General features: G+C 37.0%; 5 protein-coding genes across 12 annotated transcripts; 2 read left to right on the top strand and 3 right to left on the bottom strand.

Annotated features, from left to right (window-relative positions):
- The first annotated feature begins 256 nt into the window (after positions 1-256).
- LOC103722158 (Sas10/Utp3/C1D family) lies at positions 257-9,200 on the top strand. 2 transcript variants are annotated; one of them, XR_606427.5, is made up of 7 exons: positions 257-570; positions 665-720; positions 846-900; positions 1,063-1,143; positions 1,232-1,488; positions 8,588-8,636; positions 8,875-9,200. XR_606427.5 is itself a non-coding variant. In XM_008812610.4 (6 exons), exons 1-5 carry the CDS (start codon positions 354-356, stop codon positions 1,456-1,458), a joined length of 636 nt encoding a protein of 211 aa, XP_008810832.1. In that variant the 5' UTR covers positions 258-353; the 3' UTR covers positions 1,459-1,488; positions 8,875-9,200. The 2 variants fall into 2 exon arrangements, 1 of the variants encoding a protein (XP_008810832.1); XM_008812610.4 differs by lacking the exon at positions 8,588-8,636 and having other exon boundaries at positions 258-570.
- A 2,602-nt stretch (positions 9,201-11,802) lies between these two features.
- LOC103722143 (uncharacterized) lies at positions 11,803-14,397 on the top strand. Of its 4 annotated transcripts, XR_005513784.2 has the most exons (6): positions 11,803-12,600; positions 13,000-13,090; positions 13,255-13,304; positions 13,405-13,475; positions 13,684-13,912; positions 13,991-14,397. XR_005513784.2 is itself a non-coding variant. In XM_008812598.5 (4 exons), the coding sequence occupies exons 1-4, from the start codon at positions 12,469-12,471 to the stop codon at positions 14,183-14,185; spliced, it is 627 nt and encodes a 208-aa protein (XP_008810820.3). In that variant the 5' UTR covers positions 12,039-12,468; the 3' UTR covers positions 14,186-14,397. The 4 variants fall into 4 exon arrangements, 2 of the variants coding, with proteins under 2 accessions (XP_008810820.3, XP_026666422.2); XR_005513785.2 differs by lacking the exon at positions 13,255-13,304; XM_008812598.5 differs by lacking the exons at positions 13,000-13,090; positions 13,255-13,304 and having other exon boundaries at positions 12,039-12,600.
- Positions 14,398-16,995: 2,598 nt separating this feature from the next.
- Positions 16,996-18,487, bottom strand: J8 (Chaperone DnaJ-domain superfamily protein). Its single transcript, XM_008812583.5, has 3 exons — positions 18,123-18,487; positions 17,714-17,782; positions 16,996-17,400 (listed from the first exon to the last, which is right to left on the bottom strand). The coding sequence occupies exons 1-3, from the start codon at positions 18,357-18,359 to the stop codon at positions 17,206-17,208; spliced, it is 501 nt and encodes a 166-aa protein (XP_008810805.3). The 5' UTR covers positions 18,360-18,487; the 3' UTR covers positions 16,996-17,205.
- A 6,319-nt stretch (positions 18,488-24,806) lies between these two features.
- Positions 24,807-36,001, bottom strand: LOC103722126 (uncharacterized). Its single transcript, XM_008812572.5, has 3 exons — positions 35,700-36,001; positions 35,202-35,605; positions 24,807-25,891 (listed from the first exon to the last, which is right to left on the bottom strand). The coding sequence occupies exons 1-3, from the start codon at positions 35,818-35,820 to the stop codon at positions 25,271-25,273; spliced, it is 1,146 nt and encodes a 381-aa protein (XP_008810794.3). The 5' UTR covers positions 35,821-36,001; the 3' UTR covers positions 24,807-25,270.
- A 3,975-nt stretch (positions 36,002-39,976) lies between these two features.
- Positions 39,977-54,132, bottom strand: LOC103722107 (putative protein phosphatase 2C 60). Of its 4 annotated transcripts, none has more exons than XM_008812550.5 (13): positions 53,936-54,132; positions 51,715-51,759; positions 50,053-50,117; positions 49,839-49,967; positions 46,767-46,830; positions 44,510-44,618; positions 44,193-44,346; positions 43,023-43,148; positions 42,781-42,904; positions 42,619-42,695; positions 42,435-42,487; positions 40,912-40,966; positions 39,977-40,535 (listed from the first exon to the last, which is right to left on the bottom strand). In XM_008812550.5, the coding sequence occupies exons 4-13, from the start codon at positions 49,953-49,955 to the stop codon at positions 40,305-40,307; spliced, it is 1,110 nt and encodes a 369-aa protein (XP_008810772.1). In that variant the 5' UTR covers positions 49,956-49,967; positions 50,053-50,117; positions 51,715-51,759; positions 53,936-54,132; the 3' UTR covers positions 39,977-40,304. The 4 variants fall into 4 exon arrangements, with proteins under 4 accessions (XP_008810772.1, XP_008810777.1, XP_008810784.1 ...); XM_008812555.5 differs by having other exon boundaries at positions 49,839-49,963; positions 53,936-54,127; XM_008812562.5 differs by lacking the exon at positions 46,767-46,830 and having other exon boundaries at positions 53,936-54,129.
- Between the last annotated feature and the right edge of the window lie 6,816 nt (positions 54,133-60,948).

Below are 60,948 nucleotides of genomic sequence, written 5' to 3'. Positions count from 1 at the left end.
GTATTTGCTTTCTCAGAAAAAAAAAAAAAAAAAAAAATTGACGTAGATAATGTTGCTTGGGAAAAACCTCGCAGGAGGACTTTGTAAGCCAAGTTTGGGCCCATTTTGTACCAGAACGGTGCCGCGATGATATCTTTTCCTGATATGGCAACCAAAAATAACATATAGATCGTCTGATATCAAGTGGACGGCTCTGATCATCCAATCCAAGCTGAACTCACAAACCATAACCCTAGCCCACCCACGTCGACGAATGGGTCTGAAAGCTCGATCATTTTTGCAACCTCTCTCTCCTCCTCTCTCGGTTTCTTCCGCGGGGTCTTTGTCTCCCTTCTCGGCTGGAGAAAGAAAGAATGGCGGGCGGGGAAGGAGGGGAGACAGCGGCGAGCGTGGTCCCGAGAGCCGCCATGGATTCCCTGAGAGAAACCCTAGCCTCCACGGAGGAGCTGAGCGCCAATCTCCTCCAGTTCCTCTCCATGGCCGAACCCGACGTCCTCGCTGAGCTGCCCCCTCTTCACCGCGCCCGTGCCTTCCTCCTTCTCGCCAAGGCCGCCTCCACCCTCTTCGCGGGTGATCTCCTCTCGCTTCCGATTCCTGAATACTATCGTTTTCTCTTTCTATTTCCTTCTATGTGATTATCTTTGCTTGCAATTTATTTGAGCAGTGCGGTTGAGATGCAGCGGAATTCACCCCGATGATCACCCCGTCAGTAAAGAATTTGTAAGATTTCTTTCTTTTTTCTTGTTAGTTTTTAGCAAAGTTTTGATCTTGTGAGTGAGTCGATGGACAAAAGCAATGTTGGTTGGTTGGTTGTGACGGTTTTTCAATCTGAGTTTTGATTGCAGGACAGATTGAGCTTGTACGAAGAGAAATTAGAGCGGTTTGATGACTGGAGCAAAGGTATTTAGGATACCCTTTAGTTATATCTGATGTTTTCGGTTGGCATGTTGCTCTGTGTTTTGAATCCTTGCTTCGCATTGTTATCTTCATGTAGCTTTACATGTATTGACATAATTCCTTCTCATATTTATTAAATCATTTTTTGTATAAATAAAACGATAGCACCATTGCGGCCTTCGACTAAGTTGAATTATCAGGCGGCAACCCGTTTCATTGGGCATTCATTACCGGATTTGACTCCAGGTAGGTGAATGAATTGATTTTTCATCTTCCTAATTGGAAACACGTTTTTAGATTTTCTGCTAATTTAGGAGGCATTTGCATGTTTCAGAACAGAGAAAAAGTCTGCAGGACATTAGTCGAGGGGATGGTGTCGGGAGTAGGGCTTCCGAGAAGCATAGGGCAAAGAAGAAGAGGAAATATCAGTCACCTGAAAAACCATCTGCACGTGCTGCTGCTCAAGAATTTCTCGAGAAAGCAGCACGTGAGCTTCTCAGCTCTAGTGATTGTGGGGTGAAGGGACCTCTGCAGAACATCTCAGATGAAGATGATGAATAGATATTGCTCCGACATGACTTGCCTTTTCAGGTATATTTGGATTTGGGAATTGATATGTGCGTGCTACGTCATTTGTCGTAGTTGGTCAGGGCTGTCACAATTAGCTTATCATCCTTATTTTTCTGTGCTCATAAAAAAAATCGTGAAGGTAATTACTCTATGCTGAGAGACAAAATCTAGTGTGATAGTTCTTGCATAAGTTGCATTCTTGCATGGATATTTTTTGTTAAATGGGCAAGATGTAATATATATTTTTTGCTAATAGGTTTATTGCCAAATCATCTTTTGTTCTATTTATACTTGTCATTTAATGAGCGTTATATGACCACCATAGTGCGATTTTGCTGTTTTGCTGTTCCGTTTATTTAGAGGCTTCTAAAAAATGTGGGGAGGGAATCTTTCACTCTGTTCCCATCTGAGTAGTTTATAACTTTACCATTATTTGACATTTCTGCACTTTGATATATTTTGAATTTAAGTTTTTTCTTACATAATTACAGTTTACAAGATATCAGAGACAATCAACTCTGTCGACTTCTCTGTACAACCGAAATGCATGAAAATTCATGTTGAAATTGATATTTGTCTGTCTAGATAAGACGAGTGCCCATAGAACATATCTGACACAAGCTTAGGATGAGGAAATTTTCAGAATTTTGTTTTATTCTGAAGGAAAGCATGAAAAAATCAGCTTCGGACGTGGACTCAATTATCTTTCAAATAAATCATTAATACTTAGTTGTGACCTTTTGCTTTGGTTTATTTAATCCGGGATTCTATGAAAAAGTGGAAGCCCGTTGAACTAAAAGTTTGCCAAAAATTATGTATATCTGGTCATAAACGTAAATATTGTTTTCTTCATGTTATGACTTTGTATTAAGACATCGCCAGCCATATTAAGTGTTAGCAAAAACTAAATAGTTGAAGATGTGGTGCTTGAGTGCACGAATGAAGTAATTGATCAAAAAAGGTAGCGATAAGAGGACAAGCGGCAAGCATTAAAGAACAACTATATTTATGATTGGAATTAGATTCAGCAATCACTGGATTGTACTTGAGTCCATATTTTGGATTCCATTACCCACACTGACAGACAGAACCATGGCTTCACCAACTGATTCCCATAATAAACACAGAAGTTTTAGATGCAAAAGAGTGAACCACTTCATATCTTTCTCTCACAAAAGGTATCAAATGTGAGAGAGTACTGGAAATAGTACTCTAGATAACTATTACTAGAAACCCTGATATTTTATATGATATGTTTCTTGTTATCTGCCTACTTGCAATAAAGTAATAGAAGTCTATCGACTTTCTAATGTGCTCCTGAGAATAGAGGCAGATCCCTGGGTATGGAATCGTAGGAAAAGAAAAAAGGGGTGGGGTGGGGTGGAACAGGTAGCGAGTGCGACGATGCAACGGAGCCACAATTCCCCCAAAAATCCATGAAACACCTTATAGGGCTTTATTGGTGGCCCCCTAACCCCTCATAAATTTCTTTCTTTTTTTGGGGTACTGGCAGCCTCCCCTTCCTGTCCAGGTAATAATAGGCTTACAGGTATGCTCAGCTGGAGTACTTTTCTGTCCAAAATAATGGTGCCAGTTGTACATAGCACTGGAATCTTTCCATTTCAGATAAAAAAATTATTATTTCTTTTTTGTACAATGGCGGCTCACATACTACGGGTGTGAATACGACCAACAAAATCAGAAAATAGAAAACTACGTAAAGACCCTGGCACAGACCCACTATCCACCCAGACGAAACCACTGGATAGGCCGCATAGGAAGCCACCTAGTCGGCAGTCCCATTTGCCTCCCTATACACGTGTGAGGCCTGGTGGGACTCGCACTCCTCCATCAATCTGCGAATCTCATGGATCAATGGCCGGTCCTCAGTTGTGCGTCCCCATCTCCGGATCTACTCAACTACCGTGGCTGAATTGCCATCAAGAATAATACGGTCCCCAGCCAGCGTCTGCCTTGTATAGTAGATACCCTCCCAGGCTGCTCTAAGCTCGGCATACACTACTGACGAGTCAAAGGTCCGCCAGCCCTCCGTCGCAACTAATCTAGCATCGTGGTCTCGGATGGCGAACCCCACACCATTGCATCTTTCCTCATCAGCCATGCTGCTGTCGAAGTTCACCTTGAGGAAGCCAGAGGCGGGGGCACTTAGGAGATGAGTATTGTCCTGGACATTGTATGAACAGAATGGGGGCCCCAAATGTCCCTAGCCAACTCAGATAATGCCTCTACAACGCCGGTGATCTCTGTCGCATGCATAAAGGCTCTAACCGCCCTCACCCTTGGGTAAGGGCTGACGCCCTCGAAGACTCGGGCATTTCTATCTAGCCAACACTGGTAGGCCAGATAGGTAGCACGAGTTTCTCTCTTCTCCAACACAGATCCCCATGCCGAGGCCTCCAGGGATCGTAGGAACTTCTCGATAGACGACCACCTTTGCCACTGATCCGGCTAGCCTGAAGCATAGCGCCAAATCTGACTAGCCCGTGGGTAGTCAATGAGGGCGTGGAAGATGGTCTCCTCCATATTCGGACAAGTCACACAGGTTGCAGGGACCCTCACACCCTGCCTCCCCAGCACAGCTCTGGTAGGACAAGCATCTCCAGGCCATCTTCTAGAGAAATAGGGCAACTCGAGGATGAATGCGCAATCTCCAGATCCATATGCTCTCCATCTGTCGAGTCGAGGGCCCTGGGACCAGTCTCGAGCCCTCACCACCGGCGACCCAGTCATGCTCCACACTCTCCTGTCAGCTGTCACTCCCTCTGGGATGGGTACAGCTAAAACTCGCTCGGCCAGCTGCTCCTCAAGCACGCGCCCGATGAGATACTCGTCCCAGCTCTGCTCTCCTCTGACGAAGAGCTCGCATACACTTCAGCCCTCCAACTACCTGTGGCCGGCCAGCCCTCCAACTATCTTCCAGAATTCTGACTGTCCGGCCATCCCTGATCTTCCATCCGATCGCCGGTAGCACTCTCGGGGCACGCACACAAATCTCCCGCCATATGAAAGGTGCTCCTGGTCTAGCGCGCATGGCGTCCTGGGATGCTGAGTCACTATATTTCGCTCTCATCAGAGCGCCCCATAAACTCACCAGCTCTAGGAGAAACCTGGCTGCCAATTTGGTCGAAAGTATCTCCCTGCGCTCGATCAGTAAGTGTACTCCCAGTCCACCCCAGCTGGTGAAAAATTATCTTTCATCTGTGGAAAATGAAAGAGAAGAATAAATAATCAAAATTTCATATAATGGTTAAATATCTGAGAAGAGACACAAAGCATTAATAAATATGCCAAATGAGGTAATCTTTAATAGGATCAAGTAATTTACACGTCCAATGCATTCCAGTTGTTTTTATAGCTATAACCATGTCATAAATGCATTGTTACTTTTTCCTTGATATGTTCTTTTTATTTCATCTTTTGATGAGGAATGAAAGCAAAAGCTAAACCAAAAGGGATGTTTATATTAAGAAAAAAGTCTATAGGGATGGCAGTTAACAAATTTGGAGTAACATGCACAATGAACAAAAATGGAAAGGTCCTTTTCTTTTTCTCAAAAAAAAAGAAAATTACATTGAAGGGTTCAAACTCTATACGCATATTGGCATTTTTGGCTGCAAGGAGATTTAAGCTTTAGCATAAAGAGAGTCCATTTGATTTTTCATATGAGTGTTGGTTTCTCTCTTCATGCAATTGACATCATAACTATTGCAATGGTGTTTCTTCTTTTCTCGAAGAGAGAAGTTTTTGTTTTTATTGTTATTTGGGCGTGTTGGAATGTTCTTAGACCTGTTATATGCTTCTTCGTAGTAAATAGAATTTTGTTTTCAAGTAACAAAAAGGGAAAAATGACAATTTGCTCAGTTGCCCAATTTTCAACCTTCTATTATTGGAAACCCAGAAAATTACTAAGTTACAATAACTGTTACATCATATATAAAAATCATAGGCATCATCTCATTTCAATATATGTTTAAGCGCACAACCTAAATCACATTGAGCACAATTTTGATTTGTATTTGAAGTTCTGGCACTACCCCTACTTAAAGAAGTAGATTGCATCGGGCTTTCTTGTTCATTCTTCAAGTTCGGTTGATTTGCATACCTCTATAAGCTATCCACTGAGGGATGGCATTACGACCAAGCAATGTTCATATGCGTCACTTATTCTATTATAAGCAATAAAAAGTTCGACTATATCTAATAAATAGAAAATATGAAAATGATTAATGAGTGGATAAAAATCTTGTATTCAGAACTCATAAGAATGGAGAGAAAGCATATAATTGAACAAAGTAATGTTGAAACCAAACATGACACTTTTAATCTACAGAATAGGGTGGTCAAAAAAAAAATCATGTAAGTAGGGTTTCAGGAAGAAAGGGCTTTGTGCCTGAAGAATAAGCAAAGATGGATCATCCTTCGATTATTCGTTGGAAGTTTGGAAACTACATGGAATGACTTATGCATGTTTCTTCATCAATTCGGAAATGTTCTGATAGAAAACTGGAAGGGCTTTTTTCCTTCCAAAAAAGTGAGATGAGGAGGGAAGAGATCTTAGATTGGTAAGCTGACATCTACTTAGGAGTTACGTAAGAATATAGGTGGTATGAGAATGTAGTAAAATTTAGAGGCAAGAGAGTGCTGAACAAGTCATTTTTGTTGCCATGATTTTTTCTTTATACAGGAGGAGGAGAGATCGGTGATGTTTCAAGTATGGCTAACTCAAGGCAGATGTAGTAGACGCATGAATATCAGTTACCCTTAGAATTTAAAAGAAAATTATATAGACAATCTTAAGAACTTTCTATTATATGGATTTTAATGTCAAATAGACAAAAAGGACAGTGGGAAGTAAGATGCATCTGTAATTAAACTTAAACTAAATAAAATTAAAAAGGATGGATACAAAGGCCCCTCATCTTCTTTTGGTGCAAGGCCTTTCTCCTTGAGCACTAGTCCCCTCTGCATACGGCTTTCATGAGCCTCTGTGCTATGTGCATCGAGTCATGAATGCCTTTAAAGTACTTCCCCTGCAATATCACTGCAACAGCTTAGTAGGGTTTAATTTGCACATACCATAACCTAAGTGTTTCCACCCACCCAGAAACTTGATCCTACATCAACTCCTGCTTCCCTATGCTTTTGATTTTTTTATGCTCCTAGCGATATGTTTATTATGATTCGATCAAAACTTCTATTATTCTATATCATATCCCTTATTACTATTCTTCCATTTTAGTATATTCAATAATAACGATCTTGTCAACAGACACCAACATAGTGGCTGTTAGTGCTGCTTTTTAAGAGTTTATTTCCTGCATACATTCTGCCTCTCTATTAGTTTTCTGCTCATGCAGCAAGATGTGCTCTCTTCTTGCCTATTTTGATAGGTAGATTCGAGAGTAGAAGAGTTAGATTTATTTGCTTTAGAGAAGGTTTAAAGTGGAATCACTGAAGAATAAGGGAAGGAAAAACTGTTTGGAATTTAGATTGGTAGGGTTCTGTCCAAAATTTAAAAGGACAGACCCCTAAGAAACGACTTCGAAGCAGAGAAAGGGACCAAAGAAGTGCTGGGTGGGGTTAGTCGGAAATTAGCTGGAGTTTTTTTCTTTTTATGTCACAAAACTTTGCCTTGGATGACAGCCAGTTTAGTAACATGGATAAATCTAATAACATGTTATGATAGGATAAGGTCATTTGCTTATGTTAATAATTATCCTTGTCTTTTGGTTTTCCAATGATAGATTAATTATGGGCTTTTTAAATAAGCAAACAATTTCCTTACAAAAGAAGTTTGCAATGCATATGCTTTTGTAGAAGTAGACTTCAAAGACATACGGCAATGCCGATTTTTTTTTTTATTTTTTTTGAATTGTTCACATCAAAGGCTGGTGATTAATTAGGAAAAATTTAGCCATGAAACAAATTCTTTCATATTAAGTTTCAATATTCCAGCTTCTCTTCTTAATTTGCATCAATGGGTAAAGGAAGGTGGTGTTGGAGTCAGTGCAATAAACTAAAGAAAGAGGTATGCTTAGATCTTATGTGGCACCTCAAAGATCTTTTTAGGTTGTACATATGTATTCACAAATATGTTAAAGAAGTAGAAATTTTAGTTTTTTTTGCTTGGTATTAAATGTGAAGAAGAGAAGATACAAACAGCAAGTCATTTAAAGGGGAAGAGATAAGAATCAAGGCAAAGAAAATGCAAGGGGGATAATCAATATCTCCTATGATAAATGAGATATTCAACATACAAAAGTTAGAAACCCATATGAGGCCTTCATAATTGCTCTAAGCTATACTCTAAAGCCTTATTCTAGAGGCCCTTATTCCAAACCCAACCTATAGCCAAATGCTGACATTTTAAAAACTAATTCAATTTAAAACAGGACTTGCATAACTTGAGAATTCTGCTTTTATACTCAAAACAAATTCTTGGCCATCTTATATCCAAGCCTAAAACTAAATGCTTACTAACGGACTCATAAAGCCATCCTAATTTGCATTTTAGGATTAGTTCAAAAACATGAAAAACAAAATTCAATCCATAACCATATCAATGGAGCCTTGTCCCAACTATGTAGGGTCCACCTTTACAGATCCTCATTGAATGTTGACTTTGAACCAGTTCATAATTTGATGTGCTTTTTGCGATTGTTAGTCAACCTAACATCAACTTCCATTGCCTTGGCACTGTATTGACATTGTTGATATAATTTGGTATACATGTCAACTTTCAGCTGTTATTCGTCGAAATTATTTTACTGATTATTACATTACCACAGTTTGTGGTCGTGCATATTACAAGGGAAATGTTTTATGCAGTGAAGGGCATGGTCTATGATCTTCACCTAAAGTACAGCCTCTTGAACCTCGCTGTGTCATCATGTTTTCTATTATTATTAAAATGTCAAAGTAGCAATTGTGCAACCTATAATGGGCATGGGCCTTGTGAAATGCAATATTCTTTAATTTAAGTTCGAGTAGTCCGGAAGATCATTTCCATTTGGTTATTTAATGTGGGCCCTCAGCTTATGTTTCTTTAGAAATTCAATTATGTTGTTATACTGATTCTCTTCTTGGATGGTCCCTTCAGCGGTTGCGTGTTCTTTAAAGGTTGTTGCTGCTTAACCCACTGACAATAGGTATTTGCATATGGCCCCTATATGATTCTTATCTTGCATATGGAGCCAATGCAACTGCTTGGTGTGACATAGATATAAGTCTGAATTCCTTGTTTGTATGCCATACCACTCCCCTCCCGGGGCAATTGCCTTACATTTTAAGTTTCATGTATGTATAATAGTATTGCCATTACCTGCGTATTCATCCTCTTACATGTTTTAACATATTCTTTTGTAACACTATTTTATTGTGCATCAGGAACTGGTCAGCTACCTGAAAGATTTCATCCACAATCAGGCAACAAAGGGCACCTCATGATAGCATTTTCTGTTTACAGGTCTCAACTTCTTTGTCGAATTTTATTTTGTCCATATGCCAGACGAAGCCATCAATTCTAATGTTATATTCTGGCTAAAGATTTCAGCACACAGAATTTGCTAGACTTTTGTTGTACAGATAACTCATGAATCTGTGTTCAACTACAGATAAAAGAACTCCTCTGGTTCTATTTGGTTGTCAGGAACTTGAAGGATATGTTTTCTTTCATTTGGAAGTTTTAAATGCTGGATTATTATCATTGTCAATCCTAGTTTCTTGAGTTCATTCCCTAGACAGCATCAAGGGAGATTAATTCAGTTGACGGGAGAGGTGGTTGAGGCAAGGCGAACAAAGGTTAATTTGGAAGGCCATTAATTTGAGTGAACTTAGAATTTTTCGAATACTACGGTCCTGTCTATTAACTACATTCTAAATGCATCGTATCTAAATTTTTAATTTATTTAATAATCAGGACGGATTTAAATTTTTGATCTATTTTGTATTTAAACCGATTTGACTCGGCTCGATTATTATTTGTAATTGTTGGTTATCCCTCCGCCCCCTGCTTTATGACCTGTCTTTTTTAGTAGAATTAATTCTGGGGCCAAACAAAAAAAAGCACCAAGTCTGAAATGATACTTACCGCTTGTTTTGCACTACGCAACCCCCGTTGTTATGGTAGACCCACTAGGTGGAGCTCTCCCTGTTTCTCATGGTATAGAATGTAACATGGCATCCAATTTCTTCTTGCATATTGGATGTGACACCATGCAACAACATGATGGTGTGACACCATGGTGCATTAAGTTGGTCCTAAAAGTCAGGTGATGTCCATAAGCTCCATTTCTAATGGTGGCAAGCTTCTTGGTTTGGAGATCCCCTGAATTTGTTAAATAGTTTTAGAGTATGAAATCAACCATGCAGTGTTTAAAGAGTTGGTCACACGATATCACAGTGATGTCAAAAGCTCATGGTTCAATTCCTTTATGGCATGGGACCATTGTTATAAATACATGGTGTCTGTCTGCGTGAAAGGTACAAAGTCATGTATGCAGGAGAAATAAAATGGGACAGCGTCATGGTACGGACAACCAAAAGCCTTGTTTCATTCCCTCTTTTCTTTAATTCTTAAACATTAGAAAGTTAAAGTTCTCCATCATCATATCCTTGATCTCTTATCTCTTATATAATGCATGCTTTCCTCTCTCTTTTTTTCTTCTTTTTATTAAAGGCTTCCAAAACAACTATACAAAAAAATTGCTTCAACATCACAATTGGATATTCAATATACTATAGTTTATCATATATAGGAGTGGCAAGCGGGTTAGGTTGGACAAGAAATGGATCAGGTTGGATATATGATGGATTAAAAATTGGTCAAAATCTAGATCCAAATCCGACCATTTTATTAAATTAGTAATTTAGCTCGATCTACGAGAAGTTGAAATAAGTTAAACCAGTTAAATAATTAAGTATTGCTATCTCTAATCATTCACAATCATTAGAGTAGAGCCACTGCACATCTTACCAACCAACCTATGCTTCGCCATAGGTAATGTTGATTTTGCTAACATAATATAGTGTTGTACCTAAAATATGTCCATAGTGATATTTGATTGCGAACTTGGCCCCCACCAATAAAATCTCTTTTTAATTTATCCATCAAAGTTTGACTTAATCTAATGATTACTCTGCGGATCTCTTGGATGCCTCTAAAAAATATATAGGCAGGAAATTGCATAATTGTGCCATCTTGATTTCTATTAACCTCTCGAGAAAGCACAATACTTCATAAGGCTGAATTCAATCTACAATAGCTTAGCAGGACTTCTCATGTTCTAGATATTTTACTACTAAAGTGGCTAAGTTAATTACTTTTCTCTATCAAATGAGAAATTATATCTTGCATTGTGTGCACCACGTGGCTTTGCACTATACCAATTAGGTTATCTCATTATTGCAGGTCCCAAGTTTTTATGCACGCATCTTAGCAATTGGCTTATAGGGATGAGATGATATGATTGGCGTGATGCACGGTATATCGGTATATATGGTGTAGAATATAATTTGGCTTTGTGGAAGTGATTTGATATGTAAATATTCATCTATATGGAAAGAAAAACAGGAGACCCATGGCAGCTCATCCATCACCTTTAAAGATGAGGTCCCCAGAGGCCTCTCTGGCCTGGCCTGCCTCCAAGGCCTTTCCTTTCCCCTAGCACTGAGGTCTGAGGTGGACTTATTCCCCCTCCCTCCTCCAACAACTCCTCCCTTGGAGCGTTGTTCCCAATACACCCCTGGTCATCCTTGGAATAGGAAGGGAACAACTTGTCATGGGGATTGTTCTCACCATGTCCTCTCCTTGTTTTGGTGTGGCTGCCACAACCACCACCTCCCTCTTGTCTCTGTCTTTGAAATGGTCCCTCCCAAAATGATCCTGTCAGTTTATGAGTTGATGCATCTAAGAAGAAATTGGTGAGATAAAAATGGCACAACCTGACTTACCAAGTTTTGAGATGGTTAGCAGTCACAGAAACAATTTATTTTATTTTGCCATTTAAAATCCTTCCTTCAATTCCAATTGCTAACATCTATTCTGGCAGCAAATATAACATCATAATTTACTCAAATCCATGAGTTTAAAGCATTAGAGCACACAAAGATGTAATATGGGAAGGTGGGAGGAAGGTAGAACTTTACCATGTCAAGCAAGAGCAGAATAGGAAAGGGTTATCCCATGGCATTTCATGGTCAAGTTAAGGGAAAGAATTTGTCCAGAAAGTGACCTCTCTATAAGAGAAAGTAAGGGCATTATGGAAAACTCACTCCATCTAATTAATAAAAGTCCCATCCCACCATCTCCCCTTCAAGTGAGTACCCAAGCAGCAACTGCAACATCACAGCACAGCAGCCATTCAACCCCCCCACTCCCTCCTTTTCTCTCTCTACCACCCAAGAGGGGAGAAGAAACAGAGAGGAGAAAATTAAAAGAATCTCCACCCTCCAAGAAGCCCATCTCCAATCCCCCTATCTTTCTTCCTGATGGCCCAGCTGGAACAGGAGTAATGTGAGGAAAGAAAAACCGAGACCAAAACCAAAAAGGAGAAGGGATGAAAGATAAGGGTGGCTTCAGACATGTGTGTCAAGCCAACCAATTCCCCCCTCTCTCTCTTTCTCTCCACCCAAAACAAAACTACTGTCCCAAACTTCCCAAATTGCCCCTCTTCAGGCCAGGAAACTCTCCACCTCCCTTCCATCAAGGGGAAGACTCAGTAGCCAGCTCCTGTTCCCGTTTTATATGGGGCCTTTGCTCCCTTTTGGTCGCGGTCAGACACGGAGAACAGGGCAAGGAACCTCCCTCCCCTGCCCTTCTTTCTCTCTCAATCTCTTTCTCTCCTCTCCTCTCTTTATTTCATCGCAAGTCGGTGCCTTTTTGCCTTCTCCCTTCCTTCTGTGGTTATCTTATCTTTCCTCCTCCCCCCTCCCCCCCTCTCCTCCTCCCCCCCTGTTTTTTTGTCTCTGGGAGAGTTGGTGATGGTGATGAAGAAGGGGAGGAGGGTAGCCATGGAGTCCTCTCCGTCCTCGGCCTCTTATTTGGTTGGGGAAGATGCCAGGGCGTGGTTCAGGCACCAGAGCCTGTTGCAGGACTACGAGGAGTTGCTAAAGGTGAGAGCTTTGGGCTTTTCATCGTCTTCCTGTGTTCAGTTTTGCTGGATAGATGCTGTATCCGATTGAATTGATTTGGGGTTTTGTTTTGGTGTTGGAAACAAATGTTTTGGGTATCTTGTGATATGGGGTTTTTCTGATAATCACTTATTCCAGGGATCTTTAGTGTTTCTTTTCCTGTTTATGACATTATTATTAGGTTGTCTTGGTTATATATTGATATTATTTTCATTATTCAGGGGATGTAGGCTTTCTGCTATTGTGATTAGCTAGAATGTTTTGAGGTGTATATTATATGATTGTTTTGACATTAAGTAGTTAAGGTTTCATCTTGGTCTAAGGGAATGAACAATTTGGGGTTGATTTGTGATGGGTTTTACTTATTCTCTTGGATTTCAGGTACCTAGAGTTTGTCTTCTGAATTGTTTTCCTTAACCCCTTTTCCTCTGTTGATTTCCACAAGCGTAGGGCCTTCGTTGATGGATCTAAGGTTTGTTGATGCTTCCTTCTGTTCCAGGGTTTGTCTTAGTTTTGCTTCTTTTCTCGTGACATCTTTCCTGATTTGCATTTATGGTTAGGTTTTTCAAATTTTCTGTTGTTTTCTGAAGGCCCTTTATGTTTTCCCATTTCTAAAGATTTTTCTCTATTTTTCAGTTTAAAAAGTGTCAGACATTCCTATTGGGGTTTTGGCTTCCAATTGAAAGGTCTTATTTTAAATGTGTTACCAGATATCTTTTTGGTCATTGTTACCATGGGATCTCTCCTTCCTTCATAACTTTTATAAGCTGTACCCTCTTTTCACAGGAAACTGAAGCAAAGAGGAAGCAATTGCAAAAGGCCCATCAGAAGAAACTTAAGCTCCTTGCTGAAGTCAGGTACCGCCTATTTCTTATATTCCTTTTTCTAGTTGCCATTTTCCTTGTTTCCTATTGCCAATTTTTGGAAGTTTTTAAAAGATTAAAGTTCGCAAAGTTAGTAAGACCCATGGTTGCGAATGTCTTAATTCTTTTTACTGGAATGAATTGCGTTGTAAGGTCTGAATTCACAACAAGTGACTCATGTTGGTTGTCTGGGATGATGTAGATTCTTGCGGAAAAGATATAGGTGCTTAATGAAGAATCCATCGCAAAAAACCACATATAGACTCAAAAAGCAATCTCCCAAAATCCCAGCCCAAGTGGTTTGCCATGGTCGAGCATCAAATCCGGTGACTCAAGAGCAAGTCCATCAAAAAGATAGAAGTTACATAGGAAGAGAAGCTGCTGTCCCAAGCACTTCTGCAGTATTAGACTTGAACCAGGTTTCATCACCGGTAACCACTTGAATTGATATGCATATGTATTATACTTTATACATTATATTGTCGTAATGTGTTTTTGTTTAATTACAGAATGGTGAGGAAATGAAGGAGTTTCAAGTGCAATGGGAGCCCCTGAAGGTTGGTAAGTTGAACAAGTGTTCGACAGAGGGTGACCTTGCGGCGAATGATCTAAGGTTATCGATATGTCGAGATGTTGGGAAAGGAGTGAACCGTGCCGGAAAGAGGAAACTTACATGGCAGGACCATGTAGCTTTGAAGGTGTAGAATCTTTGGTGCATATTGGGTGAAAGACACAGACTGTTATGCCTCTCCATTCGTTTATCTGTGAATTTTACTTTTGCTACCAATCTTTGGATTGTAAATATAACTCTCAGACATTAGGTATAGATGTTTTATACAGCGAACTTTTTATAGCTGTAGAGATGATGCCTGGGCTATGAAGAATCAATTCTTTCTTGTGTTATTGAAACGTGAAACTCTACTATGCTCACAGATTCATGAGGGAAAATATGAGTTTGGTAAATTGGTGGAGCACTTGTAGACCTTCTACCTCATTTGACATCTATAAAGCCATTGAAAAATGGTTAAGTCCTTCGCCAGGAAGTGTAGAACTACTTGCTCAACTATTCATTTGCTTATGAACTATCTGAAACCATTTACATATCCTCGGAATACTGAACTACTTTGGATTTATCATCCGAACTCCAACTATATGTTGCTTTATTTATTTAGTGCTCTTGTTTATGATGAGAATATCTGCTGGATGTTTGGATGTTGTTAGCTGTGTTCAAAAGATTTATGTTGATTGTCTCCCAGAAGACTAGCTTGTATAGCTATCAATATAATGGATTTTGTGGTAGTGATTGGAATGTGTGGCATTACTGTAAAAGATTGTATTTTTCAAACTGGAATTTGGAGCTACGGCCCTACATTATTCAGGAAGTCAGCTGGGGGTACTTGCTTCCTTGCTCAATCTACATAGTGAATGTTTAATTGTGAGCGCAGTCAAATCAGGAAGGGTATTTTTCATATTAGGTGCATAATTTGTCATTGAATGCCTTGCTGTTTTTCTGTTCATTTAATCTTTGAGGTGGCAAGGAATAATAGTCTCACATCGGGTTGGTTAGGTTAAAAACTCGTGGTGCTTGCATAATTTTAGATTTATCCATCTAAATGTCCGGATTTTTAGATATAATTTCGACATGATATTGGAGCCCACGAATATCTTTCAGGTTCTATATGTGAGAGGGAGCATTGAGGAGTAATAATTTTACATCGGATGAGCTTAAGAATTTTTGTGGTGCTTATATTTTGTTCGGCCCATCTATCTAAATATCTGGGTTTTTAAATAGGATCTTAATATAGATATTGTTATTGAACAGTTCTGGTCGAAGTTTCCTTCATGAGGCATGAACATGTTTTAACAGCTTGGGCAAACTTGAACAAGCAACTTCTTGAGATAAACAAGAAGTTGATGCGCTTTCATCAAGAAAAAAAAGTGTGCGAGAAGTTTTTTTGCATAATTTTGGTCTCATCAACTGTTGTAGATTGAGGCATGCATGAAATGCTTCTACCTCAGGACGAAGTTCTATGCCATTTATTTATATTAAGCGTGATTTAACACCCTCTCTAGCCACAAATCTATTTAAGTTTTTGTACCAAATTTGGTGAGACTGATGCCACGTCGTCGTTGCCATCAAGAATATACCATAGTGGATAATAAAAAAAAAGATAAATCAGTAATCAATTTATTTTGGCCTGCCTGTAACATGGCCACCTTGATCTTGGCATCTTATTGTGCATGTTTGTTTAATCATCGCAGGCTCATTCACATTCGTTTGATAAAATAAATCAAAACATCAAAATTTTTTACACAAATCTTATAAATAGTTTTTTTTGAAAAATTAACTGATATACTGCATATATACGAAATGTATAAAGGTAATGCCTATCCATTTGATCCTTCTTTTCTTCAATTCAAATAAAATGTATATTCAATTAAAACATAATTGAGTTGGTGAAATGCCGACATTTGGTACAATGGGAGAGTAGAATTAGGCAGCAGATTGGCTCGCAAACGTGGGCTCATTTCTAAATGGAAAATGGAATTCAAGCTGATAGAGGGATATATCTCCGAAAGAATGTAATAGTTTTTCTCTTTAGGGTTCAATAGCTTATCGAGGGAACCACTTGCATTCTATAGACATTAACCTCCACAATTCAAGTCACGGTCTATACCTTTTATTTGTAAAAAATATAATATTAATCGAGCATCATTTTTCATCATGATCTGATCCAATAATTTGGGGTAATTCATTTTGTGGGAAACAAGATATGATGCAAAGAGTTCGGGATTTTGAGTTTACAAACAATGTGTATTATTACTCTAACTTCATTTTCTTATCTTCTCCGCAATCTAAACTTCAACTTGGCTTCCCACCTTCCAAATGAAGTTGCCAACCCAACCAAATTTAGTTTATTAGTGGACTGTGTTGGACCTAGACATTTGACTCAACTATAGGGCAAAGCTCTGAGCCAATTTTTAAGGCAAAGGAACAGGACATCCTAGGTTCGGACTTATTGAATAAGCTAGACACTATCTAAATGGTAATATAAGACTGAAATCAGATCAGATACACATCAAATATTAGTATATCCATATCCACATTTATTTTATTTGGTAAATACATATATATATATATAAACTATATATTTATAGATATTAACTATATATTTATATCTATATTTGTTTTAAATAAATACGAATACAAATCTGATAAAAAAATATAGATATAAATATGTATATAAATCAAATAATTAAATTTTATAAATAGAAAATCAAAAATATTACTAAATCTAGTTACAAATAAATATGGTTATATTCTTATCCATTTTTTTTAACAAATATGGATATTCATGTTTCTTTAGCAAATATGGATATAGATATAGATATTAGTCGGATGTGCAAAATTTTTATCCATATTTGAATAGATTCGAATCTAAAATAAATCCAAACAAATATTATTCGATCTATTTTCACTCCAAAGCACATGAGACTAAGAAAACAAAACAAATGAAAAGAGCAATGACAAATCAGCATAACTGCACTTAAAGAGACAAAGGTTGAAACCATATACACCCTTCCACCCTTAAATTAGGAAAGGCAAGAAGAGTCCAAATTATATACACATAACACCCACAATTGCTGAGAATTTTAACAGAGAACCTATGTACATTGTCCTCAGCCAATTCAACCTCCAAAGGAAAAGCTGGAGAGAAATTGCTCAGATGTAGGGGTTGATGTGGGAAGAGTAGTCCCTGATGCCAGCCCCCTCCCACCCCATCCATTCCTCCCACAAATCCCAGCTTGGGTCACACATCCCCCTCATCGGTTCGTAGGCGTAGCCGTCGTCGCTCCATTCCTGAGATTCCCATCGCTCCCGTTCCTCCTCGGCTTGCCTCAAGGAGCTCATCACAGTCTGAAGAGGAGAATTCAATCAAATATGATGGTCTTAGTTGCCAATAAAACTCTCATTTCGAGAAAAGATTAATTTATAGATAGCAAGCTAATACAAAAGCTAAGAAATGATTTCGTATTGGTTAATAAGAGAAAAACTCAATTGCCAAAAGTTAAAATTTAACCAAAGAGAGAAGAAAAGGAGCATCCGATCTTGACGAAATGTTTCCATATTAGCCATTTTTTCCTAATAAAGTACCAATCCGAAAGATTATAAAGAATTTTCTCAGGGGATTTTCGAGAGAGAAAAAAGGGGAAGCTTGGAGAATACTTACATCATAGGCTTCGTTGATCCGATGAAACTGAACGCCGCAATTGATTCCTTTGCACACGTCCGGATGGTACTGGAAACAAGAAACCCATTCAATTTGTTTTAGGAAAAATCCGACAAAAATCTTTTCTTTTTTTAAACACAGAATACTCAAATAGATCGTATAGTTTAGAAATAAACCTAAAAAATAAACAAAAAATCCATCATTTCCATGAGCTCACCTTAAAAAGATACCAAAGATCAAAACAAAGACCAATTAGATGAAGAAATCATTCGATTTTTTTTTTCTCCCTCCTAAAAATTAAATTTTTAAGAATCACCCACGATCCATAGCCTTTATTATCTTAATATTTTCGTCATCTTAAAAAATCACCAAAGATTCAGATAAAACCCAAAGAAAAAAGAACACAAACCCGAAGAGCGAGCTGGCGGTAAGCCTTCCTGACCTCCTCCTCGGAGGCACCCGGCTCAATCCGCAGCATCCGGTACTGCTCACTCAAGCTCCCGGAGGCGGCGGAGGTGGCGGAGCACCGCACCCCCCTCCCCGCCCCCTTCCTCCTCCCCTTCAAAGCCCCCCAAGTCCTCCTCCCCACCCAACTCGCCGACGACGAAGCCCCGATCGATCCCGTCGTCCCCATCGAGATCGCCATAATATCCAAAGACCGATACAGAGAAAGAGAGAAAAAAAAAACTGAAGAAGGAAGCCGAGATACACCGCAAGTGGAGTTGCAGCCGAAAAGCGCTCGCCGGAAAGATGAGGCCCCCTATCCGAGCCTCCGGCCTCGCTTATATAAAAAGACTGGACCCAGACCCCGCTTACGTGGCACGTGTGCGGACGAAACCCTCGTCCTTATCCCCTTCTCCTCTCCGCGGCCTTTTAATAATTAACGAGATTAACTTAATTCACGCATTTTTAAGAATCCATCAAACTCCCACAGTCTCCGCAAAACATTGGGCAGGGTCCCACGTTTTACTGATGGGTCTGGTTTTGGGTACAAATACCAAAGCCTCCTTTTATTCACGATTTTTTATCAAAATATTATTTTTTAGAAATGTAATGCATAAAAAAATAATTTTGATATATTTAATTGATAATAAAAAAATATTTTATGTTTAATTAAGCATCTAATTGTATGACGTAGTTTTTGTATTTATAATAAAAAATAAGAGTATTTTTTAAAAAAATATAGTTTTCAATTGGTGGAAAAATAATTTTTTCATATCTCTCATATTTTTTTAATAAAAAATAAAAATTTTATTCTCATTGAAATACTACTTCTCCATTTATTTAAAAAATTAATTAAATTAATAATATTTTTTATTTTTTTATTGACTATATATATATATTTATTTTCTTGAGTCCTTTAAAGCAAGACTTATGATTTTTTAGGTTTAATAATAAAATTGAGTTAATAATAAAAAATAACTTATATTTAATTGTGCATCCACGAGAAAATTGTATCAAGTACTTATTATATTTATAATATAAAAAATAAGAATATATTTATAAAAAAATATAGTTTTGACTCGATAGAAAAATATATTTGTCATATCTCTCATAATCTTTTTATAAAAAATAAAAATATTATTCTTATTAAAATACTATTTTAATTTTCTAAAATTAATTAAATTACTAATATATTTTTTATTTTTTTGTTGACTATATATATATATATAGATATAGATATATATAATTTTTTTTTTCCTTGCGAAGGAGTCCTATCAAAAAAAAAAAGACGCGTGATTTTGTTTTTGCTGTTTTAGATTCTCTGTCCTTGAGAGTTATTCCACGTACATTTTCGGAGACCGCAATCCTCATCTATTTTTCCACTTTTCTCGATCCATTATATCCGTTTCTGATGGCCACGTGGAGGCCATCTGAAAATTGAGTCTTCGCACGTGTATGGTCTCCATTTGTCCTCTATTTTATTTTTTCTCATTTATTCTGTTTCTATTTCTCTTTGGATAGCGTTCCGGCCTTAAACTCTGGATACTTTTACCAGCACGTGTTTCTCGCCTCGCCTCACGTTTTTAGACTACTTTTAATAGTTTCATAATTATGTATGGAAAAATCTTGGATAATATCGTCCTCGCATTAAGCATTAGGTGTCTCCAAGTTCTCATCCGTTACCATTCGAACTTTTTCCCCTGTTGTTGTCATCTTCCTCTGAGATCTGATAGCAACCAAGAATCTGACCCTTATTAAAATTAAATATTTGAAAATATTATTCGTTGAGACGTAGCTGTTAGGGAACAAATCATGCATACTTGAATCCATCTGCTTTTCTTCCACGCAAGAGACGCATCATTCGATTATATTTGATAGCATGAATAGTTTGAAACTTTGTTTGATTGTGACAATTATGGCTTTTGCCGTTTTTGTATTTAAAAAATATAAATAGAATTTTAAATTTATTGTAAATAATTTTTTTAAAAAATTAACTTTTACGATACTTTAAAAAATTAGCGACACTTGTAAGCGTTAGCAATTTGATAAAAAATTAACTTTTACGATACTTTAAAGAATTAGCGACACTTGTAAGCGTTAGCAATTTGATTGTCAATGTCTACGTAACCAATGCTTTTGCAACGTTTTAGAAATCATGAGAAATAAAATTGCCGTCGCTTATAAGCATCGATATATACATTAAAAAATGTCCGCAATGTCTAAAATTGATGTAGTATTCTATATATATATATACATAAAAGACAAAATATTTTGCAAGAGATATTAGACTCAAAATAATAAACAAAGATATTCTGCAGAGATTTTATCCTTTCTCCTCCTTCAGCTCGCCAACTAGCGTTTCATGCAAATCTCATTTGAGTCCAATATTCTTTTAATCAAATTCTTTAGATTAATGAAATGATCCGATATTATCCTTCTCCTCCCAATGTATAACTAACTGCCATCAATAACTGGGCATAACATCTCTACTACTTTGGAGAAGAGATCTCTCTAACTTTTCTATTCCCTTCCCTCCTTCGAACATCTCTCGCTAAAAATTTCTCCCCATCCTTGCAATGCCACCTCCTCCACTTCATTTACCATACTTTCTCCCCCACGGAGGCTGTCATTGCCGAGCGTTGGCATTGAGTTGCCACTCTGTATTAAATCACAAAATACAAAAAAATAAACTACTGATTACAAAGAGAAAACGAAATATATTAATTATCCATGTTCCAATGACCTTTTTAACTTTTCCACCTCTCCCATCCAAAAGAACACACATGATGGTAGCTAGCATCAAAGGTTAAAAAGTACACTCATAAAGCTAGCATCTTGAATGTGACTTAGATAGCAATAGCTTTGTCCTTGCATTCCTCTTTCATTTTGGGATGTTTTCCAGATCCAAACTTTAAGTTTTTTTTTTTTTTTTAAAGACGTGGCATTGCTTTGAAATGATGAATTGTGCCTCACTATTGTTTTTTAAATAGGAAAGTTGATGGGGAGCCTGTTTGATTAAGGAAAGAGAAAGGTGAGGACAGAAGGAGATGCAGCGTAATCCGAAGGCAGAGGGATCATAAGTTTCAGACATGCAATTATTTGATTGTTCAAATGGTGTGGCAGCCAAGGCAAACAAATAGTTAAATAGGAAAAGACATTCCGGCCGCATATCTAGTTATATATTAGAATATATAATTAGATCAATCCACAGGAGGATAATATGTGAAGGGCCACCAAACTAATAATTGTGACGAGGAGCCAACAAACATCTTGTAAGGTGACGGAAACTTCCAAGTTTCTCTCTTCTACTGACCCTTATCTTTCTTGCAGGGGTGTCTCGCTAGTTTGATGCATGGACGCCTGAACAATGAACGCCGCGTCCCGTTGTGTTTGATGGGTACGTGACTCGCCTACCCAAGCAGACCCCTCCAAGAACCCCACCACGAGAGCCAGAGTGTTGGGAAGAGTGATTTGACATGAGAAAATAATAAAACAATTCAAGATTTCGATCTGGATAACCGCTATCTTTAAGGTGATATTTGCTTCAACTATAATAAGTTTGTTAACGAGTTCATGGCAAATCACTCTTAGGATACAAGAAAGCTTTATAGAATAGCAATTTTGAAGAAATTTTTAAAAGCTCTCTAAGAAACTGTTTTGAAGCTAGAAGGAAGAATAAAGATTTTAAGATGGAAAGGAAGGGAGAATGTTGCTATTTTTCATCACAAAGCTCTATATTTAGAGAGTCTGAATCTATGCAAAGGCATCTATCCCGTAGATACGAGACTTTTCAATGCATAGATACATGGCTCTTCTTTCATCCATATGTGACACTGACTCTTCAGTTTAAATTGAAGCCTAATACCAACGATTGTCCCACAATGGTGAACCAATGCAAAAGCACCATCATGGGACTTCAATTTTAAATTGCAGTCTATCCTGTAGAGATATTGTAAAAGGAAGTCTCTTTCGAAAAAATAATTGTAAATATATGTTGGCCCCTTTCTCTCTCTTCCCCTTATTTATTTATTTTTGAGAAGAGACTGTACGCATCCGTTGGCCCTTCCTCTCCTTTTCTTCCTTCTTATTTTTTATTTAAATATTATAGTCTACCTAACATTCGTCCACTAGATTGTAATATTAAATTTCCTTTAGCTTCTAATAATACAATGATGCATACATGAAGGTATCTTTTGATTCAAACCTTTAATTAGTGTAAATATTTTAAAGCTCTAATGAAGTTATTGGTGGTCAAAGCTTAAACCAACACTTCTTTGCATAAGAACCAAAAACATTACACACATGATTATATACAGTTTAGTGAGAAGTTCATAAACACACTTTGAGACTATTATGGCTATGTGCTAATTTCGGCTTCATGAATATTTACAAGAGTAAACCCTTAAACTTTTTCTAAAAGCGGCACCACTTCTATATCTATATAGGTGGAATCTCTACCCTATTTGTGTCCCTGTTATTATAGACACTTGAAAATAATTAAAATTTCATTAAGAGTAAAAACTCATCATCTATTTATCGTAACAATCAGCACTGATTATCCTACTTGGGAAGTTTCAGTGCCATCTAAACACATAACAACAACTTGTTGTTACCCTTTAAATCTTAGAACTAGTTTTTGCTTGAACAAGGTTGGGTTCCCATTACTGATGACTAATTAGAAAGTGTTTCAGTCCCATTCTAGCAGTAGTAGTTTTTACAAATTCTCTTGATAATCCTTTGGTTAAAGCATCTGCTAGATTATTGCTAGGTCACACACAAATAATGGCAACAACTCCATCCATTATTAATTATTTGACATATTCATGTCTTAAGCTTATATGTCTAGATTTTCTGTTATTGATCTTTCTATATGCTCTAGACATAGTTGCTTCACTATCATAGTGTAAGGAGACAGGCATAGGTTGTAGCTATAACTTAATACCTAGCAACAGATTTCTCAACTATTCATCTTCCTTACTAGCAACGGCTAATGCTATAAATTTAGATTCTATGGTTGAGTATGATATGCATGTTTGTTTCTTAGAGGCCCAACTTATCGCTCCACCTCTAAGTGTAAAGGTCCATCAAGATGTTGATTTATTATCTCCTACACTTGTAATCTAATTTGCATCAGTGAATCCTTCTAGTACAACTGGATAACCAAAATAGAATAGTTCTAAATCAATAGTTTTCTTGAGATGTCCAAGGACTCTGTTTATTACTTTCCGATGATCTGTACTAAGTTTATCGGTATATCTTGAGAGCTTGCATACTGCGAATGCAATATTTGGCTTAGTACAATACATTACATACATTAAGCTTCTAATAGCACTAGCATATTCAAGCTGTCCCATTGCTCCATCATGATTTTCAGTTAACTTAACATTGGGATCATATGGGACACTTGCTTTCTTTATTCCAAGATGTTTAAACTTTAACAATAATTTCTTGGTTCAAAACATAACCCTCACCTTATTTCTTAACTTTTATGCCTAAGATAGTATCTACTACATTAAGATCTTTCATCTTAAATTTAGAAGTTAGATAGTTCTTAATCTGAGATACACCTTCCAAATTGGTCCTAAAAATCAGTACACCATCCACATAAAGACAAATGATAACACTGTAACTATCAGTGAACTTAGAATTAATGCATTTATCAACACTGTTATATGTGAATCCATTTGACAAAATTATTTAATCAAAATTTTTATTCCATTGCCTTGGAGCTTGCTTTAAACCATATAATGATTTGACTTATTTATTTTTTTTTAATTTTCAGGAAGAATAAAACCTTCTTGTTGTTCCATATGGACCTCTTCATTGAGGTCACTATTTAAGAAAGTTGTGTTACCATCCATTTGATGAATATGCAAATTATAAATTGAAACTAATGCTATGAGAACTATAATAGATTTTATTCTGCCACTAGTGCATATGTATCAAAATAATCTATGCCTTCCTTTTATGTATATTTCTTAGCTATTAATCTAGCATTGAAGATTTGTATAGATCCATCTGTATCATATTTTCTTCCAAATACCCATTTACATCTTATACGTTTTGATCCTAGAGGCAAATCCAGTTTTGTAAAATATTAGCTTCCAGGCTTTGCCTCCTTTTGTAGCGAAAAAAAAATCAGCTCTTCAGAGATTGCGCAGGCCAATACACCAATTAAACCATGCTTGTTTAAGCTTCTGCCGCCATGCCTGTCCGGCTCCATGAAGAGACTGCAGATAGCTAGAGGTGGAAGGACTATTATCAAATCCCATCAACAACATTGATATATCGAAGCATTTTTCTCTATCAACTTTGAGTTCTGAATTTTAGATGGAGGTTGACCATGTTTACATGCATGCATGCATGCATACAAACATGTATGTACGTGTAAATATTCATGGGTTGGGTTAAAAGTAAATCCAAATTGTGGAAAGATGCCGGCACTCTTTGGTCATGGCTTTTCTTTTTTTTAAAAAAAAATTGTATTTCTTTTCTTTCATGTCGCTTTTGTCCCATTTATTTATCAATAAATTGTAAGATGACTTGTACTGCTTTTATCATTAAAAACAAAAGCGCACGAACTCTAGACAGAAAAGGGACTCAAGGAATAATTAAGCATAATTTTCATGACCATCAACCTAACATCAACTAATAACAAGTTCCGGAGCTAGGAAGAAGTCCCATTAATCGAGAACATCAGCAACTGGCAAACAAGTCATTCACCAGAGTTTATGATACATAACTTGGACATGGTAAAATATAAAAACTCTATGATACATAACTTCGACAGAAAAGGGACCCAAGAAATTATTTAGCATAATTTTCATGACCATCAACCTAACATCAACTAATAACAAGTTCCGGAGCTAGGAAGAAGTCCCATTAATCGAGAACATCAGCAAATGGCAAACAAGTCATTCACCAGAGTTTATGATACATAACTTGGACATAGTAGAAATATAAGAACTCTATGATTACCCCCCTACCCAGCAGTTGGCGCAGCACTTCAAACCGTGCACCCACTTTTTCTTACTCTACCCCATCTCTTCAAGTACTCAAATATTAACCCAGTCCTGTTACTTCTCCAGCAGCTAGATTGACTGTTTTTCTCCCTCATTCACAGCATCTCTTTGTTCTCCACATCACCGTTTCCATGGCTCCTTCCATTGCAGCAACTTTCTCTTCCTTCTCAACATCGTTCTCCACAGCTCCCTCCACAGCATCTTTCCCTTCCTTCTCCACATCATCTTTCTTAGCAGCCTCGGTTGTCAAATCTCTCTCTTTGTGATTGTTCTTTGACACCCCCATCCAAGAATTATGTCTCTTACCGCTGAGGTGAGAAGCCATTGCGAGGGTGCTGTTGCACCTCACTTTGCAGCATTTGCACAACAGAAATTTCTTATTCTGCAGTACCTCATGCATTTTACCATCTACTTGCATTTTCAAAGTCTTCGGACCATCAGTAGATGCATCTTCTTTGGTAGCAACTGCTGTCTTTGGCTTAAAAGCAGTTGCGCCATTGTTCTTGAGCCCTGTTTTGCTGACCTCGAGCTTTAGTAAATTGGCCTTGTGCTTCTTGCCTTCGAGGTGGTCGTTCAAACGCTCCTCGCTGGTCGCAGTCACTTGACACAGAGCACAGCTCCAGTCCTTCTGGGGCTTTGGGAGTTTGCCTGCTCCTGCATTTGCCACTGCTTTCCTCTTGGTTCCAGAAAGCTTCTGCTCTGATGGCTTAACCTGCAACAGGAATACAAGACAAATTTCTACTTCGCAGATGAAATATCAAATGCAGATTTCTTTAAAAAAAAAAGTAAATCAAAAGAAACAAATTTATGTTAGTTAAATCTTGTGGTCTTCACATATAAAACTAAATAACAACTACTCTTTTATTGTTTCAAACTTGGACGGCCATGACTTGTTTGGATTTCAGCACTAGCTTGACTGATATACATTCAGCTGGCAATAAATTGCCTCCGAATGGGATTCTAACAAAACAGAATTACAAGGTTGAACATAGCAATGATAGACTTGTCTTTATTCACTAATTTAGAATGTATTTTTATTTAGATATTTTAACTAATTATATCTAATGATTGTTCTGATCAACAATATGCTAATACTATACATACTTCTCTTCTTGCTCAAACCTTTTTTTGTTTTAAAATAAGAGAAGCACTGGAGAGAAGTTTGTAAACCAAAGTTGCAAAGGAACCATTTAGCAGTTTATGTGACAACAAATATGTGAGAACTAGAATTTTTATCAATTCGACTCTTCTTCCAACTTGCTGACTGCTCTCCTAGTTTTTTTTGTGGGTTTTGTTAATTAAACCAAACCTACAACAATATCAACATTTACACCTTGTATATTGTCATCCAACAAATAATGACTGCCTACACCTACTTGACTAGTTGGAGATAAATGTGTTCAGGTGTGAAATATTGTGCAATTATACCTAATCAATGAAAGCTCCAATCTTGATTTTTGTTGTTATAGCTTCTACAATATTCTTGTTGAAAAAAATATATTTTTATAAACAAGGTTATATAGAACTATTTAATGGTGCTTTTGTTGAACATATGTCATGTGCATTTTAGTGAGAATAAATTTTATTAATTCGAATTGAAAATAATAAAAAAAGAATATACTGGAAAATCCATGAAGGAAAGCTTTAAAATGAGAATATACTGGAAAAATAGCATTTGAGGAGAAGTGGTGAAGAACCAAGTGAGTTGATATTAAAATGCATAATGAAGATTCCTGTGGTAGTAAATTTATGGGGGGTTATATTTGTCATCAGAATTAGGCAAAGAGAAAGATACAAGAGCATAATGATGAAAATCATGAAAAACTTGAATAAACAGGCATTTGCAAAATGATGCAGCTCTTAATAATCTAAGTAGCATAGAAAGCTAGAAAGATGGTTGGCAAAGTGCAACAAAGATTTGAGGCCTCAATTAAAAGGGATAAAATTTGAGGAATGACCTAAGTTTCATGGAAAATGGTTATGAAGTTCTGTTCATATGGCCCATCAGCTTGAAACACTACATACAAGTATTTCAAAAGAAACAAAATCATGCACATCACAAGGACTAATGCTTGCAGAAAGGACTCGCAAGAACATTATGTGTAAGAACGTGGTTTCTCTGGTAATGAGTTGTGACTAAAGAGACTCCCCAACATTTTTTTTTTCGGTGTACCAATAGGAGTGGGGGGGGGGGGGGAGAGGAAACCTCAACCGCGTAGCAGCCCCCCTTCCACCAGGAAATGTTCGATGCAGGCCGCAAGTTTCCGCATACCCTTCCCGACCCGTGGGTTCTCCCACTGGTTCATTACCCATATATGAGTACATCACCCTAGCGCCACCTCGATACCGGAAAATCAGATGGCGACTCCACCAGGCAAACCAGACGGGGGGCATCCGGTCCCCACATTTAATCGACGCCCGTGCATTTTGAACCTGGGTCACTCCGGTGGAATCTAAGCCCCGCTCCAACCGTGCTACCACCTTAGTGGCTTTTTTTTTCATAACACACTCAATAAACACAAGCATATAGTAACATAACTAATACCATCCATCAACATGTGTCAAACTGTTAAAAATTATATGAGATGCACAAACTTACTCATGGTAGTGCCCTAAATAAGCTATCAATTCATTAGAAATATTACATAAGGCAATTGGTTATGATATCTCCTATCACTGTAGCATGAGATACCTGATGTGCTATAAGAACAATAGGCTTCATAGCATGATTAGCCAAACTAGGTCAAACTGCCCGGTTCAACCCATACCCACCCGAGCCAATGCGGAATTGGCACGGTTCGGTTGGTATTTTCAAAAAATTTCATGAACCGCCCGCTCAGAACCGGTTCACCCCTCCTCTATACAAAAGACTTGAATTTATGGTCTGCTAAACCGGAGTGAACCGGAGCAGAACCACTTCGCCCTTCTTTTTTCTAAAAGGCTTGAATTTATGGTCTGCCAAACTGGGGTAAACTACCTGGTTCCCCCCATGCCGAACCAGTAGTCAGCCAATATGGGTCTTGGTACCAGTTTGGCTAACCTTGCTTCATAGAGAATATTGCAGGGAACTCAATCAAGTGCCTAGGACAATCATGGGTTGACTAGTCAGACTATATCCTAGAAAAATCTATAGCACTAATTAATGGTTTTCAGGGATGGTGGACTAAGTTTAAAAGAAAGATAACTCAAAGGAACCTATCTCGCCTTTACTGCTTTTGACTGCAGCTGATTCACTTAGTAGAAAGCTGAATTTAGCTAGGCAAGAGAACCTACTTCCGGCTTAGATGATAGGATGGTTGTTAGAGGGATTAGGAACCTACATTTTGCTGACACACTCCTTACTTACAAAGCATAGGTGGATCACTTAATTTTTCTGAAGTTCATACACTGGATTTCAAATTTCCTCTGATATTTGCATCAATTTTTCTAATAGTTTGATCATTTACTTGGGTGAAATCTTGGAGAGGAATCCTACGTGCAAAGATCAGGAATTGCAAGTTGGAGTCATTGCTATTGACCTATCTTGATCTCCCATTAAGTGACAGATCTCTCTAAAGATTGGATCAGAAAACCCATATATATATATATTTTTGATATGCAGAAAATCCATATGCAAAAGGTAGATATGTAACTCATGGGATCAAAAAAAAAAATACTCCTGTCTTTAGGTGGAAAAACCACTCTTATGAATTCATTCCTTACGACCAATCAACCCTACTGTATGTCTATCTTTCAACCACCAACCTGGGTTGTCGATAAGATCGACAAAGTTCATAGATCCTTTATGTGGAAAGGATGGGAAGCAGAAAATTTTTCTTTCTTAGTTAGTTGAATAATGGTGCGCAAGGAAAAGAAGGCAGTCGGTTTGGGTATTAAAAACCTAAAGGATATGAACAGGGCACTTACCTTCATTAAGTTGACTCTTCTTGAAGGAAACAAATTTATAGGCCTACTCTCAAAAAAGGAGTTTCCACCCAGAATAATGAATAGAATGTCAACAATTTCACTACTTTGGACAGGTATCAACAAGATAGTTGAACCAATTGGTTCAACTAGCGACAATTTTTTTGTTGCTTGACAATTGATTCAAAGGGGTCAAACCAATTGGTTCAGATAGTTGAAGCATTTGTAGCACTGAGTCAACCAAGTTTTTCAATTTTGCATGTTTTAATCCAACCCAATCTAAATCTAAAGTTTTTTTGGCACAACATATAATCCAAAATTTCAAAATATCATCTCTAACTAGGGGTATCAAAAAAAAACAAGCTGTCCATATGCTAATTAGTGTTTGGGTCGAAATTTAGCTCAAGCCCAGCTAGTTCAATTACTAGATGACCTAAGTTTAAGCTAAATCCTACTCATTTAAATTCAACTCAAAAAGCTCAAAATTTATTTTATATGATATTTATTGACATATATAACATATTTTTAAAATGAATAATGTTTTATAAATTATTAATTGTATATTACTAATTCAATAACCAGTTTTTGTATCTTAATCTAATGGATGAATAGCCTTTAGTCATTGGTTAATGATCCAATATCTAGATTTACTGATCTATAAAAGGGGCTTCAGAAGCCCTAAACAAGGTTCTCATGCACCACCCCGCTATCCATTCGCTCTCATCCTTTGCACTCTCCTCTCCCAATTTTTCCTCTGTCCCGATCCTCCAACTCCACCACTTCCCCTCCCTCCTACTTCTTCCTCATCAAAGAGAAAACATCCTTCATTGGCCATTAAGGGTTAGTTGAGACAAAGGAATTGATCTAGTGAAGAAGCCTTCTCTCACCTCCTTTCGGTTAGCCTTTTAAAGTAAGGTCATGGGTTGTTGCAAATAGTATCAGAGCAGACCCAACTCATAACCATATGGACTAAGAGATACAACAATATAAGTCCAGTTAGATTGATCATGAGTTGATCGTGATGTTTGTGATTGAATTTGTGATACTTGTGATTGGATTTGAATGCATTTGGACCCTTAGTCAGATGAAGACGCAATAACTTAAAAAGAAAAGTATATGTGCGAACTCATGTAGGCATGTGTTTAGTCCCACATCGACTATGCACTAAAAAGATTTTGGATAATTATACAAGGCCAAGAAACCCAAATAATACCTTCCGGCTAGCCTTTTTGGATGGAATCTTGGTTATAACAAAAGAAATTTAAGAGTTTCTCTCAACAAGAAATCAATAGTTTTCTAATTGTTTTGCTTTATTCTTTCTACCTTTATTATTTGGAAAGCACTGCATTTGGGTAAATTTGTATGAAAGCCCTCTTAAAATTGATATTTGCATGTATATTCTTATAAAATATTTGTTTCTTTATTTTTTTTCTTGCATATGTGCCCATACCATTTAGCACCATAAAAAAATTAGCGATTTAAAATTAAAAATGGCTGAAATATCCTTAATGGGTAGATACGCAAAAAGAAATATTTATAAGAATATATATGCAAATAATACTTTGCGAGGGTATTCAAGCAATTTTACATATTTAGGAGGGTTTACATGCAAAAAAATCTGTATTTGTCTAGTGCATGCTCCTCAATATTTTTCATAAAATATTGCTTAAGAAAAAAATTGATTCGATAATTAGATAACAAAAAGAGTTATGAAAGTTCTTTCACTAATTATGAGATTATTCTACTAATTTTTTCTTCATTTATAACAACCTCTATATCGTATTTCATCGAAACATAGCTTATAATATTTATTGTTATAGATGCTTATCTGAAGGCATGTATTAGAATATAGACAAGAATTAGAATCTCTTAACGCTAAATTGCAATGGTCAAGCTTTCTTGCTCTGCTATGTTCATGAGTGAAAGAATAACGTCAATCATCCCCAAGCAAAATTATTGAAGGACTTCGAACCCTTTAGACTTATCAACAACCTCCATAGCCATGTGGTAGAAGACCATCCTTTATATTGTGTACCTTAAGCCACTTTTTTTGGAGCTTCAATTTTCTAAAAGAAGAAAAAATATAGTGTATGGGGCCCATCTTGTCACGGTAATTTTAAATCAGCCATCAGCCTATACATGAGAAATTTTCTAATTCTAAAAGATAAACATTGCAAATCTTATACACTAAAAGATAAATATTGCAAATCTCTCACAATACTTTTCTTTAAATAATTCATAAAGCTAAAAGCAGGACCTGACCATCTTCATATAAAAAAGGATATAATGAATGGTTGTATAGGGTGGAGAAGCGAGTCAAAAGAATGGTTTTGATTCTGGATGGAGAAGTGAAAGAGATGATTGAGAGAGATTGAAAATTTTCTCAAAGAAGATAAAGATATTAGTTTCTAGTGAGACCTATTAACCTATTACCCAATTCAGAAATAAAAAGATATTTTTTATAATTTTAATTAATTTTAATTCAAATAAATATGATTTTGGCTAATCACGTTAACTAAATCGCTATGTCAAAGATATTCATACAAAAATAGTATTTTGTGAGGACATACACATAAATATCAATTTGGAGGGCATAAATACCCTCCAAAATTGCTATTTGCATGTATACCCTTATAAACTTTTTTTTTTCATATTTACCTGCTAAGGATATTTTTGTCATTTCAATTTTAAACCGCTAACTTCTTAATGGCGTTAGATGGCATGGATAGATACGCAAAAAAAAGGGTATATATACAAAACAAGTGTTTGATGAGTATATATATGCAAATATCAATTTTAGAAAAGTATTCACGCAAATTCCAATATTTAGGAGGGCATGTACGCAAAAAAACTCATAACATTATTATATTCCTATAAAATTATAATATTATAATATTATATTACAATATTATACTATTATATCACAATATTATAGTATTCCAAATAAATAATTTATAAATTAAGAATACTTTTTTATAATAATAGTTCTTGATAGTACAAAGAGTTAAAAAATTTAAAGCACTATGCAATATCCTTTATTGTCATTTACTCATACTAAAAACACTTCCTTAGTTGGGTTACCAAACATATGTTAAAGTCCCACAACACTTTAAAAATATAATTGGCAAATAGTAAACAATTTTTTTATTAAAAGCACTACTTCCAAAAACTCTACTGCATGCCTTATTTTTCTATCAATCCAAAATACCTAAGATACCGATAAAACAATTTTAAGTCCATTACTCCTACAAAGAAGTCATTGGACCTGGATAATTCAAACTAAATAAATTAAAAATTTCTAATCCAGGATCAAAAGCTAAAGCTTAAATTACCCCTTTCAAATCTTATCAAGTTTGACACCTGTCATGTACAATATCAAGATAAATCATATTACATATAAATGCATATAAACATATTCGATAAGATACCTAAACAATGTTTGATTTGAGTGTTAGAGATTAAGATTAATATGCTATGTAGTTGGTGTGCCCTAAGTGAGTTGTGCTTAAGGCCACAACAAAACTAAAAGTTAAAATAGACCCTATTAAAGAACAAATTACCTAAAAGCTTGGTATTCATCAAGATTGCAAGTGTCCTTGTCATAAACTCGGATCAACTAGAGGAAGAAAAAAAAAGCCATGTCTAAACATGATATGATGAGCCTAGTTTCAGTTTAGGCTTGGGCTAGGCCTGGTCTTGGTGGTTTCAACCTCAAGATTTAGTCAGGATAACCTTAGCCTAAGCTGAAGCAAACAAACTGAGACCCATAATTATAGAAGCAAGGCAAGGGGGCTTCAAGATTATGATGAAAGATCATTTAGAAAAATGTCGTAAGTGTGACATGAAAAATTATTGTTAGAACAAAACAACCTAAAGGCACTCCCATGATGGAATAAGTTAAATTAAAAGCACAGCTTATATCTACAAATATTCCATCCATGGTTTGCAGTACCGACTCATACCGACTAGTTACCATACCGTATAGGTAGAGTACCAAGGTTCGGTTATGTATATGTCGAACTGATCTAAACCAATTCGAACTGAGTGGAACCGCCTTGTACTGCCCGGTATCATCATGTGTATCGTACTCTACCGACCTATAGCGCCTGGTTTCTGCTGGTACCATGATAAAAAGTGTGAAAAAGAGATTAGGAGTTATCTCAGTATGAGTGTATGTATAGCATACCTTACCATACTGAACGTACAAGAACCAATAACATACCAATATGATACCTAGTACTAATTACGGACCTTAATTCCAGCATATAAGTGGTAAAGGAAAAAGGAAGTCAAAGAAAATGCAAATTCCATCAAATTAATAAATAAAAATAGCCCAATTTTGACCTTAGATTTTTTCAAAGGATTACACATCAGAAAGATTCAAGATATCAAACCTCATGGTCTTATTTCACATTATGGATTATAAATGAATGAGTAAATAAGAGAGTACAAGTAATCATATGCAATAAGAATCTAAACATGCTCGACATGTTGTTTGTAGTATCAACATTATAATAACCAAACAATAAATATTTTAACTTAAATCCATTAACATCACTGATTAACCCTTAAATTGATTGAATAGCTACTTATAAAAACTAGTAATGCCACAATATAAGAAACTACGTCTTTTGTGTTTTATCATATGGGTCTAATAAAAAACATAAATCCTTATTTCCAACATTCATCGTACACTAGAATTATGCATAACTAAAATCCACTTTGGAATGAAAATTTTACATACTAGCAATATTATTGATTTTCTAGTAATTTGATGAGCAACTATTATCCAATACAAGAATGGAACTAGATTAGGATGAGATTTTAAAAGAAGGGAAAAGGAAAAAAAATACTATGCTACCACTTGGCTGCCAGATGCCACTGCAAACAAAAGAAAAAAATATCATGTTTGCATGAGTTTCCTATTTTTTGGGGGATGTTCTTGCAAGACAGGAAGGAGATTGAAAGATTCCGCATTCTTCTCTCCTTTAACTATGAGGTCTCTTTATGAAAGGCATCAGGATTCCTTGAAAGATTAAAATAGAAAGACAATCCACAAATAACGAATTATAATCCGTAGCCACACAACCTACATCAAGAAAGGGCATCAAGCTCTAATTTATTTCGCATTATAATAGTAGATAGATTGAGACAAGAAAAGCATTAAGATTTCTTAGAAAACATAGAGGAAAGCAAATCCCAGATTACAAACTACAACACACACTCATGACCTTTTTTCCTTGTTAGGGAGTCCAACTACAACTCAGTAGAGTCCTGTACATGCATTTTTCCCTTTTTTAAGCTGGTGGGGCAGTGCAAGGAGAGGAAGGGGGCAAGGGTTACTCCTTTTCTCTCTCCTGTATCACATGGTGGGGCCTGGAAAAATTAACATGGTGGAACTAAAAAGAGGTGGGAGACTTTCAAAGTTTTCTATTGAGGTGAGGCTGGCAGCATGATGCTGGCTTCAAACCTTTTCCATCTATATCAGTGGAAGTAGATTTCCAATAATAATAGTAGATAGATTTTATAAGGATTAGATTTCTCCACATAATGATCCACGTTAGTCAGCAAAAACATACACAATCATTATGAATTCAGACGACAAATCTGTTATTATGTTTAAACATGCAAGTTGTTTAATATAAAGCCTAAAGACAACCATAAAATGGGGTTCAATATGTAAAATGGCAGGCAACAAAGCAATTATAAGCAAATGTGCAATGTTAAATTTAAATGCCGTACATCTTGTGCATTAAGAAGACAACATAGCATTACATCATACTTAATCTGTAAAGGGTGGCAGGGGGCGAGGGAACTAACCTACGAACAAAATACAGTAACCAAATCAATGGTATAAGCCTAGCAATATTGCCAGAAGGACATCAATTCAATGCCACAAACATATCTACCAGATAAATTGCAATTGAGGCAAATATCAAACACAAAAAACCTAGTTTGACAAGTTATTACCATATTTACATCTAAAGTGCAATCTGCAAGAGGTGCACAAACGATAATCGCATACAAGCATCTATTCTCATAACTCATATCAAAGAAAGACCTAGCAAATAGAACACTATAAAAGAAGAAACAAGAGAGAGTAAAATTAAGGCGAGCACCTCCACATGGGTTGACGACTCAATGCTTCTAAGTTCAAGCTGCTGAGGTGACAAAGGAAGCTTCTTTTCCCCCCTGATCTTGGGGCGAACATCAAGCAGAAACCTCTTATCAAACTCAACTACCGGAACCCGCGCCCCGAGACCCCGCTCAATCTCATCCCCAAGCCTCACTTCCGGCACGAACCTCCCGACCATTGGGTCACAAAACCTCTCTGGATGCACCCGTCTCATCACCATCAGCCGCTCGATCTCCATCTCCCTTCTCACCTCCTCCTCAAGAACCCTCCTTTGGGCCATCTCCCTCATGATCTCCTCCCGGATCCGCTCCTTCTGGATCAACCGCTGCAGCGACTCCACGGCCGTCATCGGCTGCACCACGTCTCTTCTGATTCCACCAAAATCCGCTGCGAACCCAACACAAAGATCACGAATCGTGCCAATGACTCGCAATAGAGAAACAAGTTCAACAAAAGCTGGAAAAAAGCGATATTTTCTTACCTCGCCATGCTTGTTCCGCGAAGTAACCGGCGGCAGCGGAGGAGGAGGAGGAGAAGGAACAGGGGGTCGGGGGGAGGAACGAGGGATGCCTCTCCTCCCCGGCTCGGAACCGGAACTCCATGGAAGCCAAGAGCTAAAAGAGCGATGGATGGTAAGATTTAGGGCTGGGATTAGGGTTTTAAAGAGAGGGAGGAGATTGGGGTTTGCGATTTTGAAGGAGGAATTGGGAATCGGAGAATAGAAATAGATGGGCGTAAATTTAAGGAAAAAGCGTCCAGCGCTTAAAAGAGCAAGTGTTGGTGCCGAGACTGGAGACACAGAAAAGCGCGGAAGATTAATGAGCCTGAGGGTATCTTAGTCATTTCACAGTGGAAGTTGGAAGTTTTTAAACTTTGGAACACCGGCTGCGGCCGGTCTGGATTGGACGTGAACCGTGTCCATTGTTGGTACGGTTTGTGGGCAACCAAAAACAGTAATTTGATTGCACCTAGCCGTTCCCATGTCTTTTTCTTTTTTAAAATTTTCTTCGTTTTGAGCCAACTGTTGGACCGAAGGGACCGAGCTTAGTGTACTTCCTTTTTTTTAAAAAAAAAAAAAGAATTTTTGAATTGTTCAGTGAAGGAGTTTTTTTTTTTTTTTCCTAATGAAAAGGGGTAGGGGGAGGAAGGGACAAGCCCATCCCCACGTAGCAGCCCCCACTGGGCCCCGCCCCACCAGAAGAATGTTCGATGCGGGCAGAAATGGCCGTGTGTTAGGCACCCCGACCGGTTTTACTCATACCCTCCCCACCCGTGGGCCCGACTCAGCTAATCCTCTGAGCTCTGGTTCGAGTCCCACGTGTGAGTACGTCACACCCGGCACCACCCCAGCTACTAGCGGTCCTACATCACAAGTCCAAGCAGTCGCCGGTCCACAATTTAATCGTCGCCGCAGCGATTCGAACTTAGGACCTTGTGGTTAGAATTGCTGTCCAGTACCACTAGGCTACCACCTTGGTGGCTAGTGAAGGAGTTCAAAAAGGAAAAATTTTGAAGATAGTGCAGTTGGGAGTGATTCACCACAAATAGCGAAGGATGAAATGCCCCATGCTTGTTCAATTCATTTCTTTCTCCCTTTGATATTGTGTTTAATTCAAGGTCCCAATTATAGCAGTATTACTATGTTTGAGCAAATGCACATTTCCTGTCATTATTGCTATCCAATGGCATGGCATTGTGTGAGTTGCACCATGCAAATTACAATATCTCCATCATTAAATGAATAAGGTAGTTAATGATGCATCCACTAAAGAATATATATAGATATATTTTCAAATTTTTGTTGCAGCAATCAGATGCACCTTTATGTGAAACCTAGAGATTGAAAAAACAATCAAGGTATTGATCTCGATAGATGCGAGGGTAACATCTACTTCATTTTCTATATATTGGCTAGCATTACCTTGTTGCTGAGAATGAGATCCTTAAATTGAAAAAAAAAAAAAAAAAAGTATGATAGGAAAAGTTGCCTGCCTCTTATGTTTTCTTTTAGGGCTCGTTTGGTTCGCAGGAAAAGAAGAAGAGAAAGTGTGGTTAACGGGAAAATAATGAGATGCCTCTTGTTTGGTTGGAGTTTTCAAAGGAGAGAGATAAGAATGTTGTATTTCCATGGGAATATGATTCCCACATTTTATGGGAAAGCCTTTTTCATGAGAAACATAGGAAAGTTACTTTCCCATGAGGTCCTTCAACATTAAAGAGGCATTAAAAACTTATTTTTTATTAAGGGTATAATAGAAATTACATATAACTTTTCTAGAAAAGTGGATGGTCAACCAAACATAAGCACTCCGGAAATATGTCACTTTTCCATGTTTAACCAAACATGCCAAAAGTATATTTCCAGGCATTCTCTTTCTATGAATTTTATTCGCAAGAATCATATTTTTAGGAAGAAAAATACTTCCCACGAACCAAACGAGCCCCTAAGGTTTTCATTTGTGATAATTTTTTAGGTGTTTTAATCAATCCATTTTGATATAGTTCTTTCTGAATTTCTATATTACTTTTAGAATATTAGATATTTTAATAAATTCTCACAAACATATTTAGGAAACTCTTGCTAAACTTCATTAATTCATCAAGGATATCAATATGAAAAAGAATTACATGGGTTTCTATATCTTTGAAGAACATGATTGATCTAATAAACTTGATTCTGAATTCATGATATTGTGAGGCCATGTTTCTATTCACTAAAATTGCCACTGCCTATTTTCTTTTTAATTGAAGCTATTTGATGAAAACTTAGCTTATGTGAGATGAATCTGAAAATTGTATATCTTTATTTGTTTATAAAGAGTGCTGATTTTTAAGAAAAGTGCAAAAAGGAAAGAAGTTTCAAGTATTATATATATATATATATATAATATTTTAGCTCTATATTTAGCTCTATATTTATAATGAATTATTTTTTAAAAATTATAATATTGTTATAATGTCAGGGCTCATTAACCGTTGATCCGATAGTTAAGCTGGTGATTCGCAACCTGGTCATTTTTTTGGGTTGATCAATGGTCTAGTTTTTAAAATATAGCTGCAATGAGTCTCTAGAATGGAAGAAATTATATCCCATACTATGTGCACCATGCCAATCACAGGTGCTCATTCCTATAGGCCTTATTTATCAAATGCTCATCTTGATGAATGACCTAAAGGAATGAGCACCTACGATTGGTGCGGTGCGCCGCTCTATGGTTTAGGATGTAATTTCTGAAAGAATGGATACACTTGCATGTGCATTGAAATCAATTCTGGTAGTTAAAAGGAAAGCCGCTGTCCAATGGGATACCATGATCCATCACAAGATTTAGTCAAAACAATCCATTGGACCCTTTCCACCATGAACGCATCTTTACTCTCCATTTCACCTTCTGTCATATGGAAGAAGCATGTTTTGATTTAGAAAAAAAAAGTTACCAACTAATATAGCTTCAAATGCACGTTTTACCTTTAAAGAATATGGGCTTTCTAATGAGAGGAGACCATCATTTGCTATTTGGCCATGACTATAATTTTTTCATCAAAAAGAAATGCAAATTTCTAGTTCTCTTTACTCTTGTAGGAACCCTTGCATGCTTGAAAAGATTATAAAATTTTCATATTTTAACTTCAACTCCGCAGAGCATAAATTCCTATATAATACTACGAAGCATACCCTTAGCCCACTCCCTCAAGCCTCAAATATTTAAAAAACAAAAAAGGATGGATTTTTCAGAAATGGGAAAACATATAAATAAAAAAAAAGTTGCAGAACTTCAAACAGTATTTATAAGCATAGCGCAGCAAGGATAATAATCATCATTTCCATGCTTTAAAACACCAAACAACATTGATATAATTAAGGAGCCATTTAAAATGATTGTTCGGTTGCAAAAGAATTGTGTGGAAAGCTTGTTTTCCTTAGAAAAGCTAACAATTTAGAAAGTTCAATACTATATTTGAAAGATTCTTTCTATAAAAGGTCTATGTTTTTTTCTTTTTAGAAGATTCCCTTGCGACCAAATATTTTGGTATCTAGCATGATGTGCATTGCACGTGAAGAGAAAAAAATGAAGTTTATGGGACCATGTTTCTTGCTTTCCTTTCTGCCCTTCCCTATCACCTGTTCTTGTTTGCTTTCAGTTTTGACTACCAAGTTCATGTAAAACCTAAAATACTCTCATCGGCTGGCTTTCAGAGAACTAATTTTGGAAAGTTCAACAGGTCATGAAAGCTAAAAAAACAAGTTTACAAAAAACAAGTTTACAAAAAACAAGTAAACAAGCCTCTCCTCAACTTTCATAAAACTACAGAAAACCTTACAAAGAACGAAACAGCCCTCTTAACTTTTCCTCCCTTACCTGGGGTCCCACGATGCGGGTTGCCCAAACATGGACAGTCATGACGGCTTTTCCATTACAGTGCAGAAGATTTTATTTATCCAGAAGCATGGTTGAACATGGGACTCATTTGCTAGAACGAAAAGTTCAACAACTTGATAAGAGTCTCAGTACTCGCCGCATTTTTTGGTGGAGCAAATGACCCCCATCGACTTACTGCATTGTTGTCCGAAGTCTAAACCTAACCTCCATGGCCAACCCCTTAGCTGTCTTACTAGATTGGCCGAGTCCTCTTACAACAAAAAGAAAATTTGCCACGATTTGGCACACACCAAGTTTTCCCCCAATAATGCACTCTTCACTGACTATCAGAGTAAGCCGAATGCTGAATGACAACAGAAATGGATGCATCATGGAATTTCATACAGCGATAACTTTTGTCATTGTAGAGTAGATGACAGGTTTAGCCAATCTGTTCTGAAAGACACACTTAACAAAAAGAACAAACCTTATAAGGCATCCAAGAAGTAGGTCAATGATTACATATATGTACATTTTTATCATAATCACCCCGTGCTCAAGCACTTCTATTCTGCTCAAGGGGTGTCCCTTCAAGACCGTTTTACTAAATCATGATGAATACTTGCATTCTATTTCTACCGATGCCTAACCCACATAAATGTCCACCTGATACGGAACTAGAAGCTGATAATCTGACAGTGGTAAATTAGGCCCAGCAAGAAAATTTAGAATTTGGGTTGGCAACTTAGTTGACCTGTCTCGGGCTCAGGGAGTGCCGATTGCCCAGAGCTGACACCACTCTGTGTTGATTGCTCAGAGCTGGCACCATTGGAGTTGTTTGGCTTTTTAAACTGCACCAGAATCATGGTCATGTTATCGCATCCTTCTCCACCAGCCGTTGATGGTGCCAAACACCTGTCAAGTACTTTCTCGCACACTGCAGAGAGACAGCTTTCCTGCAGTTGACATTTTTTGTGAGAAAGGAAAAAGACCTAATCGTAGAACACATGTTCTTGGTGCATGCTGCTGCAAAAGCCAAACTAAGAATATGGAGTCCATTTAGTTAACCTCATCTATGATGAGTCAAAAGCCAAAAATCACAATATGACAATGATGCTTGGGCAAGAATTTGCAACAAAAACCTTACCAAATATGACTGCAATATCAAGGAAAATCAGGAAGCATGCCATGAGATTTGGAGCTCATGGCTTATGTTGCAGCACAATAGGGATCCACAGATTCATACTAGCAGAAATATTGTTGTTTCCTACCTCTTAAAATCCATAGCCTATACAAGATTTCTTCAGTCTCAGAAAAGAATTTTCTACTTACCGTGTTAATATGTTCATGGATGAAATCCACCAGTTGCTGGCTTGACATGCAATCCCTAGTAACAAAAAATATAGAGACTGTCACCAAACACATAACTTAGTCAAAAATTAACATGAATTCACAATTTACATCTATATACTTAAATTTCAATAATAAAAGATCCGGACACACTCAAAAAACATAGAATTATTTATATAATAGTTTATATCTCCAACTTCCATCATGAAGGGATGAAGGCTAAAGATAAATAGAACAAATATAAAAAAGCACTTTGTGCACTTCATAATTTGCTAATTTAAGATCAATCATGTGTTCCAGCTTGCCACAACCCAACCAATATCAACCCAGTCATGTTCTCTTTGAAACAGGGAAAAAAAAGCAAATAAAAACTATTACTTCTTATATGTAAAAAAAATCAATCAATAATACTTAAAAAGGCCATAACTGCCACCTTTAACATGTTGGGGTAATGGAAGGAAGGCCCTGTTTGCCATATGATACATTTTCCTCTGGTTTATTAAAATATTATGGCATCCACTTCCTAATACTATCAACTTTTTTATTTATGCATTTTCAGCATGGCTTTGGTTAAGAATCTTCTCAGATACCAAATAATGGCACTGCCACTGCATCTGCATTTGCTATCTAGCATGTTCTCATCTACTCCCGATCCTCTAAACAGTCTGCAATTTCCATATTTATCAAGCATTGAAACAGTTAAGCACGTTTTTTGGAAGACCAAATCAGGCAGACAAAGGTCACAGTCATTGATCAGTCAATATTTTAGTAATCTCATTATTCTTGGGTGTGAAATACATTGTAATTAGAAGTTTTTTGGGTCTATAATTATTTAGTTTTCATGTTATTCATTATTATCTATTGATAATAGAAAAAGGTTTAGCCCATACTTAGCATATATTGTGAAGATGTTGCAACTGTATCAGGAGATTTGCAGACATTGCTTATTTGGAAAAAGGAATTCACATCATAATTGATGGCTTCGAGACATTTCATAATGCTAAGGTTTTTGTTATCTTCTATCTGTTACACAAAATAAAGGAGAGATAGAAGGCATATTTAATGGAAACAGAAATAGGTGGATGAAGTGAACATATGATTATGGGTCTCACTTGATCTGAAGCATGCCTTGACAATTTGAGAAAAATTCATAAAGAAAACAAAAGCAAGCTACATTATATGGTTCTGAGTGTTGGGAATAAAAAATTGTTCAAACCAACACAACCATGTGGTACAATGAAAATGTCGAGACAGCTGTGCAAATATGTGCTCCTTGAACTCCAGTTTACGGGATAAGTCGTTAGGAAAAGTTGCTATTTTATCAAGTCCAGAAAAGTGAATTGTGTGTGTATGATTCCTATGGTTTCGTTACCTTTTCCAACAGAGAAAGGAAGTACAATGTTTCTAGACGAGTTACATGTCTAGAACATTCACTAGAAAACATTGCAAACATCCAAATTTCAGTCACATTTATAATAAGGATTAAATAGAAGCCATAGCCATACCAAATGCCATCGCATGCTAGAACGATAAAGTCGTCATCATCACAAAGCTCCACCTATTACAAAGCCAAAATCATATGCGTTCAAGAACACACAAACAGAAATGACATGACAGAAGAAACAGGTCTTAAATTAACACAACTATTCAAGACCACAGATGACGATAAAGCATAGAAATAGTACTTACAATGTTTATGTCAGGGTTGGCAGTCACAATTTGCTTTTCAGCAGGCAAAAACTTGTTCTGCTTAAATTCCATATCTCCTGCAAGAAGAGCAGCTTATAAGACATGCAAATATTTGAGACAAAAAACATCCTTACATATTGTTTGTGCAGCATCATAAAGTACCAATTGCTCTTGCAAGGTTCAAACTTCCATTGACTCGTCCTGCATGGATAAATCCCCCTGCTTTTATTATCCTTTCTCTCTCAGCCTCGAGTTCTGGCTTGTGATCCCTTGACAAATTATATGCCTGTAACGAGAAAAACAAAAGAAAGTGCGTCCTACTTCACATCCACAGTGGGTGGCTAGTAGAGCTGCAAGCACCATAAGCTCGAAGCATCTGCAGTAGGATTAATCTGACTACATACCTGACCCTTCCTTGAGATTACACAACGTGAATCACCAGCATTTCCTATTACAAGTTGGTTATTTCTTATGACTGCCACGCAAGCAGTGCTTCCAGATGTTGGTCCAGAGAAATCAGAGTGCGGACCCTGGATATAAAATTTCATGTTGTCACATATCTCGGGAGTATCAGGAATGATTCAACGAATTAAAATGCAAACAAAATGTCAAAAAAAAATGGACTTATATGAAAACCATTTGTTGTCTAAGTTAAAAGTGGAACAGCAAATGTTAGAGGCAGGCTTTTGTACAGCATGATGATGTGTTGTGACTACCTAAAACCCACCATGTACAAAGTGTTGCCGATACCACCTTCACTCCCTCTTTTAAGAGAAAATAGATCTACAAAAAGTGTAGTTAAGGTTCCTATTTGAGTACTTACTATGATGATTAGATTTGAGATTATAAAAGAAAGAAAACAAGTTAAAATTCCTAGCACTCCACTCTATGCTCTTTATGCTGAGGTCATGTCATAATGATCCATGCAGCTCTATTTAGAGGTCAAGCTTCATATGTTGTACCAGATTTCATAAAAAAAGCAAATGTTATAGCAGATGACTTAATACTGATAGGCATAGTGAGCAAAAATGGCTACATAAAAGAATTTCCATAGCCAAAAATACCCGTCAGCTATATTCACAATTTCACATACATGATAGACTGATTATAACGACCTAATGCCCCCATCCTGCCATGTTCAGGGATTCCTGCTCAATAATGTACAAGTAGTAGCTGAAATCCTACCACCAGCAGTGAATATGATATTATTTATGTACAGATAAGATACTCAAGAAGATTCTAAAATGTTTTCTGGAGTGCACTCTAGAGGCACTTCAGGAAAGTTCGTTCCACACAACTTTAATAGACATCAACAGGTCATCAAGGAGTGGAAATTACTTAAGCAGGTTACTCATCTAGGGCAGGTTCATTAGCTACATCTTTTACGCAAATGATTGAACCAATAACTTGCATATATATGACTTGCAACATATGGATGCCACTTCTCAATATACCCTACTAATAGTCTCTTTGAAGACCCCAAAAAAAAAAGCCTTCCATTGGTATGTCTTCAGAAAATATTAAATAAGCTTAAGATCAATGAACTGCTGAAGTATCCTACAGTGAGATATTACCTCCTCAAAAGCCCAGTCATCTTGTTGATCATTTGAATCACCACCTCTTGGAGACCAAATAAAGCCTTCTATCATTCCAGTGAACTTGTTTATCTTGTCCCCCAATATAGCAAGTTCTCTCCACCCTCTCTGTCCCCTCATCATTTCATCCATTCTGAAACCAAAAACAAAGAAAAAGAAAAAAAAAGATATTCGATATGTATTTAGTTTCAAACTAACAACCAAGCACCCCATGCAAATGCAAAAAAGGGAGAGACCATTTATATCGCACATAAGGAAAAAAAATGAACATGAAACAGTAAGAAAATAAAATATACCTGAAGAAAGCTTTCTGAACAGAAGTACCTACATCTCCAGCTGCATAGGCTTCATTCTTGACTACTTGTGTGTGGAGGTATTTCGCACAGAATTTAGCAACAACTTTTCCTGAAACAACAAAGTATTACTCCAACTCTGACACTACATAATGTGTTTTGGTCAAAAGAAAGTTGTAAGAAGATATATTTCAGAGCATATTTTTGTACATAGACATTTCATATCTTGATTTATGTCACATAGTAGGATGAAAGCACTCTAAAGTGAATATTAACTTTTTTCCTAATGCAGATAATAAGCTAATCAAGATTATAATGAGACACTGCCTGTTTTGAAATCTCAAATTTTTGAGCAAAACACATAAGATCACATCGTCTCATGTGAGTTAAAAAATGCAATTCCAAGCGCTTGGATGAGATAAAGATGTATACTTTCACAGAGACAGACTTGCAAAATGGAAATTATATTGTAATTACAGTAACACTTTAAGATATTGAGGCATTGATGTTGCAGTGATATATCTATACCATTTTACCCATCCCATTTCAAACAGAGGCATGTCAACTCAAGAACTTTGTAATAATTCAAACATTCGTGCTTTTGATGGTTATGGTTGGTGGAATAAATAGTTGACCCGTATAACTGGGACAAGGTTTAAGGTCATGGTTACAGAGATTCATACTCTTAGCCGCTCACAACATTTTTTGATGGTTATGGTTGGTGGAATAAATAGTTGACCCGTATAACTGGGACAAGGTTTAAGGTCATGGTTACAGAGATTCATACTCTTAGCCGCTCACAACATGCAAAGTCATAAGTGTCAGGAACAAGATTTTAAATCCTGAAATTAAACCCCACACTATTTTTCCATCAAAATAGTGCAGTATCGGAAAAGCACCAGTACCAATGGTACATAGCGAAACTAATATATCCCAAAAAATTGAAAAAGCATTGGTACCAACCAATACAGCCAGCACAATACTGCCCAGTATGGTTGGCACAGTACCACCGCTATGCACCGATATGGACAGGTACAGTCACTTCAGCTAGTATATAATGATGCTATTTCGGTGTTCCGGCACCTATTATAGTGCTGGTTTCCTGCAGAAATGGTACGGTACAGGTCTTAATGTCCTGTTTTGGTGGTTTTTGAAACCAACGGTCAGGAAGAATATATAGACAGCCAACATTTTAACCCTTAAAATATTTCCCAAAGAGAGAGGTGCACATGACCAAATGCCTATTAAGCTTCATACGAAGAGCATAGCCAAAATATTCAGTGCCGGCTTATCAAACATTTGCAAGATAATATTTCAAGTTTTAAACTAATTATTATATAATTAAGTTGTGGCAATATAAATAGTTGAGGAGATGTATTTTCTAAAGTTGCTAACAAGAATATAGAAATAATATATTTGATCCCAAAAAATGGCGACAATAGAAATTTAATCTAACTATCCATTGAAATTTAACTTTATTTAGTTGTTTCATAATTTTATGTCATCAACTAAGTCCTTCAATCAAAATCCTACTCTTCTCGAATCTTACTTTTTGCGTTAGAGAATCTGAATCCTGTGGTTTCTTCATATCCTAAAATAACCTACAATTTACTAAGATGTACATCATCTGCTTAGTATAGCACTGAACACATGCTACCACTTAGCACTAAATCAACACCTCATGAAAATGCTGTGCTTCAAATTAACCATTACAACCCAAAAGCTCGGCAACATGCTATACAAGCTAGTTCCTAAACTCTTATCTCTACACATTTATGGAAAAAAAATCAAGAGCTAAGAATATACAGCCCTAATCATCAAAAGGCATAATAAGTAAAATGCTTAGTGCAAGTGCACAGTTTCTGACTTGTTTTATAAGCATAATCCTGTGAACTAGACCATTTCCCTTGCCAATGAATTCAAGGAAATTAGCTATTATAACAGTTCATATTTTCAGTCAGCTCTTCAATCATGTGAGACATAACTAGAATTCACAAACTATTTACCCATCCAATAAAAATACAACTAGTTCCACTTCTCATAGAACATTAACAAATGATAAAAGAGAGAACTAAACAATGTTAACAGTGTGTCTGACGAAGTGCACAATCCGCATAATGAAGCAACAATCACACAATGACTGCCGAAGGGAATTAATTTCGAAGTAGGAAAAGATGATGCACGGTAGAAGTTTCAAACAAATATTTAAGGTATTATGTGTAATGTTTATGAATACAAGGAAATTGAACCTAAAACTTACCTCCATGTCCATCATAAACTCCAAAAAATGATGTGGAATCATCAAGATCTGGCAATGCAGCATGCTAAAGAATACCGTGCATTAGAATACATGATTGAGGAAGAATTTGCTAAACTAAAAATGGCATATGCAATGCAAACAGCTTGCAGTACAACCTCATCAGAAAGTCATATTTAGATGGTAGCCCATCGAAACAAGTATGCAATTGCAAGCATTGTGCTAGGCATGGCAATAGAGCTTAATTATAAAATTTACAGGCGTAGAATGTGAAATTGATTACTAATACCACACAATCTAAGGTTCTTTCTTCCGTTGACACAGTTACTTAAAAGTAATACAATCTTCAAAACTCTACCCACAACATATTTCAATTTCACTAATAGGGGCCCTTGATGAACAAGCGTCTAAGCATGAATGTGGTACATGGTTTGATTAGTAGTTACTGTATAGACAAGAGAGAAGAGGCTCAACATCTGGTACATCAATGAGTATGGTATGTCACACATTTAGGTATTTGCCTATTAAAATTATAGTTATTTATCAACTATTGTACTTTTACAAGTTGAGATAAACCTTTTGTAGACGTTCACCTATTTGAAATTATCGCACACAGACATGTATGGCACAATGCCCTCACATCCTCCTTGGATCATCTCTGCATAAACTAGCTAAGAGATCTTCTATAAAAAGTTCCAATATATTGAATGCCCTTCATATTAACTTGAAGCCAAGCGATCTTCTAAGCTCTAGCTACATAATCCAAGTGTACGGTGCTCATTCAATATGATCTGTCTGACACTTGATTTGCTTTTGCGGCGCTTATGTAACCTAGATGAGGTCCCTCCCCCCTCTTATGTATTGCTGATTTTGAGTATTTCTGGTACAGCAGTGCTTATAAAGGTAGTGATAAGCACCATACACTTTAGTTGCTAAAATTACACAAGAGAGAGAGAGAGAGATACCAAGCAAGAATCCCAAGGTTTACACAAAACTAAAAAAGAGGACAACATGAACAAGGTGCTGCAAAGGAGCAGAAGGCATTCATGATGTAGGAGAGTAAATAAACAATGAAATATGTATTCAAATTGCTTTCACAAAATTATGCAAAATTCTACTGGATGCTACCAATATGGCCATGAATTTAGTATTGGGTATCTTGACTCTGGCAGATAGGATATAGTTCAACTATGGAGATTGAGTTCAAGAATATATAAGCTGCTACTGTAACTGAAGAAGATTTTGGCACACCATAATATCACCTTTTTCGTTTTGACAGAAGGTTACATTTTTTAACTTGGTCAATAACTGATAGCTAAAATCTGTTGTGCAGAGAGAGAGAGAGAAAGCAGTCTCTTCCTAATTGTTTTATAATTTTTTCTTTTCAAATTCAAATTTTTATTTTACTTTACCATATCAGCCTTAATGTTGCAGTATGTGGTATCGACATGGAAATGTCATATAGGCGAGTCACAAAAATGATTTCTCAAAAAGATCTAAAGATAAATTTAGACCTCACTTAAATATCAATAGCAAGGTTCAGAGAGTTTGGTTACGACGTCATAATTGGATTATGCATGTTAAAAGTCAAGCTCTACGATTGCCTTTTGGCTTGCACATTTACATGATTTACAGGCATGGCGAATATCCAATCAAAAAAAAAATCGAAGGAATATTTTGAAAAGTCAAAAAGTAAAACTGTTAAGGGTCATTAGGACCTCTATTGGACATCTTTTGACCCCAGTGTAAAAATGTATATATGACAAGAAACATATCCAGCATAAAATTTTAAAAAAATTGAACGATCCATCTAAGTTTTGTTTAGAATATAACAGCCGGCTTTCCTGTCATCTTGTATGCCTGGTTCATTCCGGTTGACTTTCTTCTACATAATGTTTTCTTGCCTACTTCTTTATAATTTACAATTTCATTTATATTTGATATCTATTAGTGCATCCTTCAACTGTACATTAGCTCTAATTCCCTTCATGCATCACAGGAAGCATGCTCTACTGAAAGTAAGGATGTTCAATATTTTTAATAGTCATTTGCTGTAAGGATTCAAACATATTCCTGAGTGCAATAGTTACTAGCTTTCAACTTGCTTCTACCATGGTTTCTTTTACAAGTACTTAGAAATTCCAGTACACACGCTACATGGATTATTTACATAGTTTATCATGTATACTTGAGTTATCTTTGACAGCACAAACATGTTTGGCAGGTGTTCCAAATTTTGAGGATTGTCGAAATTCTTTTGATGCATATGATACCTGGTTTATATTCCAAAATGTTAATTTCGTCATAGTCATATAAATAAAAAATTTAGTAATCCATTCTCCTTACTTATGTTAGTAAACCCTAAAACTAGGTTCCATGTAGCCTTTGGGGCCACAGAATTTTGTCGCTTGCCACAATATAACAATGTTCAATACTGACTAGCATATGTATGATATTTGATACTTGTCTGCATGAAGGAAGCAGAGGTGTGCATCATCAATATATTATCATCAATAACTATGTTACCCAGAAGACTCTTTTCTCTTCCAGCTCATTATAATAAGTGCAAGTGGTAACATCAAACTCGAGATCCTTATTTGCAATCAACACTGCTCATTAATATATTTTAAGCTCCCTACAACAATGAGATCATCAATCCATGAATATTACAACTTAAACTGCATGACCTTGCCGAGCACTTTATCACTCACCCCCCCCATACATGCCAAGGAAAGAAGACCTATCTAATATACTGAAGTGGATTTGATTCTCAGAAATGCAGACCAACTAACTATTAAAAGAATTTTCATTTCTTCGGACTACTGAGCCATGGTCCTCTAATCCATTGGTTTCTCTTCAATATACGAAACCTTGTGAACTATGCAGCCAGTATCCCAAGTAAAACAAATATTGCTTTCTGGTGTGCAATGTCAATCAATACTACAAAGTTGAGTTCATTAATATCACAGTTTTGGTAGCATGTGATTGACTACAAAGTTAGGTTCATCAATGTCACAGTTTTGGTATCAATAAACGTAAATGAAAGCAGAAGAAGTTTTGAATAAAAACACTCACTGCATCTTCCATACTTGCACGCCATCCTTGCATTGATGAAAGACCAAATCTTAGCCTGCCATTCTCACCATCTTCAGAAAACTTCTCAGTTTTTGGGGTGCTAAGATATATTCCCATATCTAAGGCTGGCTGAAGTGAAAATGTTTGACATAAATACAACAAACAAACTAACAAAAAACAAGAGGAAAAAACAATGAAGAAGAAGGCAGCACACCTTGTATTTTTGTTAGACAGATAAAGCAGACTCTCTCAACACGTTTTTGCTTAGGTCAGTAAATGCTGTTACAAAGATGGGCTTAAGTTATTTAGGCAATTAACATCAAAATCACTCAAAAATATCGATGCCAACTATGAGAACTATGACAAATAATAGGCTGACAGCAATATAGAGGTCAAAGAAAAAGTTGTGGGACTTCTCATATCAAATCTGACTCTTCAACCTTCATGTTAGCATAACTTTAAGACATAATTATCCCTTTTCAGAAATCAATTTCTATAAAAGTGAAGGCAGAACCTGCCATCGAACTGTGACATTTGGAATCCACATGCAGTTTGGTTTGTTGTCACAGAAAGGTGCGACGTCCTCCATCAACAAAAAAAATGGTGCTTTTTCACTAGTATAAAGGACATGTTTATCCCATAAAAACATGCCAAAGGCTAGAAGGAATAAGAAAGCATCATGTAACAAAAACAACATTGGAGCAACAAATAATCATGTTTCAGGCCAACCTTACTCTGGCCATCACTAAACAGCTCCATCCAGAATAAGAAGAACAACAGTCTCCATTTCATCAACTGCACTTCAAAACTTTTTAGAAACATCACTTAAACATCTTGGATTTACCCATTTTGACGTAAAGCACTTTTAAAAAATGCAACAACAATATCAATCATACAAAATGGGAAAAATAAGGCTTTGTTGGAGTTAAGCATATAAAAGGATAAGCATATCTAATATGTAAGTAGCATATAGAAATAAAATCTATGAAAACACAACAAAGAAGGAAAGAAAGAGGATTCATTCATTTCAGTTTTTGGAGAAAACATGAGCGTTGGTATACACGTAATAGATTTTACAAATATACAAAGGGAAGAGAGGGAGCAAAGAAAGAAATCTGAAACCAGAACAAGAAAAGGCATACATTATACTCTTTGACACTATGTTGTACATGTACATATCAATTTAAATTTGATCATTATGCTTTCTGTTGACTTTGTGATCCAATACACATTAACATAAAAGCAAGATTGCAGAGCCATAGTACTTATATTCTTTGTCCAATAGATGATATATTCATATGATAATATCAGATTTTAATGATAATTAATCAACTTAGATAATGTTCGTCGAAATAGAATAACCTTCCAGCGACAAGAAATTTTTCATTAACATAAAAGCAAGATTGCAGAGCCATAGTACTTATATTCTTTGTCCAATAGATGATATATTCATATGATAATATCAGATTTTAATGATAATTAATCAACTTAGATAATGTTCGTCCATGTCCAACAAATAGAATAACCTTCCAGCGATAAGAAATTTTTCATTGACTCTGTAGAATGCCGCTACACTGGTCTTCCCATAGATACCATGTAAAACACCTATAATAATTATATTTCATGCCACAACTGAATCCTAGTGCAGAATTGATACCACAGCTATCAACAACAGCAAACAGGTATTCAAGTGCATGAATGGATCTAGTTATTTTCATAAAAATATCTGAAGGTTTCGAACCTTGATTTGTATTTCTTTTACTTGACAAGTATGACAATTAACCATGACGAGGTAAAACAAAGTGTCACGCAATAATTTAAACACCTAGAATTTAGCTTGAAAAAGTAACTGCCAGAAATTTAAGCATATGCATACCATTGTCTTCGATTTCTGGAATGCATAATCCACATATACTCCAGCCTACACCACATAGATACAATCATTAATGGATATTTGACAGGGAACAAACCATCATTTGAGCAAAAACACAATGAAGAGAGTACAAATACTCTAACGACCATTGACCTTGCACAATCAACCCCCATATCAGATGCCATAAAAATACTGCATTTAACAATAGTCCCTAAATACACATCAGCTAGTCATGTTCATACAAATACTCTAATGACCATTAACCTTGCACAATCAACCCCCATATCAGATGCCATAAAAATACTGGATATAACAATAGTCCCTAAATACACATCAGCTAGACATGTTCATGCAAAATATTATTTCAGCATATGTATGCCTGATGATTCACTAGACTTCTTTAAGCTGTCATCATAAGACATGACTAACATATGTCATCAGCATGAATCTGTCCAGATGGAGATTCAAGTGATTGTGTGATATGATAAAAGCATGTACTGGGAAAAGAAAAGTGACATCTAATATGAAAGCATGAGAAATGAACTACCAGATCACATTCATACAAAACTATCTCGATCATGCAGCTGTGTAGCATGCACTTATCAAACTAAATTGATGAATGCTGTCTTCCTGTTGATGCAGTGGCTGCGAGGTTTGGTGACCCAAACCCTGAAGGGAGCACTTGACAGCTGTGAACCTGAGAGTGCCACACCTCCATCATTTTTGATACCAGATTATCTAGAAAGCTCTTTACAAAGTTAAAGACGGCGAATCATCAAACCCCTCTTAACCCAAACCAGAAAAATTACCTGCAGCGCTATAACATATTGTCACATATTAATTACTACAACAAAAACGATCGAGTTTATGTCCTTGATTCTGAAGCTCAATCTAAGCCATAGGTTGGAGTTGATCGCCACTTTATCCATAAAAGATGCAGTTGATGACAAATATTGACCGGTCATCAATCACCAGAACATCTCCAATGATTTCCAAAGTAACTGTCAGGTACGAGGCATCTTAAGTTAGCAATCACATTAAGACAAATGTAGTTGTTTGCCACTTTATGGTGAATGCCAAGTTTGCAATAAGCTATTCCAATATCATACAGTGAGGGAAGCGGCGATCATGTTCTGGTAATTGCCAGGCTTGATGGTCCAGCGAAACAGCCCAAACAAGAAGTTGGCCCCGCCAGCTAGCCTTTCCCACCATCCAACCCTAAATTGACAGCAATTCTTTAAAGGGGCTCAAAGTGGGTAGTTCTACTAGCCTACATGTATCATGTATAAACTACTTCTCATTATTGGGCAACGCAAGTTTGCGATAAGCTGTTCCAATATCATACAGTGAGGGAAGTGGCGATCATGTTCTGGTAGTTGCCAGGCTTGATGGTCCAGAGAAACAACCCAAACAAGAAGTTGGCAGCGCCAGCTAGCCTTTCCCACCATCCAACCCTAAATTGACAACAATTATTTAAAGGGGCTCAAAGTGGGTAGTTCTACTAGCCTGCATGTATCATGTATAAACTACTTCTCATTATTGGGCAACGCAATGGCAAGTGGCAATCACTGCAAAGGACATCATGTGCAGAGACTAGTAAGACCTGAAAATTTTAATGCAATTTCCTTAAAGGCAAAGAGCAAACCAGTCTCTAAATCCAGGGGTCAACGAAGGTGGTCAGTCTGCGGGTACCTGCCTACACCCTCAATAGAGCGCTATCTTAAGGGCACTATCCAACACTATATCCAACTGGGCAACTCTTCTTTCTCTCAATAAGAACTTTGTATTCAATTCTATTCGATCTTCATAATTGAAGAGTTGAAGTCTACTAATTATTTAAATCCACGATCCCAAAAACCAAAACCTAGATAATTTGCGATCTAGGAGAGTTCTTGCAACTGATACCTACTTAATCTTGTTACCTCGGACAGAAACCAGAGTACCAGGATCAAATTTCATACAGAGAAAAACCCTTTCAAGAACATCAATCTCTCCACAAATCAAGAAACGAGCAACAACTACTCCGATATCAATACTATAACATCAATACAACAGGGGGAAAAGAAGAAAAACGAACAAGAAAACACGAACGGAAATCCCAAGCATCGATCTGCTCGAAAACAAGAAATCCACGCCAAAAATTCTAAATTCCGACAAAGATATCACGGATCAACGAAAAATAAACATCAGAAGACGGTAGAACCAGGGGATTCTGAAAACTCACGCGAGAGGTGCGATTGGACACGACGCGAGGCGGATTCTTCCGAGATTGAAACGAAGGGAAGCGGATGAGAGAGAGAGGAGGGGGGGGGGGGGGGGGGGGGGGGGGGGCGCGTAGAAACGAAGAGAGCGTGGATTCGGATGGGACCGGCCCGGCGGCCTTTGCGATTCCGAAAAGATCTTAATCCCTGTTTTTATTTCATTTCCGGTTCGATGCCCTTATTTATTTGTTTACTTGAATAATAATTATTTTTATAGCAAAATATACTTAAGACTCCCTGTATTTTGTCAATCCTACATTTGGGTCCCCTCCACTTCTATTTTTTTAAAGCAGCCCCTCCTTCCATCTTTCAACAGACACCCTTGACGGTCATGCGCAAATGACCAAAATACCCTGTATAATTGTCTTATTTTCTTTCCTTCCTCTCTTTTTTTTTTCAAAATTTTTAATTTATTTGTTCTTCTTACAGGGGGAGGACGCTCTCCGGCGTGTCTTTGATGGGATTTTGGGCGAGAAATGATAGGTTGGATGATGCCTGTTTGAGGAAATGCCTGTGAAGACTGTGGTCACTTGAAATTGTGTCATATCTGGACTTCAAGCTGGGCTTTTGTCCATGTTCGATATTCTTGTCCCGAGGGCTGTCTGGACCTTTAGAGTGTCAGTTTCTTAGCATTTTGGCTGCTTTCCATTGATCAGATTGTTTACACTTAATAGAGCAAATTCGCAGGCTTGAAATCAAATTGGCAATGGTTTCATTCCTTGGGGCTGTAAATGCTCTGCCAAGTGTGTATTCGTGGTGCTCTGGAATGCATGCAAAGAAGGTTGTTCAACCAAACTGAGGTAGTAGCACGGTGGGAACGAGGCTTTGATTTCACCGGAGTGGCACAGGTTCGAAACGCGCGAACGTCGATTAAATGCGGAGACCGGATGTCCCCCGCCTGATTTATCCGGTGGAGTCGTTATCTGGTCTGTCGGTTACTTAGATGGTGCTGGTGTGACGTACTCACACGTGAAAGGGTTGCCATGCTGGTGGGGCTCCTCACGGGTGGGAAGGGTATGAGTAAAAAAGGTTCTATCCGCATCAAACATTCTCTAGAGGAAAGGAGGTCCAGTGGAGGTTGCTATGCGGGTGAGGTCCTCCTCACCCCCCTCTTTCCTTTTTTTTTTTAGCAACCCAAAAAAAAAAAGAAAAGAAAAGAAAAGAAAAGAAAGAAGGTTGTCCAATGAGTTGCCACTTAAGGATATGGTTTCTTTCGACGCCATGATGGCAACTTTTGCTCCAAAGATGGCTGTGGAGATCTTCTTGGTGATGTTTTTAGAAAGGCTTTTGCCCAACGAGTCCACGTTCCCTACAACCTCAACGCTTGTGCTACTTTAGATGCATAGGATTATGGAGAGCTTATCCATGCTAAAGCTATCAAGCACAATCTCAACACCAGTGTTTTTGTGGGCAGTTCGCTTTGTGATTTCTATGCAAGTTCAAGTGTTTGGATGACGCGCAAAGAGAAGAATGTTGTGTGCGCGAATGCTTTTATATGAATGCTGGTCTTTGCCTACCTATTTCTTCTGAGAGAGGTGTTGAACTTGGGGATTAGAGTCAATAAGTGCTCCTCCTCATCTGCTCTTAAACAAGCTTCTGCTTTGGATCTTCAACAGCTTCATTCTTTGTGTAACAACCCAGGACCTCACCCAAAATGGCTAGCCGGAAGGTATTATTTGGGTTCCTTGATCCTATATAAGTACCCAAGATCTACCCAGCGAATAACCGATGTGGGACTAAATACACGCCCGTACGGGTCCTCACATACTCCCCCCGTTCAAGCCCTAACGTCCTCGTCAGGCTAAGGGTTCAAATCCATTCAAATTTAATCACAAACACCACGATCGGTCCGTGGTCAACCCCAATAGATCCGTGCTGCAGTGTCCCCTAGTCCACATAGGTTATGGGCCGGGTCCGCTCTGATACTATTTGTAACAATTCAGGATCTCACCCAAAATGGCTAGCCGGAAGTTATTATTTGGGTTCCTTAATCCTGTATAAGTACCTAAAATCTATCCAGCGAATAACCAATGTGGGACTAAACATATGCCCGCACGGGTCCTTACACTTTGATAATATAAGAACAAGCTGCTATGATAGTAGCTCTTTTATGTTTCAAGTGGTCCCATGCTTCTCATATCTTTTGCAATGCCTTGGCTTGTGGCACAGCGCAAGATCTAGCATCTTTTACTGCTACCATGAATGAATTCTATGGCTCATGTGTATATATAATAGAGCCTGAAGAGGCATAAGAGTTATTCTTGTGGCTGCAAGTTGACCCGTGACCCAATCCGATTCAAGCCGACCCGGGACTCGTAGGGCAGGTTGGGTTCTAAGATTGGACTCATTTTATTTTTGGGACCGGGTCTAAGATTACTAAATTTTGACCTGGTTTGATTCGTTTGATTTTTAGAATAATTTTAGATTTCCAATCCTACGCTCCAATATGACCCGAATCCGAAAAACCATTAGAGCTATAGCCTATAGGGTACTTAAGGGTCTTTAAGTCTTTAAGGGTCTTTTATTGAATATCCTCTGCATGATCTATTTTTCCAAATTGTTTGTGTATTTATTATTCCTCTTAATTTCTTTAATCATATCAAGCATCCGTAGACTGAAATTCGGATGACAAACTTAGTAAGTAATATGTTACAGAACTAATTATGAGAGAACGGGTATTCCATCTTAAGCCCCTTTGTTGTGGACCTTTCAGCATGTCCATGATCTGGTAATCTAAGCCCAATTATTATGTTTTGTGCACACTATCTTCAGCAATTCCCATGATAACTAACAAACAACAAGCCTAATTTCATACTTCTAGGGTTGCACACTTCCACATATTCCGTTTTCCCAATCACCGTTATGTCCGTGCACAAAATTTAAATATATGATTTTATCATCACAAATTCCTCATATAGAATTTGTATGATTCTTAATGTTCTTAATTCTTTTCTTTGTTGAAAGCTTTCTTATGTAACTGAAGCCGATAATTGTAAAATCCATATTAGAAAAATATCAAATCTAATGGCATTGAAAATTTAACAGCCAAAAACCAGAAATCTAATGCAGAGATCTAATGCAGCTGTCCTGAGTACAATGTTCTTTCCAAAAAATCAGAAAAAGCTGATGCAATTTTAGATCAAATATCCCCCTCATATAATTCCAATTCATTGATAAAATGGGCTAAGAATTGATTGCCAGCTGGCGCTTTCACTCAATCCCGACTCATACCCAAACTGAACACAATTTAGATCCAACCTGAACTCGATTTTTTTTTGTTGGGATTGGATTATACATATACTCGACCTGACCTGAATGGCCAATTAGGTCAAAACTTTTAGTTATGGACCTGACTCAAGCCGTTCTTCCATTGGGTTGGGTCTGCATCCAACATTAGAATCAAACAAAAAATCAGGTTGGGTCGGAGTCACTCATGACCTGATCCAACTCGTCCTATTTGCACCTCTAGTTTTTCTCCCAGCTACAAATTCTAGATGACACACCATAAAAACATCTTATTGATTCTGCTTGTGAACTTAGTGGGGATCACTCGGAAGATTTCCATTTGTTCAGACAAATGCAAATACTAGGATATCTTTTTTGATATCTCCACAGCTATTAGTTTACCGAGTATCTGTTAATATCGCTGGCCTCGTTTTGTGTAATTTGATTCTCGAGCTTATCACCAAGGATGTGTTTGATTTCCTACCGAAATGGATTGGAATGAGATGCGTTTAGTTCGTGATTGGAATTGGAATGGGAATCGAAATAGAACATAAATACTAAAAGAGAGTCGGGATTGGATTTCAAGGGATTAGATCACTTCCCATTCTCCTCTGAAATTAAAATAGAAATAAAACTCCCTTCAACCAAACGATTAAAATAGGAGTCACTTATTTCTATTTCTATTCCACAATCTAACTCCTTCCAACTAAATATGTTCTAACACTAATTCAGGATGTCTTGATAAGTTTGTTGGTATTTAATTACGCAATGTATATGCTGAATGTGCTAGCCTCTAGTGTTGTCTAAGAGTTTTTTTTTTTTTTTTTAAGAAATATGATATCCTGGATAGGTTTGATCTCAGGATTGGGGTTTCGTGGCTGCACTCATGAGGCACGGGAAAAATTTAAGCAAATGGTAATTTAGTGAGGTCTCCTTTAAGCGGACATGATGGAAGGACCGATTTGGAATAAAATATAATTGGTGGATGAATTTGAAACTATCCAAGGCAAAGGGGATCCCCGCGTAACGCCGCCAAAATGGAAGGACTGCATTTATTTGTTTCCATGGCATTCATTTCTCGGCGACTACGCCTTTCGTTTGGCGTGGAGATGTCTATCTAATTGTCTACTTTTCGTTGGGTCAGATCGGATGCGGATCGGATGTTAGGCTACAAATAGGTTCCATCGAACCAGAATAGGACACGCGTCGAATTTTCATACTGGGCCTGGTCCATCCAATTAGTAGACGCGGGGGTATGGTACATCGAACCAGAACAAGGCACGCGTCGAATTCTCATACGCCAGAGGAGGGAAATTATTACATGCACCGTACCCGGTCAATCCAATAGGTGGACGCCGGGGGGGTGGGCGGTTGGTGACGCGCCTATCATCGTTTATTTTAATGCAATCACTGCATAAAATTGTTTTTATTTTGGGGGTATCAGCATAAAATTGTTTGGTACCCCCACCATGCGTAGATGTACGGTTTCAAAGTTTCCGCTCCAAGCCTCCACCTCGCATATATGTGCTAGATGAGGACGGTAGAGATGGAGCAGACTTCATCATTGAGGTCGGTGCAGGTCAAATTTTCGATATTTTTATTCTAGAAACGAAGTTGAGGGCTGCCTAGACGACCTAAGATATGTCTGACACATATTGCATGACAATATCTTAATTCTTGAGAGTGACTCGACTATTGTCATTTGTTAGGTTCGGCAGAGTGTGGAAGGGGTAAGTGATTACCATCCACTCCATAGGGACATTTGAAAGATGGTGAGAAGTGGGATGGCCGCATGTGCATCAAGAAGCCAATGAGGTAGCAGATTGGGTAGCCTCCTACGTGGCTAATCACTGTAGGAAGACCCTGTGGCTGGAGAAGAGGGGATTGTCTGGTGCATTTCGAAACTTATTATCTTTTAATTTTTTTAGACGTATTTATACCTGTTATGTATGGTACATCTGTTTTAGGAAGAAAAAAATCTTGCTAAAAAAAAAAAATCCTGCCGTCCTTTGTGGTTACGGCACCAATTACATTAAAAAACTAATAATTCTATCCAAATTTCCATGCAACCCAGATAATCAAAAAAAAATTTCTGACTGAAAGCGAGAGCATAAGTCTATTCATGCACAAAGAGTACGGATGAGGAAGAAAATTTCTAATTGTTATGTGCGAGCTGGTACGTTTAGAGTTATTAATTGTTGGAGGCCAATGCAAGTGTTGTATTTTCTAATTGGATTGGAAGTCCAATTTTAAAACCTTGCAAGTGAGCTAAGCATGACTTGTGAGTTTTCAATTTACTAAACTCTTGAGTCCAGAGCAAAGATGCTCTATGGTGTATGCTTCACACCAAATATGATTGCCTAGGTTTGGATAACCACCATATCTTCCATCTTAAAATGACAATTGTCCCATCATCATCCTTCAATGCACTATGTTTGATACCAAGATTTTTGAAATAAATTATAAATATTTGTATTCAAGATCGATGATACCGTAGTTATCCAAAATTATATATTTTTTTTCTATAGTGCAAAACATGCACATCCAAACATTTATTTAACTCCTAAGCAAAAAAAAAACATTTATTTAACTATGGCACGGAATTATGTTGGTTTTAAGTGGAATAATACTGGCCAATTAAAATCTACCATATGTATAAGGAATATGTGCCAAGGCATTTATGTGATGATGGGAGAACTACCCTTTATGTAGCTATGTAGTTAATTTGTTTCTCTTTTTTGTATTCTCTATTTTTAGCCTGATAATAAATATTTATATTAATTTCTCAAAAAAAAATTATTGAGAAATACATCTATGATAATATTTTTAATTCTTTTAAAGCTTGGAACTTGCAACCACTCCACCCCCTCATAATTAATTGCATTTTTTCCAAATTTATAACTGCTATATCTCATGAACATTTTTAATTCTTTTAAAACTTGAAACTTGAAATTGTCTTTCTAAGTGAGAGGTCACATGATTAAATAACGAATGGTTGACACCTACATGACTCATTTGGTTTATAAATTTTTTTCTTCACTAAAATAGTTCTAAAAAATTAATTTTTAAAAATATAATATTTAAAAAATAATTTGAATATATTTAATTGACCATAAAAAATAGTCTTATATTGGATTGAACATCTACTTTTCTAAAAAAGTTATATAAAATATTTATTATATTTTTAATAAAAAAGACTTTATATATAGATTTGGATATTTAAGAATAGTTTTGAAAAAAAAATTAATTTCCAATCAGTAAAAAATTAGTTTTTTTATGTCCCTATAAATTTTTATTTTTACTAAAATATTAAATTTTTTTTATCTATTTGTCTATCTCTTTTTTTTTATAACTCCAAATCAATTAAGTTTTTTTTTTTCCCCTGCGAATCAGCAAGAATTGACTTATGTTTTTGGGTCTTTTTGACTGTCACTATTCAAATCCGGCTGTTAGCTGGACCAGGTCATGGCCAAGTGTCCATGACCCTTATTTTCTTTCGTACGAATTTGAGGTACAAGCCACCAAGGTGGTAACCCAGTTGGAACGGGGCGTTTGCTTCTAACCAAGTGGTTTCAAGTTCGAAACGCGCGGGCGTCGATTAAAGTTGGAGACTGATCGGCTGGTAGCCTGGATGGTGCCAGGTGTGACGTACTCACACGGCGGGTCGGATCGGGTAACCGAGCCGGCCCACGGGTGGGAAGGATATGAGTAAAACCGGCCGGGGTGCCCAACACACGGTCATATCTGTCCG

This window comes from Phoenix dactylifera, chromosome 2, assembly GCF_051530095.1.
Source record: "Phoenix dactylifera cultivar Ajwa chromosome 2, Ajwa_hap1_PhDact_Kaust_v1.1, whole genome shotgun sequence".
NCBI classification, from domain to species: Eukaryota; Viridiplantae; Streptophyta; class Magnoliopsida; order Arecales; family Arecaceae; genus Phoenix; species Phoenix dactylifera.
This window is presented reverse-complemented; position numbering and strand designations above follow the sequence as displayed.

Excerpts from the sequence above, each read along its gene's own strand:
- LOC103722158 (XM_008812610.4), top strand. The coding sequence starts at position 354 with ATGGCGGGCGGGGAAGGAGGGGAGACAGCGGCGAGCGTGGTCCCGAGA. Across the intron at positions 571-664 it reads CGCCTCCACCCTCTTCGCGG|TGCGGTTGAGATGCAGCGGA; the intron begins GTGATCTCCTCT and ends TTATTTGAGCAG. Across the intron at positions 721-845 it reads ACCCCGTCAGTAAAGAATTT|GACAGATTGAGCTTGTACGA; the intron begins GTAAGATTTCTT and ends TTTTGATTGCAG.
- LOC103722143 (XM_008812598.5), top strand. The coding sequence starts at position 12,469 with ATGGTGATGAAGAAGGGGAGGAGGGTAGCCATGGAGTCCTCTCCGTCC. Across the intron at positions 12,601-13,404 it reads ACTACGAGGAGTTGCTAAAG|GAAACTGAAGCAAAGAGGAA; the intron begins GTGAGAGCTTTG and ends CTCTTTTCACAG. Across the intron at positions 13,476-13,683 it reads AAGCTCCTTGCTGAAGTCAG|ATTCTTGCGGAAAAGATATA; the intron begins GTACCGCCTATT and ends GGGATGATGTAG.
- J8 (XM_008812583.5), bottom strand. The coding sequence starts at position 18,359 with ATGGCGATCTCGATGGGGACGACGGGATCGATCGGGGCTTCGTCGTCG. Across the intron at positions 17,783-18,122 it reads ACCGCCAGCTCGCTCTTCGG|TACCATCCGGACGTGTGCAA; the intron begins GTTTGTGTTCTT and ends TCTTGTTTCCAG. Across the intron at positions 17,401-17,713 it reads GGATCAACGAAGCCTATGAT|ACTGTGATGAGCTCCTTGAG; the intron begins GTAAGTATTCTC and ends TCTCCTCTTCAG.
- LOC103722126 (XM_008812572.5), bottom strand. The coding sequence starts at position 35,820 with ATGGAGTTCCGGTTCCGAGCCGGGGAGGAGAGGCATCCCTCGTTCCTC. Across the intron at positions 35,606-35,699 it reads CGCGGAACAAGCATGGCGAG|CGGATTTTGGTGGAATCAGA; the intron begins GTAAGAAAATAT and ends TTGGGTTCGCAG. Across the intron at positions 25,892-35,201 it reads AGTCGTCAACCCATGTGGAG|GTTAAGCCATCAGAGCAGAA; the intron begins GTGCTCGCCTTA and ends TTCCTGTTGCAG.
- LOC103722107 (XM_008812550.5), bottom strand. The coding sequence starts at position 49,955 with ATGGGAATATATCTTAGCACCCCAAAAACTGAGAAGTTTTCTGAAGAT. Across the intron at positions 44,619-46,766 it reads AGTTTATGATGGACATGGAG|GAAAAGTTGTTGCTAAATTC; the intron begins GTAAGTTTTAGG and ends TTGTTGTTTCAG. Across the intron at positions 42,905-43,022 it reads TAATCTCAAGGAAGGGTCAG|GCATATAATTTGTCAAGGGA; the intron begins GTATGTAGTCAG and ends TTCTCGTTACAG.